Raw genomic sequence first — 72089 nt, 5'->3', positions numbered from 1 at the left:
GGCCTTATCACTTTAGGACATGGTGTAGAAAAGGTACGTTTTACCGCATTTTATCTGTACATTTCCATGATTTTATGATAGTATATTGCGATACGTATTGCTGTATTGTGTTGAAAGACACACTGCTCAGTAGGTGTATATATTTTTATATTGTAGATCTGAGGATGATCAATACGGACTGAAACCGGTCATCGTCAAAAGAGTTGATATTGTGATCAAAGACTGGAATAAAAAACATTTGATAGATAAAAAGAGCTATACATGCTATCGCAAAGGTTAACTGGGGCGCTTTATCTGGAATTTCTCATTAATGTATTGCCTACCTTGCTGGACGCTGTGCCATTGCATCAACGAATATAAATGTGGTTCATGCATCGTCATAATATGCTCGAACATCTGACGCAGACCTTTCACGACCGCCGGACTGATCGGGGTGGGGGGTGGGGGGGGGGGGTGTAGTGTGAGCACACCTTGGTGCTCGCTCCGTAGACCTCAGCCCCCTGAACTTTTGATTATGGGGACACCTGAAGAAATTGGTCTATGCCACGCCAGTCATTCCTTATGCCGGAGGTCGAAGGGTGCACGCTTGTCCAGATCAGGCGTGCGGGCGCCATGTAGAACACCTCCGGTAAACACGTTTTTATCGCAGAAAGTATGCATTTCCAGGCCCATGTTTATTGGACTTATCTCAGAAAGAATGGATTTCCGGATCCGTGTTTATTGGACTTTTCGATGAGTACTCCCACCTCTCAAAGTATTCGACGCTTTTTTTTGTACAACCTGTTTTTAAATGCATTATACGATATGAGACACGATCATAAATGTTTACTAAATGCTTAGAATATAATTTTTCTTCTCTTCATTGCGTGGTATTAAACAGTCTTAATTAATTTAATGTTCCTTGCCACAAATAAGTACCGCATTTAAAGGTGATCGTTTCTCTAATGTTCATTCACAAATCCATGTTACTTCCATGTAAAATTTTATACAACAGCAGCTGGTCCATAAGAACCGCGCACCTCCGTGAGAAGACAAACAATAAAACATTTCTCCTCTCACATCCTGTAACGCCGCTGTGACCTTGCTACTTACACGTGTACACCTGAGAAAAGCGGCCAACTTTACTTAGTTGACACCGGAATTCGCCTACGTCCGTTAAAATTAAGCACATCTCAAAATATTATATTTTTAATTGTTCCTGAGCATGAAAAATACACTCTTCAGAAGTTCTTAACGTTAGCTGACGTTTTAGATTCGACTGTTGGTTGTTAAAGCTGCATATTATTGTAAAAAAAACTGGTAAGAACCGCGGACCGCACGAAAACATGAATCGGGCCACTGGTCTATCACAATACGGTTAAAAAGTATCTAGGCTGTTGAACAAATTATAGCACACAAGCCTACGTACATGCCTCGGAGCTATGCTTTCCTTCCCCACTAACGCCTTTCTTCTGGAAGCAACATCTTTGTAGGACTGCTGTGTGGTCATGTTATACACAGAACGGCAGACACTTTCTATCCACTGATCACAAAGTCGGAAATGCTCTCTCTCTCATCGGGAATAATAGGCATCCAAGGAGAACGGGTTCTTCACTATGAACAGTACGAACACTGGAAATATCTGCAAACTAAATTCACTAAACTGACGTCGTCTCAACGTTCTTATATGATTATCATGGCCCTTCTCAATTCAGTAATGCAACCTACATTGATTGTTCCAGCAACGGAAAAGGATATGGGCAGTTTTCGCCTACGTCGTACCTGGAGGCGAAGTGGCCAAGCTATACTCAAATTTATACCAATGGCTCAAAAATGGATGCGGAACCTTACACGAGAGCCGGCCGGTGTGGCCGTGCGGTTAAAGGCGCTTCAGTCTGGAATCGCGTGACCGCTCCGGTCGCAGGTTCGAATCCTGCCTCGGGCAAGGATGTGTGTGATGTCCTTAGGTTAGTTAGGTTTAAGTAGTTCTAAGTTCTAGGGGACTGATGACCACAGCTGTTAAGTCCCATAGTGCTCAGAGCCATTTGAACCTTATACGAGATGCGCTTTCTTCTGCTCACAAACTGCGGAGAAAGGAAGTTTCAGCTATTAGGCGATGCTTCGATATTTCTCGTTGAAATGTTCGCTGTTCTACAGGAGGTACAAACGTAAACTCTCAAAATCCTCAAAGCAGTAATAATCACTGACTCGCAAAGCGTTCTGAAATCTGTTAGCTACCGGAACTGGCACAAAGGTACTTCTAAATACACTCCTGGAAATTGAAATAAGAACACCGTGAATTCATTGTCCCAGGAAGGGGAAACTTTATTGACACATTCCTGGGATCAGATACATCACATGATCACACTGACAGAACCACAGGCACATAGACACAGGCAACAGAGCATGCACAATGTCGGCACTAGTACAGTGTATATCCACCTTTCGCAGCAATGCAGGCTGCTATTCTCCCATGGAGACGATCGTAGAGATGCTGGATGTAGTCCTGTGGAACGGCTTGCCATGCCATTTCCACCTGGCGCCTCAGTTGGACCAGCGTTCGTGCTGGACGTGCAGACCGCGTGAGACGACGCTTCATCCAGTCCCAAACATGCTCAATGGGGGACAGATCCGGAGATCTTGCTGGCCAGGGTAGTTGACTTACACCTTCTAGAGCACGTTGGGTGGCACGGGATACATGCGGACGTGCATTGTCCTGTTGGAACAGCAAGTTCCTTTGCCGGTCTAGGAAAGGTAGAACGATGGGCTCGATGACGGTTTCGATGTACCGTGCACTATTCAGTGTCCCCTCGACGATCACCAGTGGTGTACGGCCAGTGTAGGAGATCGCTCCCCACACCATGATGCCGGGTGTTGGCCCTGTGTGCCTCGGTCGTATGCAGTCCTGATTGTGGCGCTCACCTGCACGGCGCCAAACACGCATACGACCATCATTGGCACCAAGGCAGAAGCGACTCTCATCGCTGAAGACGACACGTCTCCATTCGTCCCTCCATTCACGCCTGTCGCGACACCACTGGAGGCGGGCTGCACGATGTTGGGGCGTGAGCGGAAGATGGCCTAACGGTGTGCGGGACCGTAGCCCAGCTTCATGGAGACGGTTGCGAATGGTCCTCGCCGATACCCCAGGAGCAACAGTGTCCCTAATTTGCTGGGAAGTGGCGGTGCGGTCCCCTACGGCACTGCGTAGGATCCTACGGTCTTGGCGTGCATCCGTGCGTCGCTGCGGTCCGGTCCCAGGTCGACGGGCACGTGCACCTTCCGCCGACCACTGGCGACAACATCGATGTACTGTGGAGACCTCACGCCCCACGTGTTGAGCAATTCGGCGGTACGTCCACCCGGCCTCCCGCATGTCCACTATACGCCCTCGCTCAAAGTCCGTCAACTGCACATACGGTTCACGTCCACGCTGTCGCGGCATACTACCAGTGTTAAAGACTGCGATGGAGCTCCGTATGCCACGGCAAACTGGCTGACACTGACGGCGGCGGTGCACAAATGCTGCGCAGCTAGCGCCATTCGACGGCCAACACCGCGGTTCCTGGTGTGTCCGCTCTGCCGTGCGTGTGATCATTGTTTGTACAGCCCTCTCGCAGTGTCCGGAGCAAGTATGGTGGGTCTGACACACCGGTGTCAATGTGTTCTTTTTTCCATTTCCAGGAGTGTATAACCTCGACCAAGTGGATTATTATTCTCAAGCAAGGACCTCTGATCACGTTATAGAATTCGTTTGCATACAATCAAATTGTGGCACTGAATACAAGGACAAAGCAGGTCAACTAGCGACAGAAGTGATTATAAGCGGAACACCCTTGGACATAAAACTCCCGTACACCGACTACCTTTTGCAAACAAAACGACAAGCGATTTTTTCTTGGCAGAAAGAATGGACCGATAGTCAGGAAACAAGGGGTTAAAGCTACACAGCTACAGTCCATCATATCAAGACAGCCATGGTTTCTACTGTACAGTACAAATGCTCAAGGAAAATAATACCGTATATAGTGCGCATGCGTCTGAGTCCTGGATCTCTCCCTGATTCCTCATAAAGAATCGGCATATTGGATACATCCTACCGTCAATGTGATGACATCACGATTTATGATGTGAATCACGTTCTATTTCAGTGCTAGCGTTTTAAACTGGCAGAGACAAATTTTTACAAGAACTGTCGAGACTTGGTCAATGCCAACCACTCTGTAGGGGCTCCTATCCCAGTTCTCGGAGATTTAGTCAGTAGTACATATGTCGCCGTACCCAAGTTTATAGCTCAAGAAGATCATCTTCATAATCATCATCATCATCAACTTCCTTTCACGGACAAGGCTGCTGCCTATTCATTACTCACAAACAAAATAATTCCCATCTTTTTCGAGGTCTTCCAATATCTCTTTTCCCATTCGGCCTGTAGTTTTAGGATCTTTTGGGGAATTCTGTGACCTGGAAGTCTCATGAGGTGTTGTATCCAATCTTCATGATTTTTCTAAATTTTTTCATTCGTAAGGTAGGGAGCGCTCTAGAGGCGCGGTGAAGCCATCTTCCCTAATGGAGACAACCCCGACCGAAAATCAAGCACGTCGCGATACCTTATCTCCACAGCGCTCGTAACGCATGAAGTGTGTACGATCAAAGTTATATGTTACCTTCCTATAACCGTCATTTTTTAAAAATTATACAAAAACAAAAAAGTAATGTGTTTAGTAATCTCTGTGGCCTGTCTGTATAGTCTTTCATTGTATCTGCTTGTGGTTGCCAGTACCTGAGCAGTCTCCTGGAGGCTGCAAAGTATGTTCCGCAACAGCTGATCTGATTCTCCTCGTCTGCAATTGCCCTTGGATATTCGCCCACTGAGATAAAAAGAAAAAGTGTTAATCCAGTCAGGAAATGATCATAGCGATTTACAGGCATCTGCAAGAGCCAAGGTTTTCCTGCCGTTCAGCATAGATGTCGCTGACCTCATAGGAAATATTTTGACAAAAATGAATAGCAACATAATCAACAAACACATCCGAAAGATACAGAAACACCTAAAGTCGGCCAAGATTGCTCGCAAACCGCTGTAAAAGTAGGAACTCATAGGATACCGTATACTAGTGGCCACATGTACGTAGATTCTTCTGAAATAACAGTCGAAAAAGGCACTAGAAGAAGACAAGGGCGACTGTAGAAGGGGAGAAGCAAATAGATCAGGTGATGTGGAACATACGAGGGATGGAATAGTGGCAACTATTTATTCACAACCGATACAAAAGAGTTAAATGTTTGCAGCTGTTACTGTCCTTCGAAGTAGTCACCAGCGTTGTGTAGAAGCCGTTGCCAGCGATATTGGAAGGCGTAGTATACCGTTAGCAGAGCCTGTTCTGTTGATGGTGCGAATGGAGCGGTCTACTGTCTGTCGAATCTCTGGAACAGTTCTGAAGCGAATGCCACGAAGTGGTTCCTTTATCTTCGGAATCAAATCAAAGCCACAAGGACTTAAGTCACCTGCGACCAGCTTTGCGAAAGAAGCGGCGACACTTTCTGCGCAACCCACCCATCATTTTGCACGACAATGCGCGAGCGCATACAGCGCAAGCCAACCCAACTAAGTTTTCTTTTTATGTGCCTGATTCATTCAGTATTTTGATTCTATATGTTCTGAAACTGAGAAAGTCAAAATTTTTCGATCTTTGTTCTATTTCTACTTTTATTGCATGAAATAATAGGGATGAAAAACCGAAAACCGGTTTTTTTCAGAAACCTATTATTTTAGGCGATTTTAACACTCGGGCTAAACAGACGTTGAAAAAACAACGGCATAACCGAAAACCGGTTGTTTTAGCGATATCCGCCATCCCTATTAAATGATCCTTTTCTAATGACCAGACAGTCGACATGATATTAATGACGTTAAAATCTTAATCTTGTTTCCTTTGCGCTAAATGCGATCAGAGTTTTTGAAATCCCAAGCACTATTCAAGAAATTGTTACTTACAGATCGACTTGAACGACCTTTATATCGAAAGTCCGTGAGCCATTTTATTCTCAAGTATTTAAATCGTGACGGTGTTGTGGTTGCTAACCATTCATTCAGTTGTGATAACATTCCGTTTCACATTTAATAATGGAGACTAATTTGCCATTCTCCTTCCTTCCCTTTTTTAGTTTTCAACATCGGACATTCCATGATGATTCAGCCGGCAGCTCTCCTTGCAAGAGTTTCTTACTAACTCCTGACTCAACTTGAGTGGAACAAGTTCTATCGCAGTCGAGTTATATTTCCAAATAAGTGAGAGACGCAACCGATTTCCAGGTTAGTTTGCAGCGAAAACAGTGACTGTTCGTAAGTTGTGAACTACCTGGAAACAACGGGTACAAATAAACTGATTTACAATCCTTGAGTGAGGGTCTTTTCGAATATTGTCGACAGTCGGTTTTGTGCAGAAGTCGACACAGCAGCTCGTCTTGCAGTTACTCCGTAAAAACCAAGACAAGAACTGTATGAGCTCGCGTTGCAGAACTGTGGACTGAGTTGGATGTCATTCAGCAGAAGTTTACCCTCCATTGCTGCGAGTGAGACAGGTTTAATTGAAGTTGCTGAAAACATCCTACAGCAGTCTACGTATTTTTGCATAAATGCCCTCACAGTGTATGGTTGCAGATAGCGCAGTAGTGTTTTGCAAGACCGGCAAAGATGGGACAAGAATAGAAGTTTTGTGTATATGAAATCTGTCAGCAGTGGTGTAGGGGGCACAAAATGTTCCATGTACGTTGTTGCTGTTGCCTTCACGACTGTAGTGTTATGCTCATTTACATTTGTTTTCTGCTGTGTAGCACGGACAAAATGTTGCAAGTAAGTTATTGCTGTTGTTGTTGTTCTTGCCTACACGAAAACAGAGCTGTGTCCGTTTATATTTATTTGTTTTCTGCCGCACAGTGCTTAACTGCGTCTTTATTTTGAACAGAGAACGCCTTTTTCCATGTCTTGTGACACGCGGTGACTACTGGTTGTGGAGTATAATCATATGGGCTTCTCTACAATGGAAGTTACGTGAAAACGAGCTCTTTCATTTTCATGATGGACGTGGATGAGATTTGCGCTCTTATATTGATGCAAGGATTATGCTGCTCATCTAGTAACAATACCATTGTTACTTTGCTATTGTCGGTTCCACAAACCTGTCGAGTGAGCCAATGTTTCCTGTAATCCACTCTCTACGCATAACACTGCATACTTTTTATTCTTTCCGTTTGTCTTCGTTGGTTACATTTTCCGTAGAACATCCCCTGAGAACCTTAAATGAATTTCATTTCAGTAGACTGCAATAACAAAGTTTTCCTCCTTATTGGAGTCTATGTTTCATTTGCGTACTATGATGTCTTCCTATCCTTTGCTCTCTTACAAAGTAAACGCTTTTGCAGACATGAAATAAAAATATGTGCTCTGTAACACATCTATAGTGTTATCGGAAAGGTCGACATTACATAAATTTTGTAACGAAGTTCGCATTTGAGTATGATTTTGTACTTATCTGTATAATAATTCCAGATCCAAGGATCTTTTCTTCGTTGCCTAGGAATGAAAAAAAGGTCTAGTTTTTTTTATTTTTTTATTCGTAATGAAGAGGCTTTTCTTTACTGGTTTATTTCACATTTCTGTTTTTGTCGGCATACCAAAACTATACGAACAAATTTTTTTCTTACAAAAAGAGAGCTCTTTCATGATAAGAACAATTCACAAACAAGCATCCATGTTGACCAAACTATTAAACATAGAAAAAGATTCACGCGCGTAAGTTGCCTCAACAACGACTATACATCGACTGCCAACGATGCTGCGCAACTTCATCTGTATGTTAGAATGTTTCAGAAACGGTAATGATTCAGATTACAGTTTGTATTCATTTCCCGTACGTCAGTAGTGAATAATTTTAACTAAACTATATTTTTTATGTTTACAAAAATGTAAGGATAAATTTAGTAGCATAATTTGCATTAAATAACTAGAAAATATAGTTTTTAAGTTTTTTAAATATGCCACATGCTTTACACGATGAATATTTGGCTTTTTCTACTGTGTGGTTGTATTTATGGAAAATTAGGCCTGTTTTTAATATACGGTGACAATTTTCCATTAACTGAATAAATAACTTTATTAAACAATTATGTAAAAGATGTGTTGGAAATTGTCTGAAATACGTGACCTTTTTGGTAACGTGACTTTCGCAAAGCGGAATCTATAGGATAACCAATTTTCTTAGTGCAAAAATAGTTCTCAGAAATATGTGAATTTATTATTATTATCTTGGGTACCAATTTTCAAGTACAGTAAAGCATTTAAACGCACAGGCAAGGATTACTGAACTCGTCTCAAATAGTTACTTGCAATGTCACGTGCTGTGACGTTCACGCCACGGCCCTTTCACCTGGGCCCCGTGGCGCCGTTCGTGACGTCATGAGTGCACTGTGTGTATTAGCCGCCGGCAACTAGTGGCGCCACTGATACACTATAGGTGCCGGACCTGGGCAACACCTCTGTCCACTTGCAAATTGCCCAGTACCGTCACGGGGTATTGCGGTATGTGAAGGCTATTAGCCGTGTGCCACTAGTGGCGCTATTTTTCGCCCTATAGACCATCGCGCGCATACGACATAGCACTCGAGCACAGTATCTGCCGTTGTATTTGGATCTCTCTTGGCACACTGTGTTTCACTTCCCTCTATATCATGTAATTTTCTTTTTGCAGTGACAATCACACAGAATAAATTAAAATCTATTCGTTCTTGTTAAGCTCGAGAGCTTTAAAAGGCGAAGAATATAAAAAGCGGCACTGAAGTTTTTAACAAAAAGCAAACATTTATTTTCAACAACTGCGCTTCTTACAAATATTTTTTTAGAAAACAACAAGCAATACAGAGACTGAGGACAGTAGCTTTGATCACGAAGACACTGGCACAGGAGTTGATCGAGACAGGTGTGAAAAATGTATCCAAATTGGGAAAAACCAAAAGCAGAATAAGGAAGAAACGTAAAAGTGTAGACGATGCACTCATTATTGTGACGTTAAAAAAGATCGCCGCAGAAGCACCTTCCAAGTAGGAAGCGAACGATGAAGACAGCCACTTCCCTCTGTTCCTTCTGCAGGAGATTCGCAAAGCGTCTCCTGAAAGAAAACTGAAATTACATTCTGACATAATCAGAGTTCTTGCAGCAGCATAAGCCCCAGATGACAACAGTAGCCATATCTGTTGGGCTACCTGTGCCGTACCCACTTCATCATCCCACCCAATTTCCTCTTTCACTTCTCATCAAGCACCCCCTCTGCAAGTGCAGCCACTAACACATTATCTGTCGGATAATAGCGTGCCACAAACAAGTAACTCGCATATAAATGTTTACTGCTTCATGATTTACATTAAACACACATGTACAAAGACCTACTTAGTAGTTGGTTTCTGCCTACCTTATCTATCAAAAGTTCACTGTTATTACTAGTGACAAAAATTATTTTTCACCAATATAGAAAATTTCTGAGAACATACTATGAGTAATAAAGTAACGACGACATTACTTACTTCAGCGTGAGGACCAATTTCTCTTCTGCTGAAAAACACGTGTTTAGTTTTTGTTGATTCCAGTTATATCTTCTTGTAAGTAGCTTGTAAAATGACGATTTTGACCTTCAAAGATAACTGAAAAATTTACTGTCGTCCGCACTTAGACAGTCAAACTATGTGTAATATAGTCCTCTAGTCAATCGAATAATATACTTCGGAAGATTTTTCGTTTTCCCACACAATTGTTTCTTTCTTTTTTCCTAGAAGAGTGAAGGGAAGTAGTTCTTCATACGATGTCTTCCTCTCAACTGACAATTTCCCGATGAGAAGTGAGCGATTACTAAAAAGTGGCGCCCCAAATTGCCTGGTTCAAAAAAATCTCTGGCAGCTAGCCGCGCTACTTGTGACGTCACGGATGACGCCAGTAGTGAGCGGCCTAAGGTAATTCAGAGAGACTAGAAGCAATGGCGAAAAAGGGAAGTGTTACTACAGTTAGCCAAAAACTGTCAACAGTGTCCAATAGACATCCTACGCAAACAATGATCACTTCCATTCCATAAGCTGTAATTTTCATAATGACCTGATAATTATAAAGTCCACAAAGTACTTTTTTTTTATTGACGCAGATTGGCGAAACAACGCTACGAACGAAATATTTTGTGAAAGACAAACTTTCAAAGACTTTCTTTGAACGTGGTGTCGGCAAGGTATATTCCATTCATTATAAGAATAAACCTGATGTAAGCAAACACAAACGAGACGATTGGTCAGAAGCCGCAGCACACGTACTCTGGTGGTGTTCCGCTCTTGGAGGTAGATCCTACTTAGGTATGAGGTATGTTATTACTAAGTTACGTTAAATGAAACTTTAAGATATTAAAATGTATTAACAGCCAACATCGTATTTCTTGATCACGCTTTAGCTGTTTACAGTCACCCTCTCCACTGTTGTGCTCTTCATTGTCGCGCTGTTAATACCCAGTAGGAAAATTGCTGAGGCCGCTTAATCGTCCGTAGTGAAACATGCATGTGGAACAGTGTTAAAAAGTGCTGAGAAATAGGTTGTTCTTAATGTTTTTTCATAAATTTACAGAGGTAATCGGATTTGAAGTTTTCCGATAGACTGTATTAGATACAGTTGAGACATACATTCGTATTGTATGTATAGGGGTATCGGTAGCGTTGTAGCTTGAAAATATACGCAGTGCAAAATTCTCTGGTTTAATCCTCGCCTCAGTTTTTTTCCCTCGTTCAATTTGAAATACCTACATTCTTGTAATTGTAAAATTCATCATCATTTTTTTTTATAAATAATGCACGTTTTCGTATTTCTAATTACATATTGCACACGAATTCCTGTTTTCATTTCAAATATAAAGTCTTCATTATCGATATTTTATGAAAGATTATTGATAAAAGTTGCTTAAATTAAGAAAACACAACAATTTAATTTTAAGGCGAAAATGAAAACCAAATACTCTTTATTTGGACTATGTCCATTGTTTTATACCACAGATGTAGATAAGTGTCTTAGAAATATGGAAAATATAAGTTCTAGGGGACTGATGACCTCGGATGTTAAGTCCCATAGTGCTGAGAGCCATTTGAATCATTTGACTCGGTATCAACGTAGCAGATGACAGTTCCAGAACTGGAAGTATTTCTCGGATTCTGATGAAGAAGGAGCTAAGAGATTACCTGACGACTGACAGTAATTAATTGGCTTCAGTATTCAACAGTATGGTGAAATACCTGCAGTATGCTTTTTCCATCACATGTTGCTCGCTCAGAAAGATTACCCTGTGTTTAAGTTAGGAATTTTCGTCACTCTTGTTTGTAATTAGGGTACTATGTAAGGTGCGAACGAGAGCATTTCATGCTTTCCGTCTGGTCACCAAAGAAGCGCTCGGTTGTGCTGGAGTTTTGCCAAGTATTATTTCTTTCCTTTTAAAAATTAAATAACTTTCGAAGCTATATTGTTTCGTATCTCGTCGCTTTTTACGTCTGAACTGCAACTGCTCACACCATTGCAGATTAGGTGGACCGCTGGCTGGCCTGTGCTGTCAAATTTAATGCGCCGGTAAAGCTGTTGTCTTGCTTATCGCTTATCTATGTGCGTGTAACACTGCATAAAATGTGTCCTTTAGATCGTTCTTGACTTTACTACTCACAGATTGCCTTCCGCTCCACGTGAAATGAAATCCAATGAGATTCAAGCAAACGCGGAAGAATACATGGCGTAATGTTGACGTCAGGTTTATTCTTCTGATGAATAGAGTATAGTTTGGAAAATCGCGGACAGGGGCGGCATCAATGGTAGATGCTGAGAAATGTTAATGCAACAACCAGAAATAGATGCAAGGACTTCAACTTTCAACAGTTTTGTACGAGATTATCTGAATGAGACGTTAGCACGTCGTTTAATAGGCTGTATTGTGGGCCACTGACCTGGCGTTACTTGAATGGACACCACGGTCTTCAGATTTGACGCCTTACTATTTTTTTTATTGAGAGTTAATCAAGGATAGTGTTTATGTTCCACCTGTACCGCAGAACCTCAAAGGCCTGCGATGCCACATCGCAGCAGCTGCTCTTGCCGTCCCTCCGATAAACTGGGTCAGGTATACGCAGAATTGGACCACCGATTACATGTGTCCCATGTGATGAAGCTTCGATAGACGACAAAAAAATTGAAGGTTTGTGTTTCACATATTGTAGTAATTGTTATGTTGAAAAGTGCCTATTGGCTTCTGTCTCGGGTTCTTCGGCCGACGTTCATCTAATGATTTTTCTGACGTTTCGCCAGCACGAGTGGCTGGCATTGTCAAAGCTTCACCCACCATTGCCGGTGGTGAACTGGAGCCGAGCTCGCGACCGCAGACTATATGTACCTGGTGCGCCAACGTCCGAGGGCTTCACCGCAGTCATTTCCGGTGCGGTTCTCCTCTTGCTACCTGCGACGGTAGTTCGCTGCAGTACGGGAAGCCAGCATCCGTTTACCTTAAGGCTTTCCTCTTTCTTGTTGAAACTGTTCGCGTGTTTTTGTATTTCTACAGCTTCTCTGAACAAGCGCATGTGATAGTGCTTCTCTACAGCCAGAACTTCCGTGTCGGCGAATTTTATTACGTGGTCGGTCTCATTCAGTGCGTGCTCTGCCACGGCCGATTTCTCCACCTGCCCCAACCTGCAATGTCGCGTATGCTCTTTGATCCTGGTGTTAATTGATCGTCCAGTCATTCCGACATAAACGTTTCCGTATGTGCACGGTATACGGTATATTCCCGACATTGCAAGTGGGTCTCTTTTCTCCTTCGCCGATCTAAGACACTCTTTGATCTTCCTACAAGAGACCCACTTGCAATGTCGGGAATATACCGTATACCATGCACATGCGGAAAAGTTTATGTCTTTATGTCGGAATGACTGGACGATCACTTAAGAAATACAAACGTCTCAAAAATGAGACCGACAGGAAGTGCAAAATGGCTAAGCAGGGATGGCTAGAGGATAAATGTAAGGATGTAGAGACTTATCTCACTAGGGGTAAGATAGATACTGCCTACAGGAAAATTAAAGAGACCTTTTGAGAAAAGAGAACCACTTGTATGAATATCAAGAGCTCAGATGGAAACCCAGTTCTAAGCAAAGAAGGGAAAGCAGAAAGGTGGAAGGAGTATATAGAGGGTCTATACAAGGGCGATGTACTTGAGGACAACATTATGGAAATGGAAGAGGATGTAGATGAAGATGAAATGGGAGATACGATACTGCGCGAAGTGTTTGGCAGAGCACTGAAAGACCTGAGTCGAAACAAGGCCCCGGGAGTAGACAACATTCCATTAGAACTACTGACGGCCTAGGGAGAGCCAGTCCTGACAAAACTCTACCATCTGGTGAGCAAGATGTATGAGACAGGCGAAATACCCTCAGACTTCAAGAGGAATATAATAATCCCAATCCCAAAGAAAGCAGGTGTTGACAGATGTGAAAATTACCCAACTATCAGTTTAATAAGTCACGGCTGCAAAATACTAATGCGAATTCTTTACAGACGAATGGAAAAACTAGTAGAAGCCGACCTTGGGAAGATCAGTTTGGATTCCGTAGAAATATTGGAACACGCGAGGCAATACTGACCCTACGGCTTATCCTAGAAGCTAGATTAAGGAAAGGCAAACCTACGTTTCTCGCATTTGTAGACTCAGAGAAAGCTTTTGACAATGTTGACTGGAATACTCTCTTTCAAATTCTGAAGGTGGCAGGGGTAAAATATAGGGACCGAAAGGCTATTTACAATTTGTATAGAAACCAAATGGAAGTTATAAGAGTTGAGGGGCATGAAAGGGAAGCAGTGGTTGGGAAGGGAGTGAGACAGGGTTGTAGCCTCTCCCCGATGTTATTCAATCTGTATATTGAGCAAGCAGTAAAGGAAACAAAAGAAAAATTCAGAGTAGGTATTAAAATCCATGGAGAAGAAATAAAAACTTTGAGGTTCGCCGATGACATTGTAATTCTGTCAGAGACAGCAAAGGACTTGAAAGAGCAGTTGAACGGAATGGATGGTGTCTTAAAAGGAGGATATAAGATCAACACCAACAAAAGCAAAGCGAGGATAATGGAATGTAGTCGAATTAAGTCGGGCGATGCTGAGGGAATTAGATTAGGAGAAACACTTAAAGTAGTAAAGGAGTTTTGCTATTTGGGGAGCAAAATAACTGATGATGATCGAAGTAGAGAGGATATAAAATGTAGACTGGCAATGGAAAGGAAAGCGTTTCTGAAGAGGAGAAATTTGTTAACATCGAGTATAGATTTAAGTGTTAGGAACTCGTTTCAGAAAGTATTTGTATGGAGTGTAGCCATGTATGGAAGTGAAATATGGACGATAAATAGTTTAGACTAGAAGAGAATGGAAGCTTTCGAAATGTGGTGCTACAGAAGAATGCTGAATATTAGATGGGTAGATCACATAACTAATGAGGAGGTGCTGAATAGGATTGGGGAGAAGAGAAGTTTGTGGCACAACTTGACTAGAAGATGGGATCGGTTGGTAGGACATGTTCTGAGGCATCAAGGGATCACCAATTTAGTATTGGAGGGCAGTGTGGAGGGTAAAAATCGTGGAGGGAGGCCAAGAGATGAATACACCAAGCAGATTCAGAAGGATGTAGGTTGCAGTAGGTACCAGGAGATGAAGAAGCTTGCACAGGATAGAGTAGCATGGAGAGCTGCATCAAACCAGTCTCAGGACTGAAGACCACAACAACAACAACAACAACAACAACATGTACTCTTATGGCTACAGTGTTCATATCTTACTGTGTTCAGATTTATGTTAATAAAGTGATAAGATTGGTAGAAACAGTATCTGCATGTTATTCTGTGTATTCATCACTGCAAAGTTCCCACATATGTGACCAATGACAACTGTATATTTTCTTTGATCTCAGCAAGCATGCAGCAAATACTGAGACAATGGATATCACAGGCAACCAAAGGTTATTTGGGACCTTTTCACCAGTTTTGATTGTGGTTCTACATTGATTGCATAGTGTTACGAATAATATGGAACCATCCAAATCCGAAGCTGCTGGTGAAAATGACTACAAGATTCTTCCCATTTATATATATGTTGACTTCCACAAATATGATTGACTTAAGTCTGATGGATGAGCAACAGAGACTGATACCTTCAAGTGTTAAAGTTTAATATAATGGAATAGGACAACATAAAATGCAGAGAATAGTACTGTATATTTTGGAGGTTGTGATACTATCTTGAAATCTTTTATACATACAGAAGTTTCAATTGTATCATTGCTTGCTTACTGTATCTATGAAAACTAATCAACTTATAATGAAATTAAGCCATTAATATTCAATTCTGATCTATTTATAGGACTGTACTACAAACACAAAATATAGAAATAATGTCAGAACTCAGTGTAAGAAATTCAGGTCAGGATGAATAGTTATGGTGTAATTACGAAGTAGTCAATGTACTGTTATCGATGTATATTTAATGAAATTTCAATGCAAAAACCAAACTATTTAAATAGACGAATTATAAAAAAAAGGTTACCACAATGTGTTAAGCTGAAAACTGTAAGTCTTATGAAAGCATACAAATTTTAAGTTTAAGCGTGTTCAATTAAAACAATACATAGAATGATCTTTTAAGTGTTGCATGTTATATAAGGATCAGTGGAAAAAGGCATGCTGCAGCATCAGTATTGTGTCAGTTTTAGAAAAGTATTATGCCAGTATTGTGTTGGTCCTGGATGAGATTCTTGTGCGTGTCTTTGAACAAATAAACTGGCAAAAGATTAGTTCCAATGTAGCGAATGCATCATTTTAATAATTAGAGTACCAAAAAAACTGTCCTGATACGCTGAATGGATAGCAGGAACGAATCATGAAGGACGAATTATTTATTTGTGGAATGTTATACCACCAATTCGGCAGGAAACAGATACAAAAGTATTCGAGATTATTCCTTGAAGCAGCAAAATATTATAACAGGGTGTAAATTTGATCGTAGTGTACAGGTGCAAGGTGCAACATTATGTTCTTACTCCTCCCAATTCAATGTGTGATTTGCAGTGGTATTCAGGGTGATGACTCCATTCTTACCCCTTTACGGAGCTCCATTGACTGAGATGGACCAGAGGATTTTCGGGTTTTCTACCATGTTGTGGCTGATCAGTGGGGTTACATTTGATGATACACCTGGATAGACTCCATACAGACACTTTTCCAGAATTGTTTCCACTGTTCATTGTGTGCTACCAAACTGCCTCAGTGTCTACAAGAATAACTACAAACTTGATTTGCCATCATAGAATCAGTAACCTCCACTCACAACATTATTGACGATAGAGTGAAATATTCCACATTACTGCATCACATAAGAGAGAATGCTTCTGTCATCAGTGATGTTATCCTATCACCACCTGCATTTCAGAACTCTGAGATAACCAAGATGGCATTACTTAAAAAAACTGTGTAAGTCACCCAAGTAACACATTCAACAGGCAGTTTCCTTGAACCAGTTGAATGTGCCAACACCCTGGCAATTATGTACGAACTCTAAGGATGCTACATTAATGCTAGACAATACACTGTGGGCCATTTGAGCAAGTAAATTGCCTTATAGGATTCAAGTGTCCTTAATTTGTAATGAAGTACCCTCACAAGAGCTTAACTTATAGGAGCACACCATGTTTTTGCATTACAAGATCAATGCCCTTGCTACCCACCACCCACCAGTGAGACATGTACTCAGCAGCTGTATTGTGCTGCGAAGTAGCAGATGGCTACTGAGAAGAGCTGATCACCTCTGATGTGTCACAACATGCCACCTACAAAACTGTTGCAGCCATTTTGGTCTTCACCATAGCTGCTAGTGGCCAAGAAAAAGGAAACACATCCACAGACTCCCAATGCTCTCTCTACATGTGGTGCCTCCTAGTGACCGAGATGCATCATGAGCAGCTGACTACAACAAACTGAGTAGTGCCAGTCATCATTCAAGGTGCTACCTAGGGCTGAAAGACCGTGCAAAGTTGTTGGTTCCACGCGTGCTTTGGAACTACCATATGTAAATGCTTCTTTCCACGCAAGCACTCAAGTGCCGCACCATTAGGTGTCAGAGGTTGAGACATTGTGAAAGTATGCCAAAATTGGAACCATGTGAATAAAATTAGATTGCTTCCAGTATCTGACTGCAATGGCTGACTATGTACTTGACAGTAGTACCTACTAATATATTCTGGTGGACTCAGTTTCTGAGATCAGCATGATCCCGAACACCACTGCCCTTCCTAGTGCTGCACATCTCTCATACAACTAAACATGGCAAATGGTTTGATTATTATGATGTATGGTTTTACTGTACATTGACTTCGGAAATGGCGAACTTTCAGATGGACTTTCATGCAGGCAGATGTTAATTAGCCCCTGTTAGAGGCTGATTTTCTGTGCCTTTGTGTCCCGATTTGAGAAAAGGAATGCTCTTCAACAGAACATCTACTGCTAACGTTCAGTCAGGAGCCGTTCGGTCCAGGCTGTTCCACAACTCACAGAAGAATTCAAACCCCCTGCGAGCAATCTTCAGCACTTATGATCCTTGATGATTATCAAGCTGTAACCAATAAATTGTACACGGACACCAAATGGGAACATATTGCATTGAAAGAGAAAAATTCCTTGCATTGTAGACCCTGTCAGTCCATGCAACTAGCTTGCAGGGGTTAGACATCAGATTTTATCATTAAAACTTCTGTTACTAACAAAGTCGATTGTCAACCATTACAGGACCTCACACTTCATGGGCATTTGGTGAAATTTGAAGAACCTACATATGAGTAAAAACATTCATAAATAATCATGGGCATGACAACGAATGTATCTATATTGATGAGATGCTCAGCCAGGCTTATTGTATTTGAACTAAATGGATCCTAAATGAGAAACACTGCTCCTGAAGAGAAGCTGTGCAAACCGGTCAACACTGCATCACTTTCTTTTCCTCATTAAGTGCCCTATTTGGAAAGAAGCTCAGACCTGCACAGCACAGTTCTTATATTCTTGTGCATGTTCCAGTGTTTCTCATGCCCTCCTTACTGTTGGGCTTTGCATAATGCTTCCGTAATTAAATGTACATCATACTCTCCTTCATTTGTATTCAAGACATTGATAACACACTCTCCTTGTGTATTACATACTAGAATGTATTTATGGAATGTATGTTCCCTTTAGTGCTTCTTGCTCCGGCTTTATGATTGCTTCACCGTCAGAAATATTCCCGTGTTTCTTTATTCGCGTCTCATGAATTTCTCTTCTGGTGACCCAAACATTCCCTTCCAGTTGCGAAGTTCACTTTTCCTACTGTGCCTCATCCCATATTACTCTCTCTCACCTGACTGATGCTTCAGTCTGTGCTTTCACTGGCAAAATTCTGCCATAACAAATTCCTTTGGCCCTATTGTTCAATTGTCTCTTCCCCTTGTATGTGTTTGGTGTCTCATTAATCACACACTTATCATCTTGATGTCCCTTTCACCTATCCTGCGCATAACCATTCCACAACAATACACTCTCATGGTTCCATTGGTCCTACTGGTGCCTCACTTTTGGGTACAATCAACAATGGAGGGTCCCACCCTTTGACTACTAGCCCTCTAGACTTATAGCTAACAATCACACTCTGTCTTTTTAAGAAATATCTTCCCTATCAAACCATTATAAGGGATACATTAAATGTATTTGCAATTGCGAATATGAAAAACCATCAGCTGTAGGATGGAATGACAACAATGGAAATCTGTGCCAGAATGTGACTTGAACCTGGATTTTCCACTTATCATTTGGCTATCCATGCATGTCTCACGGCCAGACCCAAACTTTCTTATGTCATCAACCATGTGTCTACAACCTGTACTTCTATATCCACTGTGCATGTTTCTGTATAGGTGAGACATTTTACTTGGAAGTCGCTCGCCCAGTGTCGGCGGGTAAATATGATATTGCAGTGCCTGTATTATTCTGAATTACAATGTGAAGTTCCTTTGGGCATGCCTATATGCACAAAGGAACAGACACTGTGGTGACTACAGCCATTATGAAATACATTAAGTGCATTTGCAATTGCGATTATGGACAACCATCAGCTGTCGATTGGAATGACAACAATGAAAATCTGTTCCAGACCAGGACTTGAACTCAGATTTTGCGCTTATCACGAGCAGTCGCCGTACCATTTGGCTATCTGTGCATGACTCACAACTAGATCTAAACTTCCATATGTCATCAGCCATGCATCTACATGCATGTCCAAAGAAACTTTGTATTGTAATTCAGAATAATACATGCTCTGCAATATAGTATTTATCTGCCGACATGAGCAAGTGACTTTCAAGTAAAATGTCTCACCTGTACGAGAATATACAAAACGGATGTGCAAGTACAAGCCATGAGTCGTGCATGGATAGCCAAATGGTAAGCCAACCACTCGTGATAAGCAGGAAATCCGGGTTTGAGTCCTGGTCCAGCATGGATTTTCATTGTTGTCATTCCACTCTACAGCTGATAGTTGTCCATATTCACAATTGTGAATACATTTTATATATTTCATAATGGCTGTAGTCGTCACAGTGCCTGTTCCTTTCAGCACGCATGCTCTCCTAAAAACATTACCTTCTACCCTTAACTTGAGTATCACCATCCCAAACATGCTCACTGTTCCACGTGTGACTCCTTGCAATCTTTGAACCTCACAACTATTAACTAGTACAAGTACATTCATAGCTTTTTCCTGTTATGTGCTCCTGTACCTAGTAGAAGAAAATCAAACTCTTTGCATAATTCTTTGCAATTCACCTTCACTACTACATTCTCTCCTTCACAGTCTACAACACATTTAATTTTCCATCTTTTTTTCCAGATTCCTTCTCAGATTTTCCCTACATTGGGATCCTATGCGTTTACACTTATCACATCTGTAACATTTGGAAGTCCGACATTCCTGTAACTTCGGCCTAGAATCTCACTGACTGGAGCAGAATTGTCTACAGTGATGAGTCCTGCTTCGAACTGAGCCCCAATGACGAGCAAAGACATGGCTGGAGACACCCCAGACTGTGGTGGGATAGCAACCTGACTGTCACCAGTCTCATGGCCCAACAACCAGAGTGTTGGTTTGCGGTGCCACTTCATTTCACAGCAGGACCCCTTTGGTTGTAATCTGCAGCATCCTTACAGCACAGGAGATCAATGATACTCTACGCCCCATTTCGTTGCCCTTCATGGCAAGCCATCCTGGGCTTACATTTCAGCAAGATAATGCCTGCCCGCACACAATGATAGTTTCTACTGCTTGTCTTCATGCTTGCCAGACCCTACCTTGGCCAGAAAGGTTGCCGGATCTCTCCCCAATCGAGAACATTTGGATCATTATCGGCAGGGTCCTCTAACCAGCTCGGAAGTTTGATGACCTAACACATCAATCGGATATAATTTGGCACTATATCCCTTATGATGACATCCAACAGCTCTATTAATAAATTCCAAGCTGAATAACTGCTCGTATAATGGCTAGAAATGGACCATCATGTTACTACTTGCTCAATTTGTGAAGCTTCTTCTCTTGAATAAATCATCAAATTTTTCTGAAACAGTAATCATTTGTTTGTTTGTGCATGTACATCACACCTACCGATTTCTGTCCACATTTGGATAATTCCTTCACAGTGTCTCTCTTTTTGGTCTTAATGTATTTTAACCTCTGACATTTACAATGCAGTCACAAGGAAAGGGAATGTCACAGCTGTCTTTCTTGATGTTGTAAGTGCAGTCCTTTTTGGCTGAGCTAATTATTACTGTTCAAAAATGGCTCTGAGCACTATGGGACTTAACATCTATGGTCATCAGTCCCCTAGAACTTAGAACTACTTAAACCTAACTAACCTAAGGACAGCACACAACACCTAGCCATCACGAGGCAGAGAAAATCCCTGACCCCGCCGGGAATCGAACCCGGGAACCCGGGCGTGGGAAGCGAGAACGCTACCGCACGACCACGAGATGCGGGCAATTATTACTGTTGTTTTGTGTAGGATTAGCTACACCATTAACTAATTGGCTGAAGGAAGGTGCTGCATTTGAATGGACAGAGGAGTGTGACGCATCCATGAGGAAAATTAAGTATGTTTTGCCCAGTTATCCTTTCTACTGACACCTTGGACCTCGGATTATGTTGTTGGAGCTGTTCTTAGACAGGAATGTAATGGTGAGGAAAGGCCAGTAGGTTATGCTTCTAGGGTAGATGAACCCAGCAGAAATTAATTACAGTAACACTGAGAAGGAGATGTTACCACTAATTTTTGGAGTGAACTAATTCAGTGCTATTTGTATTAACAAAAATTCATTTGTTCACTGACCACAATGCCATTTTGTGAATGTTGAGTTTGAAGGACCACAGTAGTCATTTAACTTGTTAGCTATTAAAATTATGAGAATATGATTACAAAGTATGCCACAAAAAAGAGCATTTACACCAAAATGCTGATTTGTTAACCAGAGTTATTCAGACAAGCACACAGGAGAGACATGTAGCATGTTACCAACACACTTCCCTTCCAGATTTTGTTATAGAAGATGGTATTCTATATCATAAGACACCCCTGGATAATGGAGTAGTAATTCCTAAAGAGTAGTAGCAGCAGCAGCACATAACAGCTGAGTGTCATGAAAGTTTGCAGACATGTCATAATGAACGAAGGGCCATGAATGTTTTGGTGTAAGGGCAGACAAACTGATGTTTGGAAGTTCGTACAAACTTGCTTGCTTTGTGCCTGGAGGGCACCCACATCAGTGACAAAATTCCCTTACAAACCCTACCAGAAGAAACTAAACCATTTCAAAATGTCACTTTGGATATCATTATGCCATTCCCACAGAGCACACAGAAAAAGAAATACATATTAGCTATCAACAATCACTTTTCCAGGTACATAATTCTAGTACTATTTGCAGATGTAACTGCAGAAACGGTTGCATGTGCCTTTGTCAATCATTTAATGTTACCATTTGGAAGTCTGGATTCTATCTTGACTGATCAAGAAATTAATTTCATGTCTACCCCGTTAGTACAATTGTGAAAATTATTGAGAATAAAAAAAATGGCAACCAACACCCTTTCAGCCAAAGGCTAATGATCATCTCAGAATTGACCATAACACAATCATTCGAATACTGTCTTATTATGTCAAAGATTACACACCAAATGGGACCAGTATATTGCTTACGAAGCTGCTGAGTACAATAGTGGTAAAAGTCCTATGAGGCAGTGTATAGAGGACCCATGAGCTTTCCATTAGAACTGGATAAATTGTCACCTGGCATTGATATGGCTGAAGTTAAGCTGTTGGCACATTTCTTTAAGGCTATCTGGGAACAAGTTAAGCAAAATGATCCCAACGCTACTCAGAGACAACTGCAAAGAAGCAACAAAGGAGTTGCACTCCTCCAGCTTTGTAATCCTGTACTTACGAAAGGAAAAACTAAAAATTCATGCCGCAATATCAGGGCTCATATCCTATCATACTAATCACTTCTTCTGCTAATGCAGAGGTCCAACTGCCTGATTGTATTGTGTTTGCACATTTTGATAAATTAAAGCTGTATCACGGCCATGTTCCACCATCCCTTGCAGTACCAACAAGTCCACTTCAGAATATTTCACCACACAGTAAAGATACTGCGGTAAAGAAGGTTAGGAAGAAGAAAGATAAGTTACTGCCATCACACCTTGGGTATTTAACTACTGTGAAATATAGATAATAGCTTTGAGGTAGAATTCTTTACTTGCCAGTCCGCTGAACGACATTAAGAATGGATAGTCATTGGGAAATATAATAGTGTGCCTCTCAAGTACCTGCCGAAGGTCAGTTTGTACATGAGTATACACGTTCTTGGTGAAGATTTCTATAAATGTCTACATACACATGAAAAAATGGCACTTTGCTAAAATTTGCTAACAAAGGTTACTATTGAAACAGAAAAGCAAGTAGAGGATTTGTGTTTTCTTATGTGCAAGAGAGAAATGAGGTACTTATTAAGCATGTGACCACAATAGTGGACACAAGATTGAACTATTATGTCTCTTACTTGCTCATATGGTGCATTTGAAGTTACTGTACAACACAGTTTTACTCTATGCTTTAACTGAATGTAGGTCTTAGTTTTTAAAAATTTTGTGCTGCTTAGTAAAGTTTTGCAGACATAGTTACCAATTTCATTACTCTGCACACCAGATAAGTGAACTCGTTTGTGATGGCCAGAGAACTGTTAGAACAGGCATTTGAAGTCAACTTCCAAATGAATAAATGACACGGGAGGATTACAATTACTTGAGCAGTCTGTAAATAGATGATAAAACAACATTATTTCGAAGTTGTGTCGACCTCTTACAAATGATAAACAACTCATACCATATAGGTAGCAATTTAGTAAAAATCAGACTTTCACACAATTAACAAGCAACATTTGTTGCTGTTTTGTAACTATTTTGTCATTAGATGATACATCACTTGTAAGCTAAGCGGATGTAGGAAATTGGTACCAGTGGGAGTGTGGTAGAAAAATGCTTACTTTATTTGCTGGACAGAATTGCATCGTGGTCACCATTGGTCAGAGGATTGACACATACTAAACTGTCACAGATATTACTGTTCACTCTGCTGCACAGGGCAGTCATGTTTATTCAGTCAGTCAGAGGCGACATATAGTTGCTATGTTGCCATACAACCCTCCCCCCAAACCCCAGGGTGTGCGATATTGTGGATGAGATCGAAGATTGTTCACAAAAACTTTCAGGACAACTGGTAGGACCCGGTCATGATACACATCGCACCAAACCAGAAAAGGTATGTTGCTTAAGTTTGAAGCCTGTGTCTGGGTCACGAAGGAGGTTCTTTGAGTCTTGTGCTTCAGCAATCCAGTTGTAATTGAGCCAGGCAGAGGAAGAGGCAATGCTGATAGATAGTCAGCGACAATGTTGTTAGCACCTCTGATGTATTGCACATCAGTTATTTTATTTTATTTATTTACACGTCATGTTCCATAGGACCAAACTGAGAAGCAAATCTCCAAGGCCATGGAACGTGTCAGTACATGAAATTACAACATAAATGTAACAACAGATAAAAATAAATGTTTATGAACCCCAAAAAACTCAATTCATAAGTTTAAGTAAACGCAATCAACAATGCAACAAAAATCAGCTTAATTTTTCAAGGAACTCCTCGACAGAATAGGAGTGACCCATGAGGAAATTCTTCAGTTTCAATCTGAAAGCGCATGGATTACAGCTAAGATTTTTGAATTCGAGTGGAAGCTTATTGAAAACGGATACAGCAGTATGCTGCACACCTTTCTGCACAAGAGTTAAGGAAGTCTGATCCAAATGCAGGTTTGATTTCTGCTGAGTATTAACTGAGTTAAAGCTGCTTATTCTTGGGAATAAGCTAACAAGAAATGACAGTAAGGAATATATATATTGAGAGGCCAATGTCAAAATACCCAGACTTGTGAACAGGGGTTGACAAGAGGTTCCTGAACTTACACCACTTATTGCCCGAACCGACCGTTTCTGAGCCAAAAATGTCCTTTTAGAATGTGAAGAGTTACCTCAAAATATAATACCATATGACATAAGTGAATGAAAATAAACAAACTAGACTAATTTTCGTGTCATATGATCACTTACTTCAGATACCTTTTTGTGTAGTAAAAATGGCAGCATTAAGTCTTTGAATAAGATCCTGAAAGTGGGCTTTCCAAGACAGTTACTATCTATCTGAACACCCAGAAAATTGAACTGTTCAATTTCACTAATCATATGCCCATTCTGTGAAATTAAACCATCAGATTTTGTCGAATTGTGTGTTAGAAACAGTAAAAACTGAGCCTTACTGTGTTTTAGCATTAGTTTATTTTCTACAAGCCATGAACTTAGGTCATGAACTGCACTATTTGAAACCGAGCCAATGTTGCACACAACATCCTTTACTACCAAGCTAGTGTCATCAGCAAACAGAAATATTTTAGTTACCCATAATACTAGAGGGCATATCATTTATGTAAATAAGGAACAGGAGTGGTCCCAACACTGATCCCTGGGGCACCCCCAACTTGATTGTACCCCACTCAAACCCCACATCACAGCCATGCTCAACATTGCGAATAATGACCTTTTACTGTCTGTGAAATGAAATAGAGGTATCGAAAATGCCTGGCAGAGGAGTCCTCCGATGGGTTGTGTAATATGTCAGCCAGGGGACAGTGATCCATGTAAACAGTAAGAGGTATGGTGATTAGCTCATGGTCAGAGGTTGACCACTTACAATGCATGTCTGAAAGTTTGAGAGAAAAACCGCAGAGGCTGCGGTACGCTGGTTATCCCCTGTCTTAACATGGCACTAATAGCTAGCTCACTCTCGTCCGCTGTTATAGTAAGACTCAGAGTCCAATAGGTGTAGTGATCACTGTCTTCGGTATGTCATCTTCCACCCTGGGAATCTGGAGATTTGCTGTTTTACAGTCAATAGCACTGAATGTTTTGGTGGCAGCTAAGTCCTATAAGTTAGGGACTGGATAACTGTCAATCATAGTTCGCTCATTGACCCACAGGTAGTTGCCACACAGGTGCCACGATTTGTCTTTATAGGGGACACCCAGGGACTGTCTGAAGGGTGGGCAATGCCTGCCTCTATTAGTTTGTCCACAGCGGCCGTTGCCTCTATTCAGTTTGTGGAGAGAGGCATCGAGGTCTATGTCAGACAGGCAGGCCAGATGTACTGTTTATATGATAAACAGTACCAATGCGAACAGCACAAACTGCTTTTGGCCTGATAGTAGGGTGCACACAGCTGTTGCCAGAAACATACCACAATGCAGAGCTGTTGCAAGCATTGTAGAACAGCAAAATTGTGCTCGACAGCATGAAATGATGCTGCAGTGTCAGCAATGCGTTGCTGAAGATCTATGAGTTTGCATCTCCTAATGTAATTTGCGGTGCATAACAAAGAATGGTCGGACATCTGAGAGCGAAGCTCATTGACGAGAACTGAGCAGCTTATGAGGAGGTCCAGTGTTTTATCTCAGTGTGATTAAGTGGTGGGAGGTGGACAGCAACACCAATGATTGGCTGCTGACCATTATTGCATAAAAACAAACCACGGGCAAGGTCAGTAGGCAGGTGATAGTAATGCGGAAAGTCTGCTCCCAGGACCAGCTCAACCATCTCAGTGACAAGGAAGATCCAGTGTATTTGACTCTGCCCCCAAGTCCAAAGTGATTGAGGCAGTGCTGGTGACCATGACGACAGTGTCATTCGAGGTTCATAATTGGAGCTAAGATGGCGCGAGAGTAATCGACGCTAGAGCTGGCTGGAAGATGCTGATGTCAGCACCCATGTCAATGAGGAAGTAGGTTCAACAGTAACAAACAAGTAAGCATGAGCCATTGAAAGGGCAATTTGAGGTAGCAGAACTGTGCAGCTGGGTTGATTAAGGTTTCTTGTGGTTGTAGAGTGGCCTGATGTGCCTAGAGCAGGTTACTGCTTGTTTGGGTAAGCACAAGGCGCTGCATTTGCTAGCATCCTGATCGAATCTGCTATGAAACCAACAGTATCACTTGGCCATCAAAGGGGTGAAGGCAGGTGGTGGTGTTTTCTGAAGTGGCATCTGTGTGTACTCAGTGACAGGGAGGAGAGAGGGACAGCAGGCTGGGAAAGTGGGCATACTCACTGTATTGTTCAGCGACTATTGTGTGTCGGCACTGTGTAAGTCGCACAGCGTGATATTGGGAGGGGGCCCGGGCCGGATCGGCCCAGCCAGCTGACCTCGGATGTGCCATGGCTGCATGGAGCAGACGCAGTGACGGCAGCCGGGTGACTGGGGGAGCTTGAGCCGGCTCAGCAGTAGTCTGTTATCGTCAGTCATGTCAGAGTAGCTATTGTTGAAAGTAGAGTTCAGTCTGTGAGGTGAAGTCTGGCATCAAGGGCGTCATCCTTGTGTGACAGCATTATGGACTGGACATGTGTGGGAAGTTTCAATAGCCACAGCGTCCAGAACATGCAGTCAGGCCTCAGTGTAGGATCAATCTGTGTCCATAGGTGGCGCCAGAGTAAGGATGTGCAGTTGTCTCTGAAGGTTTCTTTGTGCATAACTATGTGAAGTTGCTCTTCTGAAGAGTGTGAGATGTGCTGGAGCAGTAAAGTCTTAATTTCCTTGTGCTTTTGTAAGATGATGCCAGGAATTGGTAGCCAATTATGACTGCGTCGTCACAGAGGTGGCTGAGTAAGGTCATAAATCTTGCATTATCATCAACGATCCCATGGGTGGACATCAAGCACACACACAGAGGGAACCATACAGTCGGTATGGAACAGGGGCAGCTGGAAATGAGGCTGGGTGGTGTGGAGCCTGGGTTGCATATGCCTGACTGGCCAGAGCATGACAGTGACTGACGCAGGAGCGACAGAGCATATAGTATGTGGTTGCAGTTGCTGCATCACTTGGAGGTGCCTGTCGGCGGCAATGTGGAAGCACGCGACGTGGATGTCACATTGTACATAGCATAGACCTTGGGCGACGTACCATACTGATGGGGTGACTGCAGAAGTGTGGTGTTGTGTGGCTCAAAAATTGAAGTAGCAAGCACGGGTTGTATAATGCTCGGTTGATCAAACAGATGCATCCTGTCTCCATGAGCAGCATATGAGATGTCAAAAGTGCGCGGCACAGATGTGACGTCAAACATGGATTGGCATAATGTAGATAAAACCTGAAGTGGTGAATGCTGCAGAATTTCTGGCCTGTGGAGCATTTAGCACTGTATGCAGAATGCACCTGAGAGGTGTATGGCAGTGGTTAAGTAAAACATGGTACGCGGCATGGGAGGTGCAGCAGGAACAAGCGTGATGTCACTGTTCAATGCACCAGGATCACTTTTTAGCAGAATGAACAGTGTGGAAATAGTTGTCACATGAAACTCAGACACTACGGCGGCATTGGCCATTGTAATTTGCTGTTCGTACATCGAAGCAGTAGATGAAATAATGACAGGAGTATTAGACAGAATCTATTGTTGATGCATTGGAAACGTGCCATTAGGAGTGTATGTATAGTATTGTGGCTGGAGAATATCACTCAGGAAGTCACTGGAAAGGTTAGGAAGTCTGTGGGTAGCTGCAGGAGCCCAAACAGAGGAAAAACTAGGAACACATGAGGTAACAGTTGCAGAATAAAGAGGATGTCATTTTCGTTACTCTATTCGACATTGTTTCTGTCTAAATCACTGCACTCAATTTCCTCTAGTCCAGATCAAATGTTAATTTGTAAATTGTCATACGGAATGTTTATATCACATTGTGGTACCATTTGCGAAATACTGTTGGCGCTGTCATTGATGTGGTGAAGCAAACAATGGCAGCATTGTCTAGTACTCAACCAGCACGGCAGATTTGCACAGAGTCATGATGTGGCGCAGTAGATGGGGTCCCCACGGTAAGAAATATGATGTCAGCAGGAATGCATATGTAATAAATGGTACATGGAGTGTAGTAAGCAAATCCTTAGTTTATTTGCTCGACTGAATTACATTGTGGTCCACAATAGTCAGAATTTTGACACATACTAAACTGTCACAGGTATTATTGTTCACTCTATTGCACAGGGCAGCGATGTTTATTTTGAAACTTCCTGGCAGATTAAAACTGTGTGCCCGACCGAGACTCGAACTCGGGACCTTTGCCTTTCGCGGGCAAGCGCTCTACCATCTGAGCTACCGAAGCACGACTCACGCCCGGTACTCACAGCCTTACTTCTGCCAGTATCTCGTCTCCTACCTTCCAAACTTTACAGAAGCTCTCCTGCGAACCTAGCAGAACTAGCACTCCTGAAAGAAAGGATATAGCGGAGACATGGCTTAGCCAGAGCAGGAGAGCTTCTGTAAAGTTTGGAAGGTAGGAGACGAGATATTGGCAGAAGTAAGGCTGTGAGTACCGGGCGTGAGTCGTGCTTCGGTAGCTCAGATGGTAGAGCGCTTGCCCGCGATAGGCAAAGGTCCCGAGTTCGAGTCTCGGTCGGGCACACAGTTTTAATCTGCCAGGAAGTTTCATATCAGCGCACACTCCGCTGCAGAGTGAAAATCTCATTCTGGATGTTTATTTTGTCAGTCAGACATGACATAGTCGCTATGTCACCACACTGTCAACCAAGGTAAGTGTTTGTCTACATTACTAGTGAAAAGTAGAGTGAAGTGTTTAACGAAAACAGTTTGGTGAATCACACCATGTAATTAGGAACACATCTGGTACGCCCTGCAAAACAATTCAATATTACTCTGTTGCAAAAGGAAAACAAATACACAAATTGGAAGGTTGAAGACATCACAAGTGAGCCTCTTTGTGGTGACGTCAAAGTGACATGATGGCATAGAGCACATGGGTTTTGCACAGCTGTTCAGAGCCATTGCATTTAAGCAGTGGCTCCGCCAACCAGAACATGCCCAATAGTGTGTGTTACTGTCTGGCCCTGCCCTATGCTCTGAGTACATGGCTCGCCAGGCCAAACCACCATTCCGATTATCACTTTATTAAGTGATGGTCATGTTGTAAGGATAAGAATTTCTGACAGCAATACTTGCATATTTTCTAGATATTTGTCATCCCTTACAGATATCTCATGCTGATACCTACTTGCCAATTTAACTGGTTGTCCTCTGATCCCTGGATTATTCAGTGCTTATTGTGACACCAGCTTGTATACCCTTCCCAGTAATCTACCTGAATGACTAATTTAAAATGACTCAAATAACAGATATTTTACACAACATGGTTTTATTTCAGTAATTTTGTTTCTGGAGAAGTATTAAAGGGCAATCATGGCACACTTTGTTCTCACTCCCTTGTTTCTAGAAACAGTGCTTCCTTCACCTTTAGAAGAAGAATAGTTTTTTTTTTTTTTTTTAATTCAACCTATGTCTACAAAGAGTAAGGTTTCCTCAGCTTTCATAGCAATGATGACAACTTTGTTGATCCTTATTGGGACTAAAAGATGTTGACAATCCTGCAAGTTCAGGATGCTTTCTCTGTCAGCCATACCAGGAGTTTAGCAGAGGTCCATATGTCAGTGAAGATGGCCACTACAATATGTATTTTTGCAAGTCCACATGCTATGTAGGAAGAAAGGCTAATGCTAGACCCCGCGTGGAAGTTCTGATGCCAGGTAAAATTCCTTCCATAAAAATTTGTATTTGTACCTGCAACTCCGTCCAATAATACGCTAATACCACTTCAAAATTTTCATCTAAATTTGTGGATTTAAATGGGAAATCTGCCATACCACAGTGAGGTCTGTCATTTACGTTACCATTAGGTCATCAATATAAATCTGATTGTTCCATTAGGGATACTAGCTTTGTGAGCACTGAACACTCAGAGAGGAAATATCCATATGCTCCACCATGATGCCTTAGCTGCAGTTAATAATTATGCCCTTGAACCTTTTGAAGATTGATGTCGTACTTTCAAGCACAATTGTACTTGAGAATTAAGTGAATAATTTCTGCTTGTTACTATGAACAAGTATGGGTCCTCCGTTGTTGTATGAGATAGTGCCAGCAAGATCACAGCTACAGACTGTGCGGCACGGGCACATTGTGAAGCGGTGCTGAGCCATGTATTCTTGTGTCCTGATAAGTGACATTGCGCCACAGAATCACATTGCAAACTGATAATAAGACACTGTACGATTCACTTAAGAACCTATAGTTGTTAAAATTTCCATATGTCCACATAACTAGACAGTCATTGCTGTATACATTACTGGTCCAACTACCCTTAACTGCAACACCCTCCCTCTCTTTGTTGCAAGAATTTTACAACTTTGTAGCGATTCTGTGTAGGCAAACACCAGTTAGCCTCGCACATGCCATAGACTTGGAGCCAACCTCGTTTGACCCACCTCCAACGGGGAGGGCCACCTGCCAGTTTTTTAGGTGAAATGCAAAGCAGCACAGCTGCATAGGTGAGATGAGAGAGTTGACCTCTCTTTGTGAAAGAGGCACCCTGCATTTTTCTGCAGTTTAACATCAGTATCAGATCCCCTGGTATGTAGGGAACCACCCCCTCCCCCTTTCAAGATCTGGGGACAGTGCTGTGTGTACCTCATGTTAAAATGTTAAACATAACATGGAACTCCAAGACCAATACAGCATTAAAGCAACTACCATAAAAGTATTAGTTACATGCGGGGACAGTGGTACTACTCACAGTATCTCATATTATTGTAAGAAAAAAAGGTGCAATACTAATAACAAGACATGGAATGTAGCTACATTCAACCATCACATGGACAAATCATATTCATGTTCATGTGTCTGTTCCTTGCTGCGCACTGTAGGATATTGCCCAAGAATTTGCACGAATTAGACCAAGGCAATTTGCAAGTGTATATACTACTGCCTGTGTAATGAGTTTGTGGCAGTACCAGAAAGTGAAATTTGGCTCGGGCTACCTCGTCTGGAAGCTGGCCACTGCACAGTTGCATCGGGCACTGCCTATTCACACAAAGTGTACAAGAGAACAGTTTCCACTTAGTCATTTAGTTCCATCAATAGTCATTGAAACAAAATAAAGACTAACAAAAATAATGAACATTCTTGCCAATACCCCTCTGAGGAAGATACCACACTTTTTGTTAAAAATATATTGCTCTCTACCTTTTGCCTAATGTACTATACCTGAAACCAAGAGCATCACAGGTAAGTTTGTCATCAGAAGAATGCTACCGCTGCATATGGAGATCACCAGCCCAGAATGATAAAAAATGGAGCATGGCAGTAGGAAACTTATGAAAATACACAATTAAGGACTGAATTATAAAACACAGGTGACTCGCCCAAAGAGATGAGCTATACATTAATTCAGTATTATTGGTGACTTCGTTCATTATCAAGAGGAGGCATTTAAAAGTCACTAAAGATATTAATGTCATGAAAGTCAGTAAAGACAGTTTCTTAGTAGCAAAGTAGGTAACACTGACTTTCAGACCATTCTGTAGTGGCCTGACAAGACAGCCAGTCCACAGTGACGGGTAACCGAAAGCACGTACACACACACACACACCGGCTGGCGTGAGTTCTGGAACAGGATACTTTGTGAATGCTATAGAGAAAAGTATGCAGCTCCTCGGATACTTAACTTTATTCCATCATTGTGGTACATCGCTCTTGACGATACAAATGAGACTTTAATTACAAGCACTGTAAGGCTTGCTAGGTCGTAGCCATGGACTTAGCTGAAGGCTATTCTGTCTCTCGGCAAAGGAGAGAAAGGCTTTGTCAGTGTAGTCGCTAGCAAAGTCGTCGTACAACTGGGGCGAGTGCTAGTCCGTCTTTCTAGACCTGCCATGTGGTGGCGCTAGGTCTGCGATTACTGACAGTGGCGACACGTGGGTCCGACATGTACTAACGGACCGCGGCCGATTTAAAGCTACCACCTAGCAAGTGTGGTGTCTGGCGGTGACACCACACATTCTATGAGATGTTAAGGTACCAATCATCTCACAAGCACGAGTTAAACACCTAATGTACCTTCACTATCTTAAGACAAATAGGAATTAGTGATAATGGCTAATCTGAAACTAATGATGGTGAGCTAACTACTCACGCCACTGCTCTGGTTATTGACAATGCATGTTATATTTACATATATATTGCACTCGTAGTAGTGTACGACTGCTGAGCTATACACTTATTTTGTATACAATTTTGCTGCATTTTTTTACAAAGTATTTAATGTTTATTAAGGATAAATTGATGACAGTCCCTCTCCCGTAAGCCTAGCCATAACTAGTAGACAGTGAGTTATAGTATATTTTTGTACCGTGCCATGAATATCACTATGAGTGGAAAGTTAGGTTTCACAGAAGTTAATAAATGTAAGGAAGAATCCTTGATGTCAGATAAGGTGTATAATTTACTAATTGTTTAAGTGAAGTAGTGGGGAACTTGATACTTACAATACTTCCTCCCGATTGTGGTTTTAACTCTTTTGCTGTGAATAGTTAAGTGATCACTATTTGACATCCCTTTAGGAAAAATGCCTACTGTATGCACTACAGTGGTGTCTGCTACCTTTCTATTCTGGTACCAGGAGATACATACATTCTGACACATGATGTCACACTATTCCTTTCAGCAGTTTTGATCATAAGGCAACCATTCAGATGTGTAAGTGTGATAGAGACAAGTTGTTCCACGAGATCTGACAGTAGTTAACTTTAATATAGAGTCTGCATGGTTGAGTGGTCATGATTTTAGTGTTAAAACACTATACCTGAATTGTGAGTAGAGGTACAAGATGGATCAAGACATACTGACTTGCTACTGTATCAGTTAATGATGCTGTCACTAGACACAGAGGATCATATCGACCCCTGTTACCATAGTTATTTGATGATTAATTCACATAGACATATTCATTTGTATCCACAGTAAGCAAGGTGGAATAGGGATAGCCTCACAATGACACAGTTTCTTATGCTACTGACAAGGCAGAATGTACAGCCCCAGTCTGTAGTCACATGTCATTGCAGTTAATTTTTGAGTCCTCTACTGTTATTCCTTATTCTACTGCCATGTCACTGAAGTCCACTTTGTCCTTTGCCATATGTCAACGAGAGGCTAGTCTGGATTGACCTAGGCTACATCACTGACAGTACCAGTTCTTTCTTACTGCATCAGCCAATAATTGAGGTATCATTCCTCCCTTGTCACAGTATCCGTCGTATATTCCCCGAAGACCTATTGTGAGGTATGAACAGTATCTCAGGCGGATAGTCAAGCAAAAGGCTTATGTTAAACTAGTCTGTCAATAATAAATCAGTAATTGCTCGAGCAACAAAGGACATATTACTATACCATTCATGCACTCCCCAGTTTCATGGACACCATATCACTTGTGGACGAAAATGTTAAACAGTTGACAAACACCTCTGCATCTTTGTGAAAATGTGGTGAACCTTTAACACCCTGCAGCTTGCCACTCAATTTGCAGTTTGTTTGTAACACCGTTACTGGCTCTACATCCCTCAGCCTATGACAAGACGGTCCAGTGTCACTATTTAAGTGTGTTTCATTTACCTAGGGCAGATACGTGGTTGCTGATTACACTGACCCTCCACAGGCATGCACCTAGCACAGAGTCCCTGAGATGCTTCTAGCACTTACCTCCAATTCGTCCTCATGCTAAGATCTGCCCTACCACCTTTCATCTTGGCCATACAGAAACATCCACACCTCATTTGTACACTAGTCATTCCATCACTTCAAACAAGTTGTAGCCACACTATTCACACATAACACAGCCTCCTATGAACACACAAGTCCGCTCTGGGACACTTTCCAGAGATTCCCCAATGTCGGTAACCCTTCCCCAATTCTCGTTTCCATTTTTCAGTCCAGTCAGCAACATATGAGTTACATTTATCAATTCCAATACTGATATGTGAATCAGTGCCACTATCAGTGTGTCCTTGTGACTTACCATACCTGCTCCACTGTAACTGCCAGCAATGCTTCAAACTACTTGTTTGGGTTTTGCTGTATGCAGCACTGGAATAACACTTTGCATACCGCGCATCAGGGCTCCAAATGCCTTTGCACCTCCTTAAGGACCCATTGCATAGGTCCCCACTTTACTGAGACGGTAGACACTGACTTGTCCACAAGTTATCCGTCTACACTTTAGTTTTGATAGCAATGATAAAATCTGTCCAGCTATGCAAGCCTACAAACAATGTCAGAATATTATGAGAAGGATATTTGCTACTGAACATATAACAGAGATGCTGAATCAAATATTGGCAAAACAAAAAGACTTGTCAGAAAGTAAACATTCGGCCCACAGGGCCTTTATCAGAGGGGTGGGGTGGGGGGGGGGGGGAGGGAAAGGGGGGCGGGGGTAACAATGCAACTCTTACACATATGACCACAGTCTGTCTGCTGAGACAACACTGAAAATCAACAGAGATGTGGGGTGGCAGCAGCCTTAGTGATATTGTTGAAACTCATGTTTTGTTTGTTGAGTCATGTATCAAGTGTTCTGTGCAAGTTTATTTACATAAGAATTTGTGACCTGTAGAATTGTATGCTGCTGTTCAGTATATGTCCATTTGTAACACCAGTTCAATTCTGATTACTTCTGGATTCAGGTGAACAGCTGTTAAAGCATGGTAGATGTTCATAAAAAGCACAGGACAGAAAATATTTCTACATCTGTCAACACGACTTAGTTTATTACTCACCTGCAACTCCACTCACTGTCTTTGTACTAGTGCTAGGATCAGCTGTTTCCTTTGCTCCAAAATCTGAAATCGCCAATTTAAATCTGTGCATGACATCAACTACCAAAGCTTAATCTGTGAATGTAACATGAATGCTTTATTCAGCTATTGCAGAAATAAAAGTGCTGACCTTTGTAAATAAAGCTTAATCTGCAAATGTGTGATGATCCTGTACATTCTGAATGACAAATCTGGGGAAGAACCTGTCACATGGTATGCACTTTTTTCTCAACCAGTGATTTCTTCAAAGTAACAGAAAATTTATTTTTATAGTGGTTTTATCTTGTCCTTGTTCATTGTTCAAAATGCCAAGTGAAATATGGCATGCCAAGCAAGCTGATGCAATTCTTGTCACTACTTAACAAAACTTAATCTCTTTGGGATCAAAATATGTGTTATTACTATATACACAATTTTGTATTTATCATTTCAAATCACAACATTAACATAAGATTATTATATTGTGGAATCAAAACTAGATTTTGGAAGAAACTTCTGTAGATTTTCCAGGAAAATTCAAAGTGAAAAATCAAATGCTCACAATGTGTTAAATACCATGGCTCCAATCAGAAGGACCAAAAATAATTTACAAAATTAGAACTAGGTACAGTCTAAATGCTGTTAAAAGTTGTTCTGGCAGAGCACTACACAGGTATAGAATTTGGAGGAGCAGGAGGGGCAAATTCACCCAATTCTTCATGGTAGTAAGCTCCAGCTCTGAAAGGTCTTAACTCCCATGGAACTTGATCTTCCATGTGTGTCAGTGTAACACCCAAATCCTCTAAAGTGGGAACCCCACTCTCCAAAATATCTGTTGTATGCTCCTAGGGGAGAAAAGAAAAACAGTTCAGAAGAAAATCTCAACATAGATGATCAGCAAAGGGCATGTACAAACATGGAATCACAACTCACCTTTTCAATACCCTCCCAATGCAGATACCCCACAGGCCAACTAGGACACAACATTTCTGTTAAAGTCACTCTCAATGAAAACAGGGGATCATATCGCATATCATATCGCCAGTAGCCCCACTCTTCATCACGTCGCATTACACGATGAAACCAGTCCACCAGCTCCGACAGCAAATAGCGTTTTGGACTGTAAAGAGACAAGAAAAATCTAGCTCAGAATATGTACTTTTATCCCTGGCATCAGCGTATTGCTACTTGACTTAATAACTAAGCAATAAAAAACACACACATGTAAAAGAACCAACAACATGCAGTTGATTTCTTCCATTTTTCAGAACACTTTAACATAATATTTCTATTACCTTGCACTTTCTATAGTAGCATTCACAGTAAATATATGCTGGTTTTGACTGTGAGAGAAGGAGCAGGTTCAGATCTACAGGGACAATCTCTGTATTCTCATAGTTAGACTCCATTCAGGAAATACTAACAGAATTGCGAACACTTTATTCACTGATGAAAGTAGGTGTAAGTGAACTGTGCACTGGCAGAGCTGTGAAAATTTGTAAAAGGTTTACAGATTCATGAAGAACATGACTGGTCTTAACCAGCTTACTAATTTAAAAACCATTCAGTTGAATGTTGTCGACACTAACTACAGATGTTCTTTGGGTAGCTTCAATTATGTTGTACATGAGAGCTACAGGTCAATATGGCAGCTGGCTCATTTATCACAGCAAATAAAAAATTTTTAAGGAAACATAAAAACTGAATGGGTGATTTGAATAAATGTGTCTCTCCACCAAGAATACATGATTAATCTAGAATTATTGGTGAGTGCTCATTGTGAGAACATTGCTTCCAGTTTTAAAAGAGAACATAAAATTTCAGGCAGCTACTTTATGAATGACTATCACCATTTCAGAAATTAGACTGTAAAATAATAAATGGGAAGATATTACTGATGGAAAAAGAAGACATTCACAAAAAACAATTTCAGTATACTCAAAAATACTGAGACTTTTTTGCATTTAGCATTGTGTATCTCCACCTGTATGTGTTTATGCCATTAATTGTGACACACCCTGCACTTATGCATAAAGAAAATAACAACTGCAATGGATAATGCACTTAAAATAGTATAAGAAATGTTTTGTACAAGTAGGCTTTAGATAAGTCACATTTAGTACCATGATGTATATAATCTTAATGAGACATGAAACAATTCACATTAATTTAAGGGGTAACAGTATTAACAACAGTGAAAGTCACAACCATCACATATGATAGGGATGATGTAGAAGGTAACAGGAAAGCAAACAGCAACAGTGACACTGATACAAGTGGACTTCAGCTGCTACATTGCAGAGATGCGCCATTTGATGCTCTAATATTTTTAATGAGGCCAGAACCAGAGTTAGACACTCTCCAATCCACGTAGGGTTGCTCTTCCCCCCCTCATACACAGCTCTCAGATCTTTCTACACCAGGGGCGGGCAAACGTTGCACGCGGCTCATGCAGCGCTGCACGTGTGCTGCTCGCGTGCAATCGTCGACTGGGGCACTGGCGACAGCCGGCAGGTTGCGGCTGTGTAGTGCCAGGCTAAGCTGAGAACGCTGATGTGTGTTGACCACTACGTAGTGAACATTGTATTTCAAGAACCGGAAAATGCAGAGTGAAACAAGGAAACGGAGAAGTGGAGATTTGCTATCTTTCAAAAAGTAATGGGAGAGTCATTTTTTCTTTGTGCAAAAACATGAAAATTCGAAATGTTTAATATGTGGCAGTATTCTCGCTGGTCAGTGGAAGTTTAGTATTTAAGGCCATTATAACAAATTTCACAAGGACGAGTACAATTTATTGTTGGATTCTGAGCGGATGGGGAAATTGACTGAGCTTAAGAAGAGCGATCTGACGATATTAGATGAATCTCTCGTAGTTGCTGTGGTCACGAGAGATCTGAGACTTCCTTTCGTCATGTCTCTCGTCTAACTGATTTAACATTTTATGGAGCACCGTTTTCAATTTTTCAGGATGACAACAATAATAGCCCAGCGGTACGTGCAAGTTATAAGATTGCGCTTAATATAGCAAGAGCTGGAAAACCATTTGCTGAATTAGTAAGTGTCGGTTAAGAGCAAAGATCAGTGATGAAAATTTAAGTAACTGTGTGTGTTTGTCTGTATGTAGAAATTTTGTTCCATTCCACCTGTGATAATTGAATAAAACGTATCGTAGGTAATAGGTACTCTTTCAAAACACGACATCTTTTAAGCACTCCTACTAACCTTATTTTGTTCCACTCCACCTGTGATAATTAAATACGACGTATCATAGGTAATAGGTACTCTTTCAAACCACGATATCTTTCAAGCACTCCTACTAATCTTATTCCTTCATCAATAAAGCAAGCTAGGAAACAAAACGCATTGCAGAGGAAGGAGCGGACTGAAGGTATGGTGGGGAGCGGAGATAAGCGGATGGCCAGCTTGCCCCTGTGTGCACGCAGAACACCTGTTAACTGCACGCGTGCAAGTGCACTGCACACGTGCAGGATTCCTGCCCGCCCCTGTTCTACACCATACTTTTCTTAGATGTGATATGGAACCACTTCACTAGAAGGTTACGGCTTCAGAATATTTTTGCCAATATTCAAAATTATTACAGTCACTACTATGTATTTCAACTGATACTTTACTTCAATGCTTGAGGAAATATAAGCGTAACATTTAGTAGTTTTCACACTAATATCCACGGTTTTGTGTCATCTCAAATATAATAACATGACACAGGGTGTTCATAATTGAAGTTCCAGTTTCAAACCACTGTATAAAGAGAACCACTGATCTTTTAGATAACACCACAGCCAGAAGTCATATGGATTAAAATCAGGTGATTTGAATAACCAGGCTGTAAGGAAATGACAACTGATAATTCTAGCATTTTCGAAATGCTTCTGCAGCAGCTGCTTCACTGGCTGTGCAATGTCCAGAGGAGTGTCATCTTGCATAAAAACGACCCTACCCACACACATCCTTGCTGTTTAAGTGTTGGAATGACATTGCTGTGCAAAGGACTCTCATAGAGTTTACCAGTGACAGTACAAGTAAAATGACCCACAGAACTTGTCTCCATGAAAAAATACAGCCCTATGATAAACGATGCCATCAACTGGCACCATACAGTCACCTTTGCAGAATGAAGTGGTACTTGTTGATGTGTGTGAAGATTTTCCATTGCCCTATTCTGCAATTCTGTGAACTGACACAGCCTCAGAGATGGAAATGTGCTTCATCTGTCCACAAAATAATTCACAGCTATTCATTATTCATTTCTACATGAAGTCCAGACTGAACGTTTGTCTTGCTGGCAGGTCTGCAGTAAGCAACTCCTGAACATGTGTGATTTTGTTTGGATAACACTGCAGGATGTTTTGTACAATTTTACACACTGTGCTTGCAGGTATGCCCAATGTTCTGGCAATTCCTTGTGCACTGCGTGTTTATACACCACCACTTGACCCATCCTGCAATACTGCGTAAACATCTTCGACAGATGATAGATCGATTGCTTTCCTCCCTCTGCCACATTGCATTTCACAACAACCTGTCTTTTCGAATTTTGTAATCAGTTTCTCCAAAGCCTTATCACATCTTGGATCAATGCCTTTTTTCATACCATTGAGTGTCCGAAACTTCTGCAGGGCTATTAGCACACATTCATTCTTCTTGTAAAATAAACTTTACCAGCAGCACGCAATCCTTCACGGAGACAGACATGTTGGAGATCTTGGACGCAAAGTGAGGAACTGCTCTGTGCTGTGCATCTGTGATGCGCATATTCTGACACTTATAGTTCCACATGTTTGTCAAATTTTCGTTTAATCTGTTGTGTTCCATGACATTTCCCCTTGTGTCAATAATATGCTGTTCAAATTTGACATCATTATGAGCAGTGTTTTAATTATGTGCACCCTGTACTTATTCTGTTCATCACTCATCAAAGCTCTAACAGACCGATCTTGTACCAGCAATAGTGCATTTCATATACAGTTCTCACTGTTTTGTTCTTAGCTAATGTTACATTAAACAAATATTTACCACATTGTAATGTTTCTCATGTCGTATTTTTATTGACTTGTGTGACTTTTAGATTGTACCAGTGTTAGTAAATTACCAGAAGTTATTTTAACTGGTGAGTGATTCCATCTCAAATCATACAGGTCAAGAGTGAATGTTTGCTGAAAAAAAATGTGTGTTGAAGTTCCACTCCACAGGATACCTCTCCAAAACTACAATATTTTGATTTTCTGATGATTTGTTAAAATGCTACACATCTCTCATTTAGAGAGTATTTGTGAAAATGTCACAACGAAAGGGAAAATTGAAAAATTGTAATAAAGAAACCAAAAGTGACAGATCTGAATTTTGACTAAATACTTTGTTCCAAATACTATAAGACATGATTAATACACATACATTTCCGAGCTGCTGCTTCTTCTTCTTCTTCTTCTTCTTCTTCTTCTTCTTCTTTAATAGACTATAAAAATGTGTGACTTTTTGCGAACTTCAAAATTATGTTTTGAAAATATGAGTAGTCAAAGGGTGTCAACTGTCTTGAAAAATGGTGAAGTAGAATGACTGCTAATTGTCAGCTATGACATTAATGCATGAAATTCTTTAACTGTCAAAATATTTGTATATTTGTACATAAAGATGAAAGAATCTGAAATTTTTGGTTATTTAGAAATCATTTTCTCCAAAACCCCCCACCCTAAATGTTCTAAAAATTTCATTGTATGTTAGTTGATCATTGTACCAAGGGAATGTACAATCAGAATGGGCAATACTTGTATGTACAAAATTTAAGAGATTTTTAGGTAATCCTAGCTCTACTCTCAAGGTCACTTAAATATTTCAACTGAGTGCTGATTTTAAGTAAATGTCATGCAAAACTGGTATTTCTGAATCAAAATAATTACTTTACAATCTTATAAGTGAGTGGGAAAATAATTCATAATCTTGTTTGAAAGCATTCTATTACACAAATGAGATATACAGAATATTTATATTCATTTTTCTTTTCATGATATTGTTCACAAATTATTATTGTCTTCTGTCATGATTTTACTTCTTCATGACTTTCTATGAATTAAAATTGCCTACACTGTAACAGTCAACACTGCACTGTTGAAAAAAGTTCATTCTGTTTTTTCATGTTTCTCATTGAACTCGTATAGCCGAGCTGAATTTACACATGGACAAGGATGATCCAAAAAGAGCAGTACTTGGGACAGGGAAAAGAGCAGTACTTGGGAAATGGGAACTGCATACTAATCTTTTGATAATGGCCATTTGAAAGCATTAACATGACCATGAGGTGTCATAAAGGTGGCAGTTGTATCCTGCAGCTCATGAGAGGCACTTATTATCTGTCCCACCCACCACTGATTGTCATACAAAAAATGAAGTGTCTCATTACAAAGTCTTCTAATGTATAATGTGGTCTCTGCATTTCACATACAGTAACAGACTGCATTTTGTGGAGAACTGTTCTTGCAATGTACGTACCACTCCAGGATGCATCCCGCTAGTGATTTGATTGAATTCCTACCACAGACTTCATAGCAGACCACTCTTCTCTCTTTTTTAAACATAATTCCCTTTATGTACTTTCATTTAGAATTAAGAGTTTCTTGTTTGTTACTAATGTTGATATGGTGTGTATAAATTCAGTAGCATCTCTTACAGTATCAACAGCTTCATGCTGAAGATTAAATCTTGTTGCAAGATGTTTACAGATATCTCCTGCCCCATCACATGCATTTTTTCCCTGACATGTTGCTGAAAATATCCATTTTTTGTCTTAATTCCTGTACTACATTGTTGACAAAGCTCATAGAGCTGAAAGCAGGTTTTAAAATGAGATGTTGCACCATCAGTCACATACACTTCATGAATGAGATCATGACTGACAATAGCAAAACAGTGTGATGTTCCAAGGAAATGAGCAACACGTGGATATTGATACCTGTATGTATGCCAGTGGTAACTTTGAATTTCGTTCTGCAAAGAAACAGACCAGTTCTCAGCAAAGTCGAAATGAACAATTAATGTGTCAGTATTCTGGAATGTGGCTGATTTCACTTCTTGTGTGGCCTATCTCTGACTCCTCCAGATATGATGGTGAGCTATTCCTTTCATGACCCAATGCCTAACCTCTGTAACAAACTTCTCTGGCTCCACTGTCTTCTTCACCAACTATCAAAAATGTGTATGAAATCTTATGGAACTTAACTGCTAAGGTCATCAGTTCACCAACTATCCTCTCTCTTGCAATGCATAGGTTACTTGCTTCAACAGTCATCACTTCAGCACCAGGACACATTGTACACTCCTGCAACCAGCATTTGTCTTGTGGTTCTTGACATATACACAAAAGCATCAAGTCCATCTCAGTGTACTACTCTCCTATGACACTGCTTATAGCGAAACAAACAAGTTTCAAATTAGTGCAGCAAATACATAAGTATACTGCCTTCAATGACTGACATTTTACCTATTTTGGTCGTAAGGAGAAGAATTTTTTTAGACCAATTTTTAAATTCGGTTTCTACTTTTTCATTAGGAGATATGCTTCTCTTATTGCTCTTGTCACATATCTTTTTACCTTTTTAACTTTTTCACCATTTTCACCAACAGAGATAACATCAGCCTGGTTAGGACTTTGCCTGCTGCAATCTTTGTCATCACTTAGGTGATATTCCAGAGCAATAGTAAGTGTATCACCTTGCAATGGATGCCCACAATAAGAATCTGGACATACCCAAATACCTTTCACATTCTTTATTTCACAAGCTTTTGATGTATGTATTTCTGTATCTGCTGCTTAGAGTAACTACCTGGTATCAGTGTCAGTAACTGTGCCTTCTTAGTATAGGTAGCTGCTGAGATAGCAGTATTTAGGTTTTGAAACCACACATTACATTTCGTGCACATATCACCAAGTGCATCTACGTTATACACTTCATAAAGTTTTGAAGATGTTGCTTGTGTAAACCTTGTTTCAATTTCTTCCACTTTTCTTTTTACATACTGTTTTCTTCTTGTGAGTCTTACTTTTCCTGGAGATCTATGGGGGGATAAATAATAGAGGTTGCAGCAGAAATGCTTACATTCAATGCATTAACAACTTCACACCCAGGAATATAAACATCTGCACCGTCTTCTTCAGTTTCACATTCGGGTGTTGGTGATCATTCAGGTGGGTTGTCACTAAATTTCTTCTTGTAATGAGTGTAGCAATTCCTGTACAATGGTGTGATGCTAATAATGTTACTTGAGAACAAAGATATTTCTGCAATACATCTGATGGATTTCCAACGACCTAAGTGTTTTTCACTTTTCTTGAACACCACCTTCTTGTGTCTTTTTTTATAGTCCACACACTTCATTCTTTCACTACTGTATTTCCTCACTGACACTGTGTCTAACAAACCAAACACAAAACTCACTGCAGAATGGTTTACGTATAAGTTCTCACTTGTTTGTAATAAACAGAAGATTGCTGGAAACAGTGTTGCCAACATGCATATTTTACACTAGAAATTCAGTGATGCGAAATATGCAGAATGTTCAAAAACTTTTAAGACTTTGCACAGAAAAATATTGCCCACTGTGTTTGCACTGATTAATAACATATTAGCCAAACAATATTTTGTGTAGTTCTCAAATATTTTTGGAGGGGGGTTTTCAAGTAAATAATTCGTAAAAACTCATAAAAATGCAATTTTTTACATTTTTTGTAATATATATTTACATAATACAGACAGCTGGAGCACAGAAGATACTGTTTATAATTATATCAGTAGCATCAAGTAATATGGTAGAAAAGATAGTGTTCTACGACTTTCCAAACTTGGAAAAAAAAATTTATTAAGTAGAAAAATTAACTTAAATTTCATCGTTTTGTCTTAAATTTGTAAGCTAAAGGAAACCCATAAGTGTGTAGGTGTCAACTAAATTTTAACACGCCTAGAGGGAGCTTTAACTCGAACCATCGGCCAAGTTTCCAGTACTTTTGGTTTATTAGTTAATTAGGATAAAATGAAAATACTTTATTTCTTAACACTAATGATATAGAGGTCTAATATATATTTTTTCCAGAGAAATTCATGGCCACGAGTTGACATGGCCTGTATGATTTGAGATGAAATCATCCTGGTCTGCAAAATGCAATGTAAGCAATTTACTACTACAGAAATTTCATCACAAAGTACATATTTAATAAAACACTAAAATTCTAGTTTTCCACAAATAGAATGAACTGAATTAATACATTTGGGAACAAATTCTTCATGCATCTGGATTACTACAATTCTAAACAGAGCATTAACATTGAAGTGTCACAAGGCCACCTACACCAGAACTTCGCGCCTTGTGCTGACAGCTGAATTATGTCAATGGGCTCATTACGTTTAGAATAAGCTCTTACTGAACTTGCAATTAATATACTTACCCAACAGCCTGGAATACTTTCCCTGCAGCGTCTGGGTCTTTCACAGCACTGATAATTCCAGCTGCAACATCACTGACGAATACTGGTTGCTTTATCGTGTGCTCACCCTTCTTCCACAATGGTAAAGCTTGGAACTGTCTTCTCCAAACATGAGCATAATACCTACAACAGGAAATCCAACAACTTATGAGTACACTTAACCTCTTCAACCCCACACGTCATATACGACACGCAGAACTCTTAGCTTTGTCTGTGTACAGATACCATGTAATGCCCAAGATACACATGCCAATAGTTTGCTCACCTTCCATGAGATACCATGACCTACCATCGCAAGTTTCAGCACTCTGAGTGGTCAGTTATTGAGATCAGCTATAGTTAACATAACATCTGCAGTGGAAGAAAAGTAAAAAAATGTTGAAAACGTGTAAGTGTGTGTTTTTATTCATGTCTTAACTACATTGAACTGATGCTACTTTATTGTCAACAGACTGCTGATGGAATATTAGCCCTAAGCACTAAGACAGCACTTTCCAATATTCTGTTACAAGTGTTTAACGTGTGTCACATTTGACAGTGGATTTCTATTTCATAAAACTGTTTGTTCATTTGTAAATATTCAGCAGTAATTTGTTATCAGTACTGGTACATTTTGCTACTGTTGAATGGTGGTAAGTGAAGTAGACACAATAATAACAACACACAACAATAATATTATTAACAAAAGAATAACGACTTGATTGGTGACGAAAAAGTAAAAATTTTTCATTAGTGTACAAAGATGAGATGTATCATGAGCTGGAGAAGCCATTCAACTTGAATGGAAATCTACACAACTTGATGAAATGTCAAGTAGTGATGAGGGTGGTGAGACCTTTGTCCCACTTACAGACACAGGTCAGTAGTTTTTGCATCTCATGACAACTCAAAAGTCAAGGATCCACAATTAATTCGGCCACAATGATGAAGTAATCCTCCTTGGCACAATGCAGATGTGTCTAAACCCCAGCGACTTGCTCCAGCATTTGATGAATCAGTTTCAGGAGTAAAAGATGATCAACCACACCAGTACTACATAAAATACATCATGGCAGAGATTTTTGAATGGATTTCCACATGTTATTCATACATACTGTCAAGTCACTACAGGTAAACACAACAGCAAAATACATAAAGATACTTTTTGAAATATCTGTTAAGATATCATATTGGAGTATGCTAGACAGTGCACAACATCCTCTGTATGAAAGTATTTTTCCATGTACCACGATGTAATTAAGTGATTTCTATGTACTGGTTTCCTTTTCATTACAAGTTTACAAAATATAAAATCAGCACATTACCTCACTCTAATTTTATAATTTGCTTGCCTTGAATGGCAGTTGGCCGTATACAATATTTTTTTTTTTTTTAAATCTACCCAATAATTTTTGTAAATAATTACATTTTCTTAATCTTGTTGGTCAAGTGACTAAATGTGATAGAAATATTAGATTGACATACGTATTTTTCTGCTAACAAATCAGAAGATGTTAACAAAGATTTAGAGCTTTCATGCTGCACAAAAAAATAATATCAACACTGAAACACTTTAAATATGGTGCGTTTGGGAAAAAGTGATCCAGTAATAAAGCTGAAGCTACATTAGTCAATTGTGTTGAGAAAGAAATGACAACATTCAAACAACCATCCAAAATAGTGGGACCAAACATAAAGTAATTTACCACAAACTAAGAAGCAGAACTGAAAAAGCTTGATGTAAAATATTATCTGCACTCTCATTTTGTAGTCAATACAAATGACTATTTCAGATGCAAAAAATCAAATTATTGATAAACATACCTTCATTACATAACAGTATCACTGGAATTAAAAGGACGATTTATATAAACTATGGATTCTTAAGCACTACTTTACACAAAAAGGAAAAAAAAGGAAGAAACTTCACAGATACATTCAACATTGGAAACTTGATATAAATTATCTCCAGAGAGCCACGATTATACCATTTATTTTGGATGTAACTAGTTTTGAGAGCTCCTTGTTACATCTGAGAATGAGAGATGAACTCTCAAATCCTGTTAAGCCATAAATAAATGATATAATAATGGTTGTTTGGAGATACATATACACTCTGAGCTGTCAGTTGCCCTTCCTCGTTCTATTACCAGATTTAATCAGCTGCATGACCTCCCTACCATTTCACCATGATGATGAATTAAACTGTTTTAGTAAATGGTGGAATTTAAACACTTAAACACTTAAACACACACACACACACACACACACACACACACACACACACACACACACCTAAATGGTACCAGCTGGATGAACAGTGCCATTGCTGCATTACTGCATTTCAGCAGGTCGACTAGGTTGTGGCGGGGGTTATGTCAGAAGGGGGAGGTAGGAGGAAGGGGGGGGATTGAGGCTGGGCTAGGGTGTGTTGGATGGAGTAGGTAGAGGGAGACAGAGGTGAGATAGGCAGCAAGAGGGATATGGGGCGAGTGGCTAGCGACTCAGAAGCAGGGAGCCAGTTTGGAGCTGGGAGTGGAGGGAGGGAAGGGTGGCAGGTACATGGGCTGGGCATATGATGTACAGTTGTCAGAATTGGTGGAGATGGCCACATACTGAAGGTGACGGAACGTGAATTGGGAGGGGGTGACAGGACAGAGGAAGGGAAACCATTGTATGAAGAGAATGGAGGAAGGGGAAATTGTCGGGTGGGGTGTGGGGGCTATGGGTTACTGGAGATTTAGGCCAGTCCTGGGTGTGAAGGATGTGTTGTGAGAGTAACTCCCATCTGCGTAGTTCAGACAAGCAGGTGGTGAAGGGAAGGATCTGGATGGCCTGAGTTGTGAAGCAGCCACTGAAATTGAGCCTGTTGTTCTCATCTGTGGGATGTGGTCAACTTCACTGTGGCAATAGTTTGGCTGTGGCCGTTTGTCCTGATGGGCAGTCTTTGCAGCAGAGTTGGTATATGACATGCCTGGTGGCTTGACCTCTGATGGGGATACGATCCCTGTGGCAAAGAGCTAGGATGGCATGGGAAGGACCAGTGTGTTGCTGCATGGGAGGATTTTTTGGCGTGGAATGGATGGCAGCTGTCAAAATGAAGGTACTGTTTGGTTAGTGGGTTCAATGTTGACAGAAGTGGGGATGGAGCCATCAGTGAACAGGTGGTTAACATCTACTAAGGTGGCACACTGGGTTGAGGAGCAGCAAGTGAAGTTGATGGGAGGGAAAGTGTGGAGGTTGTGATGGAATGGGGACAGGGTGTCACGGCCCTGAATCCAGATCGTGAAGATATCATCAATGAACCTGCCTTGCTGCAACTGAACATTACCTCTCCCAATGTTCTTCAGACTCCAAATACACCACCTCATCCTTTAAATGCCTCCCGACTCACAGCTACTTTTCCTTTGAAGGGAAGGTATACAAACAAATCTGCAGCACAGCCATGGGCATCCATGTGGCAGTCTCCTATGCCAACCTCTTTGCAGATAATGTAGAGGAAACTTTCCTAGCTTCCCAAAACACCCAACCAATAGTCTGGTTCAGGTTTATTGACAATATCTTCATGATCAGGACTCAGCGCCACGACACCCTATCTTCATCCCTTCACAACCTCAACACTTTATCTCTCATCCACTTCACCTGGTCCAAAGTGGCAACTTTCTGGATACTGACATCCACTTCTCAGCTAACTTCATCCACAGCTCTGCACACATTAAACCCACTAACCACAAAAAGTACCTGCATTTTGACATCTGCCACCCATTTCACAATGTACTAGTCTATCCCTATGCCACTTCCATTCCCTTGTCACAAATCACCCAATTGGCACTTCCTACTCCAGTCCTGTCACAGGTTTATTCTACCCCATCAGTGGCTGGGCCACCTGCGAACACAGCCATGTAATGAACCAAATCTGCTGCAAACACTGCAGATGTTCTTATGGCAGCATGACTACCAACTAACTGTCCACCAGGAAGAATGGACACCCCCAAACTGTTGCCAAAACCAAAGTTGGACACCTAGTGGCACAAAATGCAGCTCAACATGACATGCCGAGTTTCAATGGCTGTTTCATGAAATGTGCCATCTCGATAATTCCCTCCATCTCTAGCTTCTCTGACCTATGCAGACAGGAGTTATCCTTACAACATATCCTCTGCTCCTGTAATTGTCTTGGCCTCAATCTCTGGTAACCAAATGTCCCTACACACTCCACCCAAAACTTTTCCCTGCCTCCGTCCTGTCACCACCTCCCAATTCACATCCTGTTACCTTCAGCGTATGTCACTCCCCACAAACTCCAACAACCATGCATCAAATGCCTAGCTCATGTACCTGCCACCTCTCCCTCCCCACATTCCTAGCTAGCAAAAGACTGCCTCCCTCCAAGCTGCTAGCCACTCACCCCCAGTCCCTCTTCCTGCCTCTCCCCCCTTGGACCTATCCCCACCAGACACAACCTCCGCCACAACTTGGCCGAAATGCAGCACTGGCATGTTTGTTCAGCAGGCGCCATGTATGGGCATCAACTGAAAACAGTGTCAGGTAATACAGACACAGAAGATCTGGCAACCTTCAAGCATGTCTCCTAACAGCATTTTCCTGAACTTTAGTCACACCATACTCAAAATTTTTCTATTGAATTACAGCTTCTGTTTCTGTTGGAATTAACTAATGTGAGATCTGCCAGCCTATGGCAATCTTTGCATTTCAGGAGGTGAAGAAAAGCTAAGCCTATAATTGTGTATAGGTATTTTTCAGAATACTTTCAACATAAGGAACTGTAATGATTTGTTAGTTTTTTCAGTCACTAACTGTTAAAGAAAATGCCATTTATTTTGATATACAGTGACAGCACACACAATTATCTTATGGCATATCTTTATCATGTGACAATGAACACAATCTAGAGAGAATAACACAACGCATCACCATAAATGACTAAGAAAAACAAAATAATAAGTGTGTTATGTTAATTTAAGTATGTGGACAAATATACTATAATTTTCAACATTTATATTACAAACATGAATGACCTTCAAAATCACTTTCATCTAAATTACAGAGGTAATGGTCTAGCTATAAATTAGTATGCCTTATTACTGCCACAAATTCAAACATGACAAAAAATGGCTCAAGACACCAAGTATGAACAAAATTGGAGTGTCATTTCAATCTGGTAATAAGAAAAACAAATACCTGAGGAATCTGTCTTCTTGACCATAAATGACTGAAGGACGAAATATTATTGCTTCAGGAAATGCTTCTCTTACAGCACATTCACCTCTCCATTTGCTCTGATAAAATTTTGAGCCTTTTGGGATAACAATAGGCTAGAACAAAGAGAGATTAATATATTGTGTTAATTGTTGACTACTTATTAGCAGAATGGTTATGCTGTTTCTGCTAGCCCCGTAATCTATTTATGCACTTTATAAGGTAAAAGTGGACTTAATTGTGTATGTGGCTTTTCAGATAAAGTGAATTTATGGAGTCTTCTGTAACATGCTGCAGTTGGTAACTGCATGATGCATTATGGGAAGTGGACGACAGCATTTGTATTCGATATGGAGAGCAGGAAGAAAACTTAGATGTGGTGACAGACTGAACAGTAATGAATCCCGAGGCCAAAGTTAGATTGGAATGTGACAGTTTGGTTGAGAGTTGGCAAAAGCAATAAATGTAAATGGAAGAAAACAAGATGTGGTGACAGACTGACCTCTAACAAAGCCTGAGGCTGAGCTTAGGCTTCGATGTGATAATTTGGTTTTGAGCTGGTGCAGCCGACAAATCTCAACACAAAAAATATGACAATTCATTGTGTTCACTTCCTATCATGCAGCATGCAGTTACCAGCTGCAACATGCAACAGAAGACACAGGAATAGCATATCTGCACTTTTGCCCACTTGTCTGTCCACATCATTTATTCCAAACAAACGATATGACGAAAACATCTTCATTTCCATAAAATGGTTAATATGAAAATTAGCATGGTCAAAAGAGAACATTCATGATTGCACCTGTAAAGAAAGTTATTAGCTGCCATTACCAACATTTCCCTAGTGGAACACCACAGTTAGTATGGTAACGTCTGTCAACTTTAACACTATCATCATCATCATCATCATCATCATCATCATCATCAGTTGTGGAAGATAACATAGCTAAATCATATGACCACCATACGTTATTACTGAATATTTAACGTACCTCTGGATTCTCCGTTGCATTCAGTGCAGACAGGTGAATCAATTTTTCTACTCCAGCTTCACGAGCAGCATTTGCAATAGTTCTGGCGCCTTCCACATTAACGTCATCAAACTTGAAATTCTTTGTCTCCCAGTCACGGCCAACAAGATTAATGACTACATTGGAATATTTTACAGCTTTGAAGACAGATTCCTTATCTCTGAGATCATAAGGCACAAACAGCACTTGGCCTAAATCTCCAACAAGTTTCAGCCTTAGTACATCATAGTGGTCCCCACGATATGGTATTATCAGCTGTGACAAAATCATGAATTATGAGAAACAAATCTGACACAAAGGACTATCTTCACATGGGATTGCTTAAATAAGTACATACTGCAAAGAAAACCAAACATTGGTTTGTAGAATAGGCAAGTTGTTGCTTCTACGAACTAACTGAAAGCTATACTAACCCACACATGAAGGGAAAAAGTGAAATAACAAGCAGCATGTCTCAGCGCAAATAACCTGTCAGATATTGCATTTAAGAGTTACATCAATTAATGAATACAACTGCTAAGTTACGCATTTTGTGTTGGAAACAGATCTACATGATGAATTGGAGCACTAAAATTCATGTTTTATTATGTCCAGTTTTAGCTATCACTAATCCCTCAATTCTTCATTTCACTCACTGATGTGAGTAAAAATGCAATCATCACAATTATTCTTTGGAGACTACATAATTTAACAATTAATAATTTAATCTAAAAACAGCCAAATCTAGTCATTACTGCATTAATGGCTCCATCTTGCATGTGCTATAAGAATAAGGTCTTGTGACAGGAAAACAGAAGAGTGTGCCAATAATTGATTTTATGTACACAATTACAAATATTTCACAGTGACAAATTTTGGGTCACCAGTTTTCTGACTAGTACAATGGAGCCCGCCACAAATTCCTCTCTTGTGCCACTTTCGTCATCTCACAGTAGCACTTGCAACATATATCCTCAATTGTTTGCTGGGTGTATTCCAATTTCTGTTTGGCTCTACAGTTTTTGCCCTCTACAGGTTCCTCCAGTACCATGGAAGTTATTTTGTGATGTCTTGACAGCCATATTGCCATTCTCTCCCTTCTTCTTGTCAGTGTTTTCCTTATACTCCTTTCCTTGCTAATTCTCCAGAGAACTTCCTCTTTCCTTGCCTTATCAGTCCACCTATTTTTCAACATTCTTCTGCAGCACCACATCTCATATGCTTCAATTCTCTTCTTTTCCAGTTTTCCCACAGTCCATGTTTCACCAAAATACAACACTGTGCTCCAAACATACATTCTCAGAAATTTCTTCCTCAAATTAAGGTCTATGTCTGATACTAGCTGACTTCTCTTGGCCAGGAATGGCCTTTCTGCCAGTGCTAGTCTGCATTATATGTTGTCCTTGTTTTTTTTGCCATCAGTTATTTTGTTCATTGATAGCAGAATTCCTCAATTTTATCTTCTTTGTGATCACCAATCCTGAGGTTGAGTTTCTCACTGTTCTCATTTCTGTTCTGCTCATTACTTTAGTCTTTATTCGATTTACTCTCAATCCATATTCTGTGCTGATTAGACTGTTCATTCCATTCATCAGATCCCATAGTTCTCTACTTTCACTGAGGATGGCAATGTCATCAGCAAATCTTATGTTTGATATATGATCACCTTGAATCTTAATTCCACTCTTGAACCTTTTTTTTTTTTTCATTATTTATTTCTGTCACTGCTTCTTCGCTGTATAGATTGAACAGTTGGGGTGAAAGACTACATCCCTGTCTTACACCCTTTCTAATCCGAACACTTCACTCTTAGTCTCCAACTCTCATTGTTCCCTCTTTGTTCCTGCACATATTGTATATTACCCGACTTCCCCTATAGTTTACCCTCACTTTTCTCAGCATTTTGAACATTTTGCACCATTTGACATTATTGAACACTTTTTCCAGGTCTACAAATCCTGTGAATGTGTCTCGATTTTTCTTTAGTCTTGCATCTATTATCAATTGTGACGATAGACTTGCCTCTCGGGTGCCTTTACCTTTCCTAAAGCCAGACTGATCTTCATCAACAAATCCTCAATTTTCTTTCCCATTCTTCAGAATATTATTCCTGTCAGCAACTTGGATGCATGAGTCGTCAATCTCATTGTGTGGTAAGTCTTGCATTTGTCAGCTCTTGCAACCTTCGGAACTGTGTGAACGATGTTTTACCAAAAGTTAGATGGAATATCGTCAGATACACACATTTTAGATACTAATGTGAATAGTTGTTTTGTTGCTATTTCCCCCCAATGATTATAGAAAATCTGATGGACTGTTATCTATCCCTTCTGCTTTACTTGAGCTTACATCTTCCAAAGCTCTTTTAAATTCTGATTCTAATACTGGATCCCGTATCTCTTCTATATCAACTCCTGTTCTTCTTCTATAGTGTCATCAGACAAGTCTATTCCCTCATAGAGGTCTTCAATGTACTCTTGTCACCTATCCACTCTGTTTTCTGGATTTAACAGGGAATTTCCATTGCACTCTTAATCTTAGCACTCTTGCTTTTAATTTCATCGAAGATTGTTTCGACTTTTCTATATGCTGAGTCAGTCATTTCAACAATAATTTCTTTTTCGATTTCTCCACATTTTTCATGTAGTCATTTCATCTTAACTTCCCTGCACTTCGGATTTATTTCATTCCTAAGTGACTTGTATTCCTAAATTTCCTTAAAAATTTTTGTACCGCCTCCTTTCATCCATCAACAAAGTATTTCTTCTGTAATCCATTGTTTCTTCGCAGTTGCAGTTACCTTCTTTGTACCAACATTTTTCTTTCCAACTTCTGTGATTGCCCTTTTTAGAGATGTCAATTTCTCTCCAGCTGAATTGCCTACTGAGCTACTCATTATTGCAATATCTATACCTTCAGGGAAATTCAAGTGCATCTCTTCATTCCTTAGTACTTGTGCATCCATATCCCACTTCTTTGCACATTAATTTTTCCGGACTAGCTTCTTAAAACTTGAGCCTACTTCTCATCTGTACTAAATTGTGATCTGAGTCTATATCTGCTCCAGCGTACACCTTACAGTCCAGTATCTGATTTCGGAATCTCTGCTTGACTGTGATATAATCTAACTGAAATCTTCCTCTGTCTCACAACCTTTGCCAAGTATACTTTCTCCTCGTGTGATTCTTGAACGGAGTATTCACTATTACTAGCTGAAATTTATTGTAGAACTCAATTAGTCTATCTCCTGTCTTGTTCCTGGTACCAAGCCCATATTCTCCTGTCAAATGCCAATATATCTTCTCTCTACCATAACACAACCCAGGGGTAAGCAATGGATTTGAATAAAGCAATACTCAGCAATCCATTGCAATGAACTCTCCTGTCCCCCACATAATCACAACTTCAGGCCAGTCAACATATTCTAAATAATGGTGGAGAGCATGGAATGGACTCTGGACAATCTTATAATTTTGACTGAAACAAAAGTTGCATTTACCATGCCTCTAACTGGTTACTCTGAAATTATTCTCTCCTGCCTTCTTGTAACAGATGTGTTGTAATCCTCAATGCAGTAAAAGCTGTCCTGCCTGACAATTATCCTACTCTCATCACTTGCTATTCCCATATCATTGGTTATTTATACTACACTAATAAAAGAGTTCGACAAAAAGATTATAATCAACAAATGAGATATTAGTTACTAATATACTGAAATAATATGGTACTGTAGGCTACAGAAGGAAAATATATACCTGGGTACCTATTTTCCCCAACCGATTACAAACATATCTGCCTAGAAAACCACTGGCTCCAAACACTGTTGCTACAACTCCATTGAAGCTTGATCTCCCACCAGTTCCTCTTTTCAGTTGGGATAATTTTGGATTCTTTATTGTATGGACATCACTGCTATATGAAGCCACATGAACAAGGTTTACCGATGTTGCTGCACCAAACTGATGCCCTACAAAACAAAACAAAATTATATACCATTAGTGGATATGTAATGTCAATCATAAAACCCAAGACAAACAATGCAATTTGATAGTGGAAATATCAGGATGAAAACACATTAAAACCAGCTGAGACAGGTAAATGCTCACCTGCAGGTAAAACAAATTGAATGTGTGTGCAATACACACAAAGTATAAATAACCTTCAGCTTCAAAAATTAGAGGAAGTGTTTTTACTGCATCCAGAGAAAAGACAAAAGTTCAAAAACCAGTTGATTATTTCATTTTTATGTGCATCTATGAACTGCACTGCCTTTCCTTTGTAGGGTTTTTAACTGATCAAAATAAATTTGAAATGTTTTAAAGCATTCATCACTTATCACAGAAATAATGCCTATGACTTCAGCATCCCATACAGACATACAAAATAAACGGCAATACCAATATAGGCATTCTGCATGGTATATACTTTCCCCAGTTAATCTTATAATCAGAACATGTGCTTGGTTAAAATAAACTCGAAAAAACTTTACAATAATCATATAGCATCCAGTCTCTCTTGTAACATCCTTAACCAAGATAGCATGTTTAATGAAGTGGAATATTTGTGCTTATTATCATTAACATCTTATTAGCAGAAGTGTCACCAAGATAAGGAAGAAAACAATTTGGATTACATTTTCTATGCACCTTACTAGTTTTTCATTTTCAATGCTTAAAAGCTAATCGTACCAATTCCCTTGCTTTGTAAAATACCTTTTTGCATTAGGATTGCCACGGGGCTTGAGTAAGAAATATATCACCAAGTGTCTCATCTGTTAATGTTTGTTACACCTGCCAGCTCAGCTGTTTGACTTGGGAAATATGAAAACCAATAAAACTTTATGACATGAAGTTTCTAAACACATACTGTTACAAACAAATTATACTCCAGGGCTCATCTCAAAGCTTTCAGAACGCACTGCAATTATTTTATGATGATTCCTATTTACCTACATTTTGAGAAAATATGTTCTCTTAACAAAACAGAACAATCCATCTGCAGAGTTCAAGTATACACCAGAATTTAGATAGAAAGAAACATTATCGTATGATAAACGTACTTCATTTTGTAGTTTTGATGATGGGTGCCTAGGAATATATTACGATTGGGAAAATCCTTGGGTATCACATTGTCAGCCTATACGGCTGACTCATAGTTTTAAGCTACAACTGCTACAATTTTATTTTCTTTCAGCATGGCAATTAGGGCTATCAATAATAGCAGATTAGCTCCCCCACGTCCCCAAGTCTGTTTTCTAGCAAATGTGTCTTTCAAATGTAAAAAGTATTTCCTATGTCTGAAGACAAGTGGAAGAAACAAGTTTACAGTATGTGTAGATACTGTACACACACCTATTACTTCTCTATGTTGTCAGTGTGCAACATATGTATTTCTACATTGTGCTGTTTGGAAGACTGATCTGAAACACACAGTTACGTACATCGCATGTGTTAAAGTAAAGCAAATTTAAAAATCGGTGTTTCCCTGGGCCGGAATGAATGTATGATACCTGATCATATATTTCTTGTACCATCAGAAATGTTAGTCGGAAGGGTAAACTGTGTAAAGGAGCTCGTGTAACTCTCCAACTACTGTCGCACTTTACATTCTGTCGTGTTCATGGGAAAGGAAAAGAAATAACCATAAACAAAATCTTTCCATATCGCCTACTTTTATGGTCAGAGGTGAACATCCTGTACCTTTCTCAAGCGTAAGTACGTGTTTACGAAAGGTCATTTATTATGTCAACAAATCAATGAGCACAGATTTATTTTCGCCCATACTCACTTGCGCTCAGCAGAACCGTCTGCACGGCAAACCCTGCCATTTCTGTCAAAGATACCGTGGGTCATCGCGGTATGGAAGATAACCTTCTCGTATGAGAATCGTATCGCTATCGACTCGCTCACCATGGCGACCAAGGTATCTACCTACTACGGTCAATTCACACTAGTCCGTTCGCCATGCTACGACAAAAATTCCGTTACTCAAAGGAAAATCTAATAGAAATTAGAAAAAAACAGGACAAATATGCAATGTGAACAGAACTTCCCTTTAAGTCATTGTTTTAAAAATTTTGTGGTAAGATTAGTTTTTGTGTGATGTTTAATATTTGTATGTACCTGCCGGTTTATCACCTGAGCTTTTGAAACAAAAAAATCAGCAGGTAAATACTAGAATCACATGTATGAGAGCAATGTAGGTGCATTTGACTTTGTTTCAAATGAACTGCTGAAGAAAGTAATCTGGAAAGCAATCAAACAAGAAACTGTAAATGTTGGACAAAAACATCTCGAAACACATATTAAGACCAATTAACACTGTCCGTCAACGGCACCGTCACGTCAATGTGTATTCGCACTTACTACGGTTACAGGTGACACATCTTCTGAAAGACGAAAACCGAATTTCGCAAACCGTTTTCCGCTGTCGTGTTTACTTGTTAAGATCTGAAGGGGGCTTGCTAGCCGAATTAAATATGGCGCCTGGAAAATAGCTGACATAGTTTATGACTTAGCCAGCACACTCGCTATTTACTCGTATCTTCAACTAGATGAGGTGCCAACAGCTTCAGTCCAACATTTCTTCTGATCCTTCATTGTACAGAAAGCCACTCCCTACAAATTAACCGAAAATTTTTAAAAACAAAACGAAATCTGACACCTAAGCGTGTTTCAAAACCGGTTGGCTTTGCATGGAGGAGAAAATCGATTGCGGGATTGGAGAATCGGCAGTCAGAAACGGATTTCCAAAATCGATTTTGAACTGTTTAAATGACCACCCAGAAGTAGTATTGGGAAATCTGTTTACGAAACCCGGTTTTGGGAGCCCCATGTAAATGGAGTGACTGTTCGCCACGCCACGGCGCGTCGATTCATGACACGTGATCTCAACTCGCAATGCTGTCCTCAACTGTTCTTTTCGCGAAAATTACGATCTTCACCACAGACCACAGATAACATATATTGGGCGTGACGTCCTTACACTGAAACCGAGGCCCACGAGAAAGACAGGCGCGTGCGCGTGCGTCCCGAAGGTAGGCCGAGCTCGCTCGCTCAACTCAGCAGAAAAACTGCGTTTCTACACCTTTTAACTCGGAATTGGGTTTGTAAGTACAAACGAGAAGTGCATATTCTACTGGAATCCACTGTTATGGAATTTTACTGTTATTAGTCCTGCAGTGGTAGAAAATGCATGGGGCTAGTAATGATTTGTCACAGCTGTACTGCTGCACAATAAAATCTTGTATCAAATGAGGACTGTAATGCAGAAGAGACTAAATGCTACAAACAAGCCATTATATCGTTTATGTCGAGAACTGATTGTAAATTTTATTGTGCAAGTAACAATCAGTAAGACTTTATAACAGTAGATTCCAGTAGAAGATGCAATTCTCATTAGTACGTACATACCCAGTTAACAGATTTTGAAACGTATTTTGTCTGCTGAGTTAAGCGAGCGAGCGAGCAGGCTCTGGCCTATCTTCGTGACATACATGCCATGGCCTGTCTTTCTCGTGGACCTCGACTGAAACCAACATCTAAGTCACAAGACTCAGGGCAAGAAGAGTTTCCATTATTAAGCACTGTGTGAGGTTGAGCTGACACAGTGTTTCTCATTTATAGCTGAAATGAAGCATTGATTTTAACAAGAAAATAATTTGCCTTAGTGCTGTTGCACATGTAGTAATGCCTTTAATCTGATTTCTTCGAAATTCCTAACATTAATGAGATAGTTATCATTATTGCATGTGGCCTGGTGAAACGCACTGACAGTACTGTTTACAAGTAACAAAATTACAGTTCTTCAGTGAATATATCCCCAGAGAACTCTTGTTTTGACCCTACACTCTTCACAAATAGATGAAACTTTCAGTTGTGAAAGGGAACTATTTCAAAATACTTGCAGAGGTATTTCCATGAGTTGAAAGTTAGGATGGATGTTGGTCCTTGGATGCAAAATTTGATGAATGACTACGATTTTAAGACGGCCCATTGCTAATATCTAGCTTACTACACAAGTACAATCAACGTTTTGTAATATATTACGCTTCCTACCTTGATATGGTTTCGGTATTTGTACTGGATTGAGGAAAAGTCAGAAAACATATGAACTTATTTAGTGTAAATATCTTACATTAAGTACATAAATGAATTTCCTTTCTTACAGAAACATATAACATTTCACACAGATTCTTGTGAAATCATTAGAAAACTAATGGTGTATGCCGAATTATTATTTCGTCTTCCATTCCTGTGGACGTGGCGAACTACAAGAATTCACAATGCCAAAAAAGAGTATTCACTAAACAACAATTATTCTGTCTCTTGTTAAAAAGAACTGTCAATACTTCCAATTTGACCACATGTAAAAACGATAACTATTGCTTTATTATCAGGTATTTCGGAGAAACCACGTTAATTGCAGTACTATATGTGTTAGAGTAGTACTATGGCTCATTGAATTGTCGAAATCAATGCTTGATTTCAGCTATAAACGGGAAGAACTGTAACTGTCACCTCCACTTCACACATCGCTTAAAGACAGGAACTCGACTTTCTGCGCCGAGTCACTGGACTTAAATGTTGGTTTCGAGTCTTAACACGCCAAAGATAGGGTCATGCGTCGTCTATGTTATATATGGTCTATAATCTTCACACTATGATTTTCATCTGTTTTTACGCGCGAAGTACACATAGCCAACGCGGCGGCTTATATACGTGGATGATGGAGTCCACATTTGTACGAAAATGACATTTATTGGACTCAAATGGTTTGCAGCTTGCAGGGATAGCATGTATATTAGACAAGGGAGACAGAAGGACAAAACAACACAAAGCAAGTGCGTGGATCCGAAAAAAATGCACTGTGTAAGGAGTGTGAGAAAGAGGAATCTGCATTTTGTATTTTGGAGAGTCGAAGCATCAGTTTTTCCATTTTTTACGTCAAATTGCAGCCAGAATTACTAAAAGGAACACTGTTATGAGCCACCATCGCATCCTATCAAAATACTTCAAGTGCCTTATTTGTACTGGGGTAGCTGTCCGCCCCAGTAGCTGAATGGTCAGCGTGATGGATTGTCAGTCCTCTGGGCCCAGGTTCGATTCCTGGCTGGGTCGTGGAAATTTCTCCACCCAGCGACTGGATGTTGTACTGTTATCATCATCATCCTTATCGACTGCTGGTCGCCGAAGTGGCATCAGATTGAAAGACCGGCACCCGGCAAACGGCCTACCCGACGGGGGGCTCTAGCCATATGATTAAATAAAATAAACTGGGGTTAGCTAGTGAAACCACGTAAAAATCAATGTAGTGGCAGCCGCCAAGCCGAGAAGACGCGCTGCAGTAGCAGCACTTGTCTGATAAATAGCAAATTAATCTAGTCTTTTTTTTTCACGTGCATTTCCAAAGAAGTGAACTACATATGTGTAGTTTACTGTGTGGACTAGTGGTTAGAAAATGAATTGTAGTTCTTGTTTTTGCGTAAGTCTTGTGAATATCCTTGTGGAGGGCGGCTTCCTAGTGTAAATTTTCCCTTCGCCAGAAACCTCGTTAAGCCACAAAGTTTTAATTTTGCGCTAGTAGACAGCATACAGTTTAGATCAGTGTTTTCTAGTTTGAATATTTAACTCATGCAGTAACTTTTCGATAAACAGGATTTCTAATAACAGGTATCTGTAGATACATCAACTTCAGTAGATAAATTTATTTCTGTTTAATAGCTTGCGGTCTAAGAGTACAGTGAGAAATTTGCACTGCAACTTTTAGTGTTAGTTTATTCTCCTTTGGTATATTTTGTACACATTTCAAACTCAGTAGCGCCATTTGAGACCTTACATCCATTTTATACTCAGTACGATATGGCTAGGGACTCTGTTTGTTGTCAGCGGACAGAAGGAGAGTTGGCTGCTGTCCGAAAACAGCTGGAAGCTGCATTGGCTACTGTCGACAAGCTTCTAGCCAATGTTCTAAGTAGCAGTGATGTCGGGGCGCTAGTGACGAGACCTGCGACACCCTTGGTGCCACTGGAATCCCCTGGTAACCCAGATGTCACTGCGGCTTCTGATACGCAACATCTAAAGAGGCCGACCTCACTCCAGAGTGGGTGACAGGCAGAGGTGGGTTTGCATGTCACTGGGCAGAAGGCGAAAGAGATAGCAGCCCTTGTGGCTGGCTCCCTACGTCTTAGCGATAGGTACGAAGTGCTACCCAGTGTTGATGAGCCAACATAGGATGCCTCTTCTGTTGGGCCAGTGGTCGATTTTCCTGCCCAGTCCAGACAAGTACAGAGGATGGGTACACTTGTCATTGGGAACTCCAACGTGTAAGAGGTCCGAGCAGATGTAATTTCGATGTATTGCTCATGCGCTGCCTGCGATATGCAAGGTATAAGAGAATCGCTGACCAGAGAGCAGTGTTGACTGAGTAGGTACTGTGTAGCTGTAGCAGTAAGTTGTTGCTAGTCTGCGCTGGTCTGGCGTCTGCTCTGGTCTGGTATGGTGTATCGTGTTGGCTGGTCGGTCGCGGTGCAGCGATGCCGGAGCCTCAGTATTATTGTATAAGGTAAAAAAAAAAGCAGCCTCGTGCATATCTAGTAATGTTATCTGAACTCCCATGTAAATGTTTTAAAAATGTCCTAATAATAATCTTTGTCATATAAAGTAATTTCTAACAAGCATTCATTTCAATTTAAAGAATTTACTAATTTCTCCAATCCATGATCATTCCGATTGTTGCAAAAGAAAAATCAGTTGCTTCCTTTCATAAATGACCAATCTATCGGCCAGTATTGCACAGAGCTGTGCCAGAAAAATTTATTGTAAGAGCAGATATATTCGACAATTTTATTGAGGTAAGAATTTTTCCTTTTTTACTCAGAATGATCTTATAGGGCCATGACGCAGGACTGCTGTCGTCCAAAATTTACCAGGTTACTGAATTTATTTTTTATTATGAGGTTTAGGAATTTTTCTGTTTCGAGCTTACCTTAGATGAGAAAAGAATTTTGTGGGTACATTAAATGGGAAACAAATTTTGTGTGGAGGTTAAATGTGAATGAATTTCTGTAGGGAGGTTATAAATGGGAACCAATTTTGTTCTGAGGTTACACTAAAATTAGAATCATATTCATGTTATTATTTATTCAATTTTGTGGGGAGGTTACGAACTTTAGGCTGGTGCTGGAGCCCCTCAGGGAGATAGCAGGCAAGGTGGGAAAGAATTCCAGTGTGAATTTGATATGGTTGCCAGGAGGTCTCATCCATGATGTGGAGGAGGTCCTGCCGGCAGCTATCGAGCACACTTTGTGCAATCAGCTGCATGTAGTGGCACATGTTGGTACGAATGTTGCCTGCCACATGGATTCTGAGGCCATCCTCGGCTACTTTCTGCAGCTGGCTGATTTGGTGAAGGCAACTAGCAATGCATGTGGTGTGCAGGCTAAGCTGCCTATTTGTAGCTTCATACCCAGGGATGATCGCGGTCCTCTGGTTTGAAGCAGAGTGGAAGGTCTAAAACAGAGGCTCAGATGACTCTGCGTCGCTATCGGATGCGAATTTCTCAACTTCCTCTATCAGGTGCAGAATTGTAGGGTTCCCCTTCAAAGGTCAAGCGTCCACTACACGCAGGAAGCGGCTACTAGTGTAGCGGAGTACGTGTGGCGTGCACATGGGGCTTTTTTCCGTTAGAGGACCGCTCCATTGGGATCAAAACGATTTGCCTGTTAAATCAGTCACAGTGACCTCAAATAATGTTGGTCCACGCAGATCGGAGATAGAAAAGATTCATATGATTTTAGTAAATTGTAGGAGCATCCAAGGAAAGGCCCCAGAATTAGTATCACTTACTGAAAGGTATAATGCACAAGTAGTATTAGGAACAGAAAGCTGGTTGAGACTAGACATCAATGACAACGAAATCATAAGTTCTGAGTGGAATGTTTATCGTACGGATATGTTAGTCGCCAATGGTGGCGGCGTGTTTACTGCAGTAAAAAATTCGATAAAATCTAGTGAGGTCATCACGGATTCCTAATGTGAATTAATCTGGGTGAAATTGAGTATCAAAGAACGGTCAAAAATGGTGACTGGATGTTTCTATAGACCACCTGGGTCAGGATCAGTAGATGTACAGCGCTTCAGGAGAACATGCAGAATCAATTTTCCTGATCATGCCATTGTAACAGGGGGGGCCTTCAGCTTCCCAGGTATAGATTGGGAGTGTTACGCCATCAAAACTGGTGCCAGAGACAGGGATTCGTGAGGCATTGTTCTGGATGTCTTGTCCGAAAATTACCTTGAGCAGATAGTTAGAGAACCAACTTGTGAGGGTAACGTCTTAAACCTCCTGGCAACAAACAGACCTGAACTTATTGAATCACTGAACACAGAGGATGGTATCAGTGATCATAAGGCTGAGACAGCATCTGTGATGACGGGTCCTACAAGGAATGTTAAGAAAGTTAGGAAGATACACTTGCTCAGCAAGGGTAACAGGATACAAATTTTAGAACATCTCAGCAGCCAGCATCAAATATTCAGTGATGAGGACGAAGATGTGGAAAAGAAATGGAAAGCTTCAAAGGCATAGTTCAATATGCCCTAGACAAGTTTGTTCTGAGTAAGGTTTTAAGGAATGGGAAAGATCCACCATAGTTTAATAGGCATGTTACAAAAGCGCTACGTAAACAAAGAGCACTTCATCTCAGATTCAAGAGAAGTAAGAGCCTAGCTGACAAACAAAAACTGAAAGAAGCGAAAATGAGCGTAAGGAGAGCAATGAGAGAAGCGTTCAATGATTTTGAAAGTAAGACGTTGTCAACCGACCTGAATAAAAACCCTAAGAGATTTTGGTCATATGTAAAATCAGTAAGTGGGTCAAAATCATCTGTTCATTCTCTCAGCGACCTCACTGGTACTGAAATGGAAGATAACAGACAGAAGGCCAAAATACTGGATTTGGTCTTCTGAAGTTGTTTCACCGCAGAAGATCGTAACTCTGTCCCTCCTTTCAAATGTCATGTGAACGTCGAAATGGCAGATATTGAGATAACCGATAGCGGAACTGAAAAGCAGCTAAAGTCGCTTAGAAGTGGAAAGGCGTCAGGACCAGATGAGATACCTACAAGATTCTATATAGATTATGCGAAAGAACTTGCTCCCCTTCTAGCAGTAATTTATCGTAGATCGCCTGAGCAACAAAAGATACCCAACGACTGCAAAAAAGCGCAGGTCATGCCACACAATTATAGACGTATATTGTTGACGTCCATATGTTGTAGAATTATGGAACATGTTTTATGCTCAAGATTCATGACATTTTTGGATAATCAATATCTCCTCTATAAAAAAAACAACATGGATTGCGCAAACAGAGATTCTGCAAAACTCAGGTCACTCTTTTCCTCCGTGAGATCCACAGCGCAGTGGACAATGGTGTTCAGGTTGCTGCTGTGTTCCTTGATTTCAGTAAGGCATTTGAAACCATCCCGCACTGCCGTTTAATGAAAACAAAAAAACAACAAGCTTACAGAGTATCGGAGCAGAACTCAACACGTCGATCTTAATGGAGCAAAATCGACTATTGTAAAGGTAATATCTGGAGTACTACATGGAAGTTTGATAGGACTGTTGCTGTTTACAATATGTATAAATGAACTAGTAGAATGCATCAGATGCTCTTTAAGGCTATTCACAGAAGATGCAGTTGTTTATACTAAATTAGCAACGCCAGATGACAGTAAGAATTTGCAGAACAAACCTGCAGAGAATTGATGAATGGTGCAGACTCTGGCAGTTGGCCCTGAACGTAAATAAATGTAACATATTGCGCATACATACTACAGTACAGCCACACTACTGATGACAAACAGCAGGAGACACTGGTGGCCGTAAAATATCTAGGCATAACTATCCAGAGCGACATCAAGTGGAATGACCACATAAAACGCATAGTGGGAGAAGCAGATACCAAACTTAGAAACATTGGAAGAATGTTAAGGTAATGTAACTCATCCATGAAAGAAGTGGCTTATAAGGCGCTTGTTCGCCCGATTCCTGAGTATTGTTCATCTATCTGGGATCCCTATCGAGTAAGACTGATAGAGCAGATAGAGAAGATCCAACGAAGAGCAGCGCGTTTCGTCACAGGATCGCTTAGCTGGCGACATGCTAAGCAAACTCCATTGGCAGGCGTTACAAGAGAGGCGTTTTGCATTACAGAGAGAGAGTTGCTATTGAAATTTTGGCACAGCTCCTTTCAGGAGGAGTTGGACAACGTATTACTTCCCCCCACATACATCTCACGTATTGACCACGAGGAGAAAATTTGAGAAATTAGAGCCAATACAGAGGCTTACTGGCAATCATTCTTCCTACGCACTATTCGCGAGTGGAACAGGGTTGGAGGGATCAATGGTTCCGAAAGTACCGTCCGCCACACACCATTAGGTGGCCTGCGAAATATGAAGTAGATGTAGATGTAGATGTATTGACCACTTATGCTTGCGAAACTGTTTCACACACAATTCAGAGAGCTGTTTAACAATAAATAGCTTTGCCACAAATACGCATTTAAACAAACAATAGCAGTTCTGAAGATTTCTGTGCATTTCTTTACGTAACACAACAAATGCCTGACGACATAGAAATAAATCCCTCCCGCTAATCAGTCTGATTCTACCCACAGAACTTTTTCACTTAATGCAATAATCTATTTCATTGTAAAATAATTGTAAAATGGTACCGATGTCTATGAAAATAAACTTAATAAGTGTAGTAGAAGGCAAGTAATTTAGTATGCTCATGTACAATTCAGTCTGCTGTCTCACTGCTTCAATTAATCTATTGCCGTTTACTGTAAATGTTAACAAAAGAAATAGCAAAATGGAACAATTTCTAGCAAATAATGAAAAACAAACAACTGATATCAACCGTCAACCACTAAAACCACGACGAAACGAAATATGTAATGAACTCGTGTGTCACGTGATCAGCAATGGACAGATGATGCCAGCCATCAAAACATTCCTCTAGAGAAACCGTCCCAGTGCCATGATGTGACGTGATGTGATGAGACGGCCAGTGTGGACGCCGCCATTTGAAATGCATTGCAGAATGATCTGATGGGACGGGCTGTGACAGCCAGTGTCAATAGGCCTTGAGAGCAAAAATGTTCAAATCAGTATCTCAAAGGAACTGACAAACTTCGTAAATTAATATTTCAGTGTCATTGCCAATAAACATCAAAAGAAATTTGCAGACATATATGTTCTATACCAGCTGGTCCAGTAACAACACTCAACTGTGCTCTTTTCAACAACAGAGAAAGAGGTGGCATAGCTACCAATTAAACAATAAAAATCCACAGGGCTAGATGAGATCCAGTCAGTGTTCTTAAGAAATGTATAAACAACGCAAAAACCCCATTAACAATAATAATTAATGAATCTTTCAGATTTGGATGCTTTCCTGAATACCTAAAACAAACAAAAGTAGGACCAATACTAAAAAATGGTTACACAAAATAGTAGGAAACCATAGACTAATTTCTTTATCTTGCATTTCCGAAACAATTGGAAACCATAATTGAAAATACACTAGTGAAGTACTTAAATCAATATAACCTTCTCTGCAATGAACAGTTTGGTGTCAGGCCCACAAGAGGTACATAGTAAGTTTTAACATAATTTTCTAAAGTCCACCTCGATGACTGAGTGGTCAGCAAGGCCGAATGCTGTGCAAAGGGGCCTGTGTTCGATGCTGGTTGATTCGGCGATTTTCTTCACTCAGGGACTGGGTGTTGTGGTGTCTTCATCATCATATCATCCCCATCGACACGCAACTCTCCGAAGTGGCGTCAACTCAAAGTAGTTGCACCAAGCGACCGGTCTACCCGATGGGAGGTCCTAGCCACATGACATTTCATTTTTTCGTTTTCTTAAGTCATACACGAAGCACTAAACAAGGGCGAGAATGGAATAGCATTTTTTGGATCTACAAGAGGCATTCACCGCAGCTGACTACAGAATTATACCATACATATTGGAACTATTGGGAATAGGGAGCATGGCACAGAATTTGTTTAAGTCAAACTTGGAAAACCAGAAACAAGGAGTTGAAATCTTACATATTTCTGGAAGACTAGTAGTAAAACAGTTCTCAGATCTGAAATATGTCAATATAGGCGTCCCTCAGGGACGTGTATTCGGCCCAATCCTCTTCCTCGTTTATATAAATGCTTTCCCACAGAGTGACAGGTATGGAGAAAAAATACTATTTGCTGATGACAGCATTGTAGTTATTACAGACAATAATTCGACTTAGTTAACATAAAAATCCAATGAAGCTTTTAGAGATGTCCACAATTGCTCATTAAAGAAAAGAGTAAATATGAAATATAGAACTGCATATACTTCCAAATAAATAAAATAACCAATGATACTATAACGGAAGTAGATGATGATTTACTAAATTGTTTAACTGATTCCAAATTCTTAAGGATGAATTCGGACTGTCAAATGAAATAGACAAAACATGTGAGAATTTTGGCAAAGACACAATCTGCAGCATGCTATTCCCTATGGAACCTTGCACCAGTGTGCACTCCTTCATGCCTCAAAGTAGCCTCTTTCGATAGATGCAATTTGTCTTCAGTTATTGAATAATGTTTTGGAGAATACGTGCTGGGAAAATGTATAATATCTCCAAGACACAGAAATGAGCTGTATGAATAATAACAAATATTAGTAACAGAGCACACTGCAAAGAATTGTTCACAAAGTTAACAATTCTGGCAGTTCTGTGTGAATACATGTATAACAACAAAATGTGTATAAGAAAAAATCTTAATGTGTACACCACAAACTGCATAATACCTGACCATGGAACAAAAAATCTCAAAATATTGTCTTAGGTGGAACAACATGTTCTGCTGATTATTGTTTATTCAAAACTAGTTTTCAGCCTATTGGACCATCTTCAGGAAACAACTGAAATGGGCACTAGTTTTTAGGTTACGAAACACTGTGAGCAAAGATACAATCCCCTTGCATAGAGTGTTGTGCATCAGATTTGTTCCTTAACATTAAGGTTACAATTTACACAATGTACAATGTTAAGCACAATAAATAATTAAACGACCCGATATTACAGGTTAACTTTTTATAATGCTAAATTTTGTAGATGTTGACATTGGCTGAGAAACTATTAAATTGAAAGCTCTTCATTTATGTTGCGCAATGAACATGTTGTTTAACATTGTAAACTAAACTTTAAGCAATGGATAGTATTATACACAGTAACTAAAATACAAAATCTTACAGTATTATGATTTATATATAAACATTTAACCTGTAAAACTGTGTAGTTTCATTATTTATTGTGCTTAACGTTGTCCATTATGTAAATTGCAATCTCAACATTAAGAAATAAGTTTATTGTGCAACACTCTATGCAGGTGGATTGTATGTTTTCTCATAATGTCTGGTAAACTAAGAGCTAGTGTCTTTTTCTGATGCTAATCAGTTGTTTCCTGAAGATGACCATGATCTGGAAACTAGCTTGAAATAAATAAAAATAGGTAGAACAAAAACCGTGTACTTGTTATTCAACTTTAAAATTGAAATTGTTCTACCTATAAGTAACGAAAGAATCCGTAAATAAGATGAAATAGTGTGTTATACCAAGGAATAAAATTGTACAATAGACTACCACAAGAAATAAGAGATGCAAATGATCCCCACACCTTTAGCCAAAGCCTAAAAAACCTTTACTAAATGATAGCTACTACACTGTAAATGAATATTTAAAATAACTATAGATAGTAACTTAATGTTCATGAACATTGTACTATGAAACAGTTTATGGAACCTTTAGAAAAGTAAAACTAACAAGTAAGTATAGGAACTATAAATATTGTAAGAGGACTTTGTTTTAATAAGAATTATTGTACAAATATTTTCTGATACTCATACAATGTATATTGTTCTAGAGATGAATAAATGAATGAGTCAATCAATCAGGTTTACAACTGTCAATCTGTAGACTAGCTTCAATTTTTTGAATTCCTTGTGCTGATAACCTGTAGAAGCATAATAAATGGTTTATTACAGTATGGTGCAACATTGGCACTTCTTACATTTTCACACACAGCATTAAGTTTGTAATCACATTTTCTGCAAGATACTCATAATTTCTCTTATGAAGATCTTCCTGTTGCTTAAGAATTCGTTCATTTTAATCTTTTCAAGACTCTCATTTAGTTGGTTTACGTAAATAGTGTGGGAGAGTAGAGAAAATTTTTAGAATCGCAACTTCAAGTAATTTTGGTCCAGCTTGTGGGTACCTCTGCACATTTCCTTGTAAACCTTTACAAATATCATTTGTTATTAACGCCCTCCTCTTCAAAAAGTTTTGTGTGAACCAAAATACCATGGTTTACTCTTATTGGCACTTTTAAGATAAGTGATTTCACATTTTGAGACATATTATTTGTCTGGTATCTGGGGAATGTAATTTAACTAATAATAATGTATATTTACTGTTAACAACACACCACATTTTACTATAATAACAAGTTGCATCTATGTCGTTTATTATGTGGATTAATATTCTCATGTTGCCTCTAAATATTGTGTCTGTAATAACTAAACAATAAGAAAATTCTTCTTTACAAACAAATCAGTTGTCTATGCAGGTCTAAGGGAACATTTTACCAGACGTAGCACATTTCACAACAATTTAAGTTAAAATATTCACAATTTGTATACACAGAAATACAGAACTGCATCAGTAGTGAACTGTCTTCACAGCACTCCCTCTTCTCATGTCTCTGTCTTGTGTATAGACAGCTTTGGAATGGAAAGGAATGTCAAAACATTCCAAAGTTTGCCATTTGTACAGGCCATCAATGTGATGGAACAGAATGGAACGAGACAGAACAGAATGAGGCAGAATGTGCCATCAAAGTCAAGGTTACTCTGCTTTTTTTTTTATTTTCATATTCACCAACAAGTATCATGTAACAACTTCAGTTCCTCTTTTTTCCCTGTTTTTTGTTTTTTGTTTTTGCAGTACTCCTTCACGTTCTCTCCATGTTATCTTCACTTTTCTTCTGTCCATGTTGTTCCTGGTTTCTTATCCTTTCTGCGTGAATGCCTTCTAAATTTAGTATTTTATTTTTAAAAAGATTTCGGTCTGTTATTGCTGATTCTTTGATTCTGTTACTTCCTAGATCTTTACTTATTTCCTTATTTAATCTCCTTTAGCCATTACTTCCGATATTTTCTCTATATTTCTGTAGATCTCCTCATAACTTCTCTTTTTTGGCCATCTGTAGTTTTTACTGCACCTATTATTTTTCTGACTAACTGCCTATCAAATACCTCTATTCTGTCCATATAAACAGTCTAGTCGTACCACTGTGGTGTAATGTTTTAGGTTTCTTTTCTAGATATGCAGTTCTTTTTGTAAATATTCTCCATTTTATCAATTGTTGCGTCTACTGCAGATTTTTCTAATCAGTTCTGTTGTGTAGTTTCTCCAGCTCTGTTTTACCTATTTCTATTTCTATGAACTTTGGTGCATTTTCAGGTTTGTCATGAATTTTGTTTTTTCAGCAGAAATTTTGAGACCAGTTTTATTTCTTATTTCTTTCAAAAGATTTATTTGATTAACTGAGTCTGTCAGATTTTCTGAAAGCAAGATCATCTGCAAAAGCCAGGTAATTTACTTAAATTCCATTTTTTTGTATCCCAGAGTTGTTGGTTCCATTTTGTGATTCCTTAACTCCAAATTTCATATCCTTACAATTTTTTGTAAAATGCAGTTAAACAGTAAAAGTGATAAACCGCCCCCTTATCTAACATCAGCTTTTATTTTAAATGTTTGAGATAGTTCTCCTGTAAATTTAACTTTAGATATTGTCTTTGTTTCAGTTTCATGAGCTATGTTTTCTAATTTTGGTTTGTATTTGTGAAACATTACAAATATTTCGAGACTGCTCTGATATACAGGGTGAGTCACTAACTATTGCCACCTAGAGTAACTCTGAGCGGTCAGTGCCACGGAATGTCATAACTGACGGCCCGGGTTCAATTCCCGGCTCAGGGACTGGGTGTTGTGTTGTCCTTATCATCATGTTTTCATACCCATCGACACCCAAGTCGCTGAAGTGGCGTCAACGCGAAAGGCTTGCACCAGGCAAACATCCTACTCGATGGGAGGCCCTGGCCACATGGCGTTTCCACTCCAAAAGTAAAATAGTAGCTGAAATGTTTGTGGGACAAATATTGCATGAGACAATTGGGGCCATAATATTACATTGGTTTTTTGTTGCTAGGTGGGGTCGCTTCAGAGATATGAAGGTCAACTTTGTTTTTTAAATGGGATGCTATAGTTTGGTACTTATTTTCTGATAGCAGCTAACAAGACAAATCCAGTGATGTGTAACAGTAAGGTCTTTGAAGGTCAATGAAGGTCAAGAAGGTGGTATCAACGTCCATTTACAGAAGGTATTCGAAGTGGTGACCATTGGTATCAATGCAGTGCTGCAATCTTCTTGTCATGGATTGAGTGGTATTCCTTATCACTTCGGCACTTATCGAAGCACATGCTCTGAAAATTCTATCATACTTTTGGACTTATTCTTTGTGGCAATAGTTAGTGACTCACCCTGTATTTTCCATTGACTATCCTTCTATGAATGAAGCTGTATACCTGAAAGCAAAAACGATTTGTTTTACAATACTCGGATCAGCTAAAGCCTACACTGTGTATAAATCAGAACATAAATTGATGAAGCAACTCTCATTTAATAACATTTTTAAAAATGAAGTAAGTTCGTTACATTGAAGTAGCAAATACAGTATTTTTTACCTTATTTGGTACTTAGAAAGAAAAAACCAAATAAATAACGTAAAGAGGCTCTATGTATTGCCTTAAAATGTTGTGTAATATA

General features: G+C 40.0%; 1 protein-coding gene across 1 annotated transcript; it reads right to left on the bottom strand.

The window, feature by feature from the left end:
• Positions 1-35692: 35692 nt before the first annotated feature.
• Positions 35693-57006, bottom strand: LOC126094983 (NADH dehydrogenase [ubiquinone] 1 alpha subcomplex subunit 9, mitochondrial). The gene is made up of 7 exons (XM_049909638.1): positions 56922-57006; positions 54890-55101; positions 51117-51410; positions 50104-50237; positions 44884-45045; positions 36366-36552; positions 35693-36277 (listed from the first exon to the last, which is right to left on the bottom strand). The coding sequence occupies exons 1-7, from the start codon at positions 56959-56961 to the stop codon at positions 36098-36100; spliced, it is 1209 nt and encodes a 402-aa protein (XP_049765595.1). The 5' UTR covers positions 56962-57006; the 3' UTR covers positions 35693-36097.
• Positions 57007-72089: the final 15083 nt, after the last annotated feature.

Source organism: Schistocerca cancellata, chromosome 8, assembly GCF_023864275.1.
Source record: "Schistocerca cancellata isolate TAMUIC-IGC-003103 chromosome 8, iqSchCanc2.1, whole genome shotgun sequence".
Taxonomy (NCBI): Eukaryota; Metazoa; Arthropoda; class Insecta; order Orthoptera; family Acrididae; genus Schistocerca; species Schistocerca cancellata.
Note: the sequence above shows the minus strand (reverse complement) of the source record. Positions and strands in the feature narration are given on the sequence as shown.

Excerpts from the sequence above, each read along its gene's own strand:
- LOC126094983 (XM_049909638.1), bottom strand. The coding sequence starts at position 56,961 with ATGGCAGGGTTTGCCGTGCAGACGGTTCTGCTGAGCGCAA. Across the intron at positions 51,411-54,889 it reads TGGGGAAAATAGGTACCCAG|CTGATAATACCATATCGTGG; the intron begins GTATATATTTTC and ends ATTTTGTCACAG. Across the intron at positions 45,046-50,103 it reads CAAGAAGACAGATTCCTCAG|GTATTATGCTCATGTTTGGA; the intron begins GTATTTGTTTTT and ends TTCCTGTTGTAG.